We start from the raw sequence: 72,089 nt of genomic DNA, 5'->3' as shown, positions 1-72,089 counted from the left end.
CTCTAGGGCTTCCACTGTTTTTAGTCCTTTGTATCTGCCAAAAGACTCCCTTTTTTTCCTAATCCATTCTTGTATGTCCCTTGACATCCAGGGTTCCCTGGGCTTGTTGGTCCCACCCTTGACCTTTACGGGAACATGTTGCCATTGCACTCTCTCTATTTTCTTTCTGAAAGACTCCCATTGCCCCGATGTGGATTTTCCTACAAGTAGCTGATCCCAGTCCACTTTGACCAGATCCTGCCTTATCATATTAAAATCGGCCTTCCCCCAATTTAGAACCTTTATTTCCGGTCCATCTTTGTCCTTTTCCATGACTACCTTAAATCACACCGAATTATGGTCACTGTCACCAAAATGCTCTCCTACTGACACTTCTACCACTTGCCCGGTTACATTCCCTAGAATGGTCCAGTAACGCCCCCTCTCTTGTAGGACTTTCTACATGCTGGCTCAAAAAGCTCTCCTGGATGCACTTTAAGAATTCCGCACCCTCTGAGCCTTTCACACAGATGAATGCTGGAGGAGGGGTGTGTCTGAAGTAAAAAGGCGGAGGTTGTGAATATTTATTTTATATTTAATCATATTTTCTAAAGTATTGTCTTATTTTAAATTAAATTGAAAAGGGTTTATTTTTTGCTTTGAGGTGCCTGCTGTACATGGTCCATGTCTCTGAGGCATACAGGAGGGCAGGTATCACTGCTGCTCTGTAGACCATGAGCTTAGTGCCGGGTTTGAGGTCCTGGTCTTCAAACACTCTCTTCCTCAGGCGACCGAAGGCTGCACTGGCACACTGAAGGCGGTGTTGGACGTTGTCGTCGACGTCTGCCCATGTTGACAGTAGGCTCCCGAGGTATGGAAAGTGGTCCACGTTGTCCAAGGCCTTGTCGTGGATTTTCATAATCGGGGGGCAGCACTGCGCGGCGGGGGCAGGTTGGTAGAGGACCTTTGTCTTATGGGTGCGCTCCGCCAAATTGAAGAAGCTCCGCTCGGGGCCCGGATCCGCGGACTCTCAGGTTTGGATTCCCCTTTATTCTCTCCCCTCCTCTGATCTCAATCGGATCTGGGGGAAAACTCACTTTCCCTCACTGATTGCGGCTCTTCACCAACACCGACTTTACAAAGAAAGCCCCGAGCGGCAGCCTGGAGCTCGGGCCCAGCGCGCAGGCGCGGGGAAGGATGATTGACAGGGGCCCAGGGTGTGTGCTGAGCATGTGCGGTGCGGGCCGGGCGCCTGTGGAGCAGGAGAGGGCGGGGCCATGGGGCGCATGCGCGGTGTCAGCCACAACTCAGCGCGGCGGCCGGAGCGCTTTCTGGAGCGCGGGGGCTTGTGGGGATTGCAGCCGCCATTACTGCTGATCCTTTCAACCAACCTGTGCAGCAGCTGGGGCCTGAAAATCAGCTTCACTGCCCCTGGGCTGGGACAAGGGGGACATGAGTACAGGTACCGTACCACAGTGGTTATGTTACTGGACTAGTGATGTGGAGAAGTGAGTTCAAGTGAGAACTATATCTAACTCCTTCTTGAATATATTTAACAATTCATTAAATATATTCAAGAAGGACTTAGATATATTTCTTAAGGCTAAAGGGATCAAGGGATATGGGGAGAAGGCAGGGACAGGGTACTGAATTTGGATGATGAGCCATGATCTCATTGAATGGCGGAGCAGGCTCGAGGGGCCGAATGGCCTACTCCAGCTCCTATCTTCTATGTTTCTATGTAATCCCAGCACGGCAGCTGCAGAACTTAAATTCAGTTAATTAAATAAATCTGGAATTAAAAGGCTAGTAATGGTGACCATGAAACCGTCGTTAAAAACCCATCTGGTTCACTAATCTGACTGGCTTATATGTGACTTCACACTCACAGCAATGTGGTTGTCTCTTCACTGCCCTCTGAAGTGGCCTAGCAAGCCCCTCAGTTGTACCAAACCACTGTAAAGAAGTGTAACCGCACTGTGGGAGCACCTTCACCACACGGACTGCAGCGGTTCAAGGCGGCGGCTCGCCACCACCTTCTCAAGGGCAACTAGAGATGGGCAATAAATGCTGGTGTTGCCAGCGACGCCCACATCCCATGAAGGCGAAAGGGATCAACTGAATGGCGGAGCAGGCTCGAGGGGCAGAATGGCCGACTCCTGCTCCTATCTTCTATGTTTCTATGAATGATTATATTTAAAAAATTGAGACCACATTCTCCGTCTTACCCCTTTCTACACTCCTTTCACAGGGCTTTAGAAGTGGAGCCTTTACAGACAGGAGGCTGAGACCAAACATCACGTCAAGATCTGACAGAGTTACAGGATTCGTCAGGACCTGATGCAATCGCTCCTCCAATCTGCTGGCACACAGGATCTGCTCAGACGAGGAGGAACGCGATGGACACCTACAGACACTGAAAGACGCCCTTGTAAGAACGGGATATGACGCTCGACTCGTCGATCGACAGTTCCGACGGGCCACAGCGAAAAATCGCATAGACCTCCTCAGAAGACAAACACGGGACACAACCAACAGAGTACCCTTCGTCGTCCAGTACTTCCCCGGAGCGGAAAAACTACGCCATGTTCTTCGCAGCCTTCAACATGTCATCGATGACGACGAACACCTCGCTAAGGCCATCCCCACGCCTCCAGTACTCGCTTTCAAACAGCCGCCTAACCTCAAACAGACCATCGTTCGCAGCAAATTACCCAGCTTTCAGGAGAACAGCGACCACGACACCACACAACCCTGCCACAGCAACCTCTGCAAGACATGCCAGATCATCAACACAGATACCATCATCACACGTGAGGACACCACCCACCAGGTACATGGTACATACTCATGTGACTCGGCCAACGTTGTCTACCTCATACGTTGCAGGAAAGGATGCCCCGGAGCATGGTACATCGGCGAGACCATGCAGACACTGCGACAACGGATGAACGGACACCGCGCAACAATCACCAGGCAGGAGTGTTCCCTCCCAGTCGGGGAACACTTCAGCAGTCAAGGACATTCAGCCTCCGATCTTCGGGTAAGCATTCTCCAAGGTGGCCTTCGAGACACACGACAACGCAAAATCGTCGAGCAGAAACTGATAGCCAAGTTCCGCACCCATGAGGACGGCCTCAACAGAGATCTTGGGTTCATGTCACGCTACATGTAACCCCACCTGATGCAGGGTCATCCAGACTCGAGTCGACATTGGCTTGTTCTCTCTACACGGATGCGGCCGGGCCTGCTGTGATTTCCAGCCAAAAAAAAAAAAAAAAATGTTTTTTGTCTGTTTTTTTGTTTTTCATACAGATCCCAGCATCTGCAATATTTGACCCCTTGTGACCCCACCTCATTGTTCTTTGATGTAATGTTTCCCTGACTGACCTGTTTGGACACCATTCACACCTTTGACTGCTGTGATTATCTCTCTGCCGAGGTGTGATAAATGGCAGTTGGAAAGGTTACCTGTAAACATCTGACATGATTCTCTGACTATGTAAGCTGTGTCTTTATGCATTTCTCCACTTCACCTGAAGAAGGAGCAATGCTCCGAAAGCTTGTGATTTCAAATAAAGCTGTTGGACTATAACCTGGTGTTGTGTGACTTTTTACATTTGTCCACGCCAGTCCAACTCCGGCATCTCCACACAATAGGAAGAGGGCTGAGCTGGGAGGACTGAACTGGGCGGCCTGGTCCTCCAACCAATGGCACCGCGGCAAGGGGGAGTCAAAGGCTGGCTGGAGCGCATGCGCAGCCCGCCTCGCAACGTTGGGAAGCTTTTCAAATATTTTTTTTTGCGAAACAAATTGAAAACACTCATTAATTCCCCCAACCTCCTCCCCTCTAAAGTGCGATTATTATTATTCTTGTTTTTCCTCATTTGTGTGGGGTGTCTTTTTTTTTACCTTGCGGTGGCGTGCGCCGATCCAACCGACCCCTTGGCGTTGCGTGCTGGCGTCAGCGCGCAATCGGAGGGGAGATGATTGACGCGAGGCGCCCGCCAATCAGGAGCGCGGAAAACGCTGGGAGGACCGGGCGGGCTGACGGTCCTCCAACCAATGGCGGCGCGGGAGGGAGGGGGGCGGGACCTCGGTGGGCTGCAGGCCGCTTTCCTGCTTTCATTGTCTGCAGGAGCTGTTAAAGGGAAGCGGAGGAGGGGGTGGAAAAAACCAAGCTTGTGAGTGTTTATTCCTTTGCATTACCTTTATTGCAAGGCTATTCATCAACTGCATTCATTTAAAAATAAGTGAACCTTTTCTCTTTTTGACTTTTATCCAGAACAAAGAGCCCTGGTGCTGTGAATATTTTGGTGGGCACCCACTTTTAAAGGGACAAAGACCAGCATTCTTCCTCCTCTTTCTCTCTCTCTCTCTCTCTCTGGTGAGTATTTGTGGCGGGTGAGAGAGGGGGGGGGTGAGTCAAAGGGGACTGCGGCCCCTTTTCAACAAAAATTATTGCTTGGCCATTTAAAGGGGAATGGGTGCCCCCCCAGGTATTTAAAGGGGCAGTGCCTCTCTCTTTCTGTATCATGTAAGAGCAGGGAGGTTCTGCTTGAACTGTACAAAACACCAGTTAGGCCACCGGCTAGAGTGCTGCATGCAGTTCTGGTCGTCCCGCGTGCAGTTCTGGTCGTCCCCATTGCAGGAAAGATGTGACTGTGTGCTCGAGACGGGAGATTTTTGAGGATGTTGCCAGGACTAGAGAATTTCAGTTACAAGGAAAGATTGAATACATAGAAACATAGAAGATAGGAGCAGAAGTAGGCCATTCGGCCCCTCGAGCCTGTTCCCCCATTCAATGAGATCATGGCTGATCATCCAAATTCAGTACCCTGTCCCTGCCTCCTCCCCATATCCCTTTATCCTTAAGAAATATATAAGTACAGGAGTAAAGAAGTCCTACTCCAATTATATAGGGCCTTGGTGAGACCACACCTGGAGTACTGTGTACAATTTTGGTCTCCTTACCTAAGGAAGGATATACTTGCCATAGAGGGAGTGCAATGAAGGTTCACGAGATTGATTCCTGGGATGGCGGGACTGTCGTATGAGAAGAGATTGAGTAAACTAGGCCTGTATTCTCTTGAATTCAGAAGAATGAGAGGGGATCTCATTGAAACTTATAAAATTCTAACAGGACTAGACAGACTAGATGCAGGAAGGATGTTCCTGATGGTGGGGGAGTCCAGAACCAGGGGTCACAGTCTAAGGATAAGGGGTAAGCCATTTAGGACAGAAATTAGGAGGAATTTCTTCACCCAGAGAGTGGTTAACCTGTGGAATTCTCTACCACAGAAGGCAGTGGAGGCCAATTCATTAAATATATTCAAGAAGGAGTTAGATATATTTCTTAAGGCTAAAGGGATCAAGGGATATGGGGAGAAGGCGGGGACAGGGTACTGAGTTTGGATGATCAGCCATGATCTCATTGAATGGTGGAGCAGGCTCGATGGGCCGAATGGCCTACTCCTGCTCCTATCTTCTATGTTTCTGTGTCTTAAAGGAGGATAGCGAGGCGGAGAGGTTCAGGGAGGGAATTCCAGAGCTTAGGGCCGAGGCAACAGAAGACACGGCCACTGATGGTTGAGCGATTATAATCAGGAATGCTCAAGAGGGCAGAATTGGAGGAACGCAGATGTCTGGTGGGGGGGGGGTGTTGTTTTCTTTGGAACCGAGGAGGCTGAGAGGAGACCTGATTGAGGTGTATAAAATTTTGAGGGGCCTAGAATGGAAGGACCGATTTCCCTTGGCAGAGAGGTCCACAATCAGGGGGCATAGATTTAAAGTAATTGGTCGGAAGTTTAGAGGGGAGTTGAGGAGAAATGTTTTCACCCAGTGGGTGGTGGGGGTCTGGAACTCACTGCCTGACAGGGTGGTAGAGGCAGAAACTCTCATCACATTTTAAAAGGTACTTGGATGTGCACTTGAAGTGCCGTAACCTACAAGGCTACGGACCAAGTGCTGGAAAGTGGGATTAGTGTGGATAGCACTTAATCGGCCGGCACAGACAAGATGGGCCGAATGGCCTACTTCCGTGTCGTTATTTTTCTATGATTTTATCGCGGGTGGTTGTGAGGCTGAAGGGAATAACTAAGATAGGGAGTGGCGAGGCCATGGAGGGATTTGAAAACAAGGATGAGAATTTTGAAATCGAAGCATTGCTTAACCAGGAGCCAATGTCGGTCAGCGAGCACAGGGGTGATGGGTGAATGGGACTTGGCGTTGAGTTACGACGACACGGGTAGTTTTGGATCACCTCAAGTTTACATAGGGTAGAATGTGGGAGGCCAGCCAGGAGTGCGTTGGAATAGTCGAGTCCAGAGGTAACAAAGGCCCAGGTGAGGGTTTCAGCAGTGGATGAGCTGAGGCAGGGGCGGAGACGGGCGATGTTACCGAGGTGGAAATAGGCGGTCTTTGTTATGCTGCGGATATGTGTTCGGAAGCTCATTTCAGGGTCAGATATGACACTGAGGTTGCAAATAGAGTGGTTCAGCCTCAGAGAGATGTTAGGGAGAGGGATGGATTCAGTGGCTAGGGACCGAAAACAATTCCTTTAGTCTTCCCAATATTTAATTGGAGAAAATTTCTGCTCACCCAGAACCGGATTAGAGATCGTGGAGGGGTCGAGAGAAGTGGTGGTGAGGTAGAGCTGGGTGTCGTCAGCGTACATGTGGAAACTGACGCTGTGTTTTCAGATGATGTCGCCAAGGGGCAGCATTTAGATGAGAAATAGGAGGGGCCCAAGGATAGATCCTTGGGGGACACCAGAGGTAACGATGCGGGAGCGGGAAGAGAAGCCGTTGCAGGTGATTCTGTGGCTACGATTAGATAGATAAGAATGGAACCAGGCGAGTGCAGTCCCACCCAGCTGGACGACGGTGGAGAGGCGTTGGGAGAAGGATGGAGTGGTCAACCGTGTCAAAGGCTGCAGACAAGTCAGGAAGGACGAGGAGGGATAGTTTACTTTTGTCACAGTCACAAAGGATGTCATTTGATGAGACTTGATTTGACTTCAGGGCCAAATCAGTGAGGTGGATTGGGCTGTTTCTGGCCCGCTGGTTATTGTGGGCACGGCTGGACACCAGTGGGACCGGCTCTACCCTGTTGGTTCTTTGAGACAAAATTAGCCAAAAAAAAACCCTTCTTCCCCACTTACCCTTTCTACTCTCCTTTTACAGGGTTTTAGAAGTGGAGCATTTACAGACAGGAAGCTCAAACCAAACATCACGTCAAGATCTGACAGTCGCTCAATTCATCAGGACCTGATTCAGTCGCTTCTCAAATCTGCTGGCACACCCGTGAGTTCACACTGATGAGATACCTTTTAAATGTTCTGAAAGAGCTTCAAAATCTACAAATACCTGAAGCGGGGAGAAACCCGTGTCTGGGAAGGGATTCACTCAGCCATCCGCTCCAATGATACACCAGCAAGTTCACACTAGGGAGGGACCTTTAACCCGCTCCGTGTGTGGGCAGGGATTAATTGCACCCTCCGTGCTGCTGAGACACCAGCTTGTCCACACCGATGAGAGACCGTTGACCTGCTCCATGTTTTTGAAGCGATTCTCTCATTCTGCCACCCTCCTGAGACACCAGCTTGTTCACATTAAATGTTCTGACTGTGGGAAGAGATTTAACAGGTCCCAGGATCTGAAGAGACACCAGCTGGAGAGAGCAGGAGAGATTCTGTTCACCTGCTCCGTGTGTGGGAAGAGATTCACTCGGTCCTCGAATCTGCTGGCACACCAGCGAGTTCACACTGGGGAGAGACCGGTGAAACATTCCAACTGTGGGAAAAGCTTTAAAAGGTCCCAGGAGCTGAAGGGACACCAGCTGGAGAGAGCAGGAAAGAGGCCATTCACCTGCTCCGTGTGTGGGAAGGGATTCACTCGGCCATCCCACCTACTGATACACCAGCGAGTTCATACTGATGAGAGACCATTTAAATGTTCTGACTGTGGGAAGAGCTTTAAAAGCTCCATGGAACTGAAGTTACACCAGCGAGTTCACACTGATGAGAGACCATTTACATGTCCTGTCTGTGGGAAGAGCTTTAAAAGCTCCACGGAACTGAAGTTACACCAGCGAGTTCACACTGATGAGAGACCATTTAAATGTTCTGACTGTGGGAAGAGCTTTAAAAGCTGCGCGGAACTGAAGGTACACCAACGAGTTCACACTGATAAGAGACCATTTACATGTTCTGTCTGTGGGAAGAGCTTTAAAAGGTCCGGTGAGCTGAAGAGACACCAGCGAGTTCACACTGGGGAGAGGCCGTTCACCTGCTCAGTGTGTGGGAAGGGATTCACTCAGTCCTCGAATCTGCTCGAACACCAGCGAGTTCACACTGGGGAGAGGCCGTTCACCTGTTCCGTGTGTGGGAAGGGATACACTCAGTCCTCGACTCTGCTCGAACACCAGCGAGTTCACACTGGGGAGAGACCGTTCACCTGCTCCGTGTGTGGGAAGAGCTTTAAAAGCTCCGCGGAACTGAAGGGACACCAGCGAGTGCACACTGATGAGAGACCATTTACATGTTCTGTCTGTGGGAAGAGCTTTAAAACCTCTGGGGAGCTGAAGGGACACCAGCGAGTTCACACTGATGAGAGACCATTTAAATGTTCTGAGTGAGGAGGACATAAAAACCTGCAAAAGGACATAGACAGGCTAAGTGAGTGGGCAGAAATTTGGCAGATGGAATACAATGTTGGAAAGTGTGAGGTTATGCACTTTGGCAGAAAAAAATCAAAGAGCAAGTTATTATCTAAATGGAGAGAAACTGCAAAGTGCTACAGTACAAAGGGATCTGGGGGTCCTGGTGCATGAAACACAGAAGGTTAGTATGCAGGTACAGCAGGTGATCAGGAAGGCCAATGGAATCTTGGCTTTTATTGCAAGGGGGATGGAGTATAAAAGCAGGGAAGTCTTGCTTTGTTATACAGGGGACTGGTGAGGCCACACCTGGAATATTGCGTACAGTTTTGGTTTCCATATTTAAGAAAAGATATACTTGCTCTCGAGGCAGTTCAGAGAAGGTTCACTCGGTTGATTCCGGAGATGAGGGGGTTGACTTATGAGGAAAGGTTGAGTAGGTTGGGCCTCTACTCATTGGAATTCAGAAGAATGAGAGGCGACCTTATCGAAACATATAAGATTGTGAGGGGGCTTGATCAGGTGGATGCGGGGAGGATGTTTCCACTGATGGGTGAGACTAGAACGAGGGGGCATAATCTTAGAATAAGGGGCTGCCCTTTCAAAACTGAGATGAGGAGCAACTTCTTCACTCAGAGGGTAGTAAATCTATGGAATTTGCTACCTCAGAGAGCTGTGGAAGCTGCGACATTAAATAAATATAAAACGGAGATAGACAGTTTCCTAGCTGATAAGGGAATTAGGGGTTACGGGGAGCGGGCAGGGAAGTGGACGTGAGTCTAGGTTCGGATCAGCCATGATCCTATTGAATGGTGGAGCAGGCCAGAGGGGCCATATGGCCTACTCCTGCTCCTACTACTTATGTTGTAAGAGCTTTAAAAGCTCCGGGAACCTGAAGAGACACCAGCGAGCTCACATTGATCTGTAGCGCAGGGCCCTGCAGACAGCGGGGGCATCATGAACATGGAATGGATGAATGTTTTGAAATTCTTGTACTGCTGTTTAATCTTTAAGGTTGTTGTGCTGATGATTCCCTTCGATTGACTGTTCATGGTGTTACATAGAATGTACAGCACAGAAACAGGCCATTCGGCCCAACTGGTCCATGCCAGTGTTTATGCCCCACACCCACCCTACTTCAATTAACCCGATCAACATATCCTCCCATTCCTTTCTCCCTCGTGTGGCTTCCCCATAAATGCATCTGTGCTGTTCACCTCAACTACTCCCTGTGGTAGTGAGTTCCCCATTCTCACCATTCTCTGGGTAAAGACATTTCCCCTGAATTCCCTCCTGGATTTATTAGTGACTTTTATATTTATAGCCACATAAATATGATGAGATTTTGTTAAGCTGACCGGTATGTTGTTGTTCTTTGTCTTTTTCTGATGAATGCAACATTACTGAGCCCCTGTACCCGTGTTATGGGATGAAGTGCCAGACAAGTGAAGGCACAACGTCTGCGTGTGAATCTAATAATAACCTCATGGACCGTATAGGTGTGATAACCAGACGGGCTTGTGGTTATAGTCTGGTCATGGATGGACTAAATTCCCTGAATTAGCAGGAGTTCAGGAGGCGGTCAACAGACGGGTCCAAACAATCCCATTTCCTGAGCAGTAACCAAGCTTGTGTATAAGAACAGGCCACTTAAGCCGTTGTCAGTTGGAACAGACTCGAGAAGATCGCGCGTGAATCCACTGTACTTCTATTCTCCAGATTGAGGGAATTATCACCCGATCTGTGTTATGCAGCGTTCTTAATAAAGCCTGGAGAGACAATCTGTGTTCCTGTGAGCTTGATTATCTGGTATCTGAAACCCTGGGACTCCCGATCATTAGGGTCAACCTCAGTGTGTGGAAAGGGATTCCCTGGTGTATCCCACCCGCTGACACACCAGAGTGTCCACAGTGTGACTGCGGTGGGTCGATTCCACTGTTTCCGATGCCTTTAATCACATCCAGGACTGAACCATGTTAATTCAGGCAACTGGGGCTTGTTAATGTTAAAACCCCAATAACTGGGCTGGATTTTAATATTCTTTATAAATAAATCAGCTTTGTTTGAAACACACAGTCTATTGAGTCCCTGTTTCTACAATAAGCTATGGTGTGGAGATGCCGGAGTTGGACTGGGGTGGACAAATGTAAGAAGTCACACAACACCAGGTTATAGTCCAACAGCTTTATTTGAAATCACAAGCTTTCGGAGCGCTGCTCCTTCTTCAGGATGACTTGTTACATACATTCCCCGTCCTTTCAATAATTTAACTGTGAGCTGTGGTCAGTAGGTAGCACTCTTGCCTCTGAGTCCCACTCCAGAGACTTGAGCACAAAAATCTAGGCTGACACTCCAGTGCAGTGCTGAGGGAGTGCTGCACTGTCGGAGGTGCTGTCTTTCCAATGAGATGTTAAACCGAGGCCCTGTCTGCTCTCACAGTTGGACATAAATGATCCCATGGCACTATTTCGAAGAAGAGCAGGGGTGTTATCCCCAATGTCTTGGCCAATATTTATCCTTCAATCAATGTTGGTACATGGAACTCGGTTAATTAGCTTCTGAAAGGTGTTTGTGTTTAGTTCATTCAATATAGAGAAAAATGTGGTTAGTATTAGAGAGAGAGGGAGATATACAGATATCACTTAGCAACCAACCACCCTTGGATATTTTCAGAATAGAATGTTTAGATTAGAAATGTTATGTTATGATAAGAATGTCTGCAGACTAGAAGGGTTCTGCTTACCACAGCAAGGCCACGGTACTTTTACGTGCATCTAACGTTGTTGATGTATGTTGAAGAAACTGTCGACTTGTGTCTCTGGACGATGCAGTAACCAGCGACTACCACATTAGGCAATGCCAGTTCCAGTTTGATAAGAAAGCACTGTATAAATATACTCCTGACATGTAGGTGGCGGAGAGGCTTTTGGGAGTCAGGAGGTGAGCCACTGGCTGCAGAATACCCAGCCTCTGATCGTTCCTCCTTGTCAGGATTGAGCTGAATTCCTTCCTGTTGAAAAATGCTTCGTGTGACATTAGGAGTTAACCCCTTAGTAGCAGTATAAAAAATGTGAAATATTCAACTGTGGCGAAAATAATGAATGGCTGATGGGTCCTTTTTAAATGTGGAGGCTCAGATAATCAAAGTCCCAGTAACTCTTTTCCGAGGGTACAAAGGTCCTGTTTAAATAAAAGAGCTAGCATAGTGGATATGGAAGCTGGTGGGGGCGGGGGATCAATAGAAATGTTCCAGGCTGAGATGGATACATGGTTGTTGGGTAAGTGTATCGAGGGATATGGAGCAAAGGGGGGGTTACTGGAGTCGAGGTACGGATCAGCCATGTTCTGATTGAATTGCAGAACGGGCATCGATGGAGCTGAAAGGCCTCCACCAGTATTCTGGGCTGGAGAACCATAATGATGGTGGGCTAAAAATAAGCCCTTTTCAATTTAATTTAAAATAAGACAATACTTTAGAAAATATGATTAAATATAAAATAAATATTCACAACCTCCGCCTTTTTACTTCAGACACACCCCTCCTCCAGCATTCATCTGTGTGAAAGGCTCAGAGGGTGCGGAATTCTTAAAGTGCATCCAGGAGAGCTTTTTGAGCCAGCATGTAGAAAGTCCTACAAGAGAGGGGGCGGTACTGGACCTAATTCTAGGGAATCTAGCCGGGCGTGTGGTAGAAGTGTTAGTAGGAGAGCATTTTGGTGACAGTGACCATAATTCGGTGAGATTTAAGGTAGTCATGGAAAAGGACAAAGATGGACCAGAAATAAAGGTTCTAAATTGGGGGAAGGCCGATTTTAATATGATAAGGCAGGATCTGGCCAAAGTGGACTGGGATCCGCTACTTGTAGGAAAATCCACATCAGAGCAGTGGGAGTCTTTCAGAAAGGAAATAGAGAGAGTACAATGGCAACATGTTCCCGTAAAGGTCAAGGGTGGGACCAACAAGCCCAGGGAACCCTGGATGTCAAGGGATATATGAGAATGGATTAGAAAAAAGGGAGGCTTTTGGCAGATACAAAGGGCTAAAAACAGTGGAAGCCCTAGAGGAGTATAGAAAGTGCAGGGGGGTACTTAAAAAAGAAATTAGGAGAACGAAGAGAGGACATGAAAAAACACTGGTGGGCAAAATAAAGGAAAATCCCAAGGTGTTTTATAAGTATATTAAGGGCAAGAGGATAACCAGGGAAAGAATAGGGACCAAAGTAGCAATCTGTGTGTAGAACCAGAAGATATAGGTGGGGTTTTAAATGAATATTTTGCATCTGTGTTCACTATAGAGAAGGATGATGTCGGCATAGAAATCAGGCAGGGGCATTGTGATATACTTGAACAAATTAGTATTGAGAGGGAGGAGGTACTAGTGGTTTTAACGGGCTTAAAAGTGGATAAATCCCCAGACCCTGACGGGATGTATCCCAGGCTGCTGGGTGAGGCAAGGGAGGAGATTGCAGGGGCTCTGACACAAATTTTCAGAACCTCTCTGGCTACAGGGGAGGCGCCAGAGGACTGGAGAACAGCTAACGTAGTACCATTATTCAACAAGGGTAGTAGGGATAAACCTGGGAATTACAGGCCAGTGAGTCGAACATCAGTGGTAGGGAAATTATTGGAAAAAATTCTGTGTCGGGGAGATCATGTCTAACCAATTTGATTGAATTTTTCGAGGGGGTGACTAGGTGTGTGGATGAGGGTAGTGCAGTTGATGTAGTTTACATGGACTTCAGTAAGGCTTTTGACAAAGTCCCACATGGGAGATTGGTCAAGAAGGTAAGAGCCCATGGGATCCAGGGCAATTTGGCACATTGGATCCAAAATTGGCTTAGTGGCAGGAAGCAGAGGATGATGGTCGAAGGTTGTTTTTGTGACTGGAAGCCTGTGTCCAGTGGTGTACCGCAGGGATCGGTGCTGGGTCCTTTGCTGTTTGTAGTGTACATTAATGGTTTAGATATGAATGTAGGAGGTATGATCAGTAAGTTTGCAGATGACACAAAAATTGGTGGGGTGGTAAATAGCGAGGAGGGAAGCCTCAGGCTACAGGATGATATAGACAGATTGGTCAGATGGGCAGAACAGTGGCAAATGGAATTTAACCCTGAAAAGTGTGAGGTGATGCATTTTGGGAGGACTAACAAGGCAAGGGAATACACAATGAATGGTAGGACCATAGGAAGGACAGAGGATCAGAGGGACCTTGGTGTGCATGGACATAGATCCCTGAAGGCAGCAGGACAGGTAGATAAGGTGGTTAAAAAGGCTTATGGGATACTTATATTCTATGCCTCAGCTAATGAAGGCAAGAGCAGGGAGGTTATGATGGAGCTGTACAAAACGCTAGTTAGGCCACAGCTGGAATACTGTGTGCAGTTCTGGTTGCCACACTATAGGAAGGATGTGAAATAACAACAGAAAATGCTGGAAAAACTCCGCAGGTCAGGCAACATCCGTGGAGAGAAATTTGAGTTGACGTTTCGGGTCGAACCCTTCTTCAAAACTGGAAAGAAAAGATAGATCGGAGGCTGCGCTGCGATCGGACAAAAGAATAAAAGAAACAAAAGAAGTAAAAGAGATTAGAAGCTAGACGAGATGGTAATAGGCTGAGATTAGGTGTAAAGTGTACTGGCAGGGCAAAAGATAGCTGCCAGGTGTGAGAGAGAAACAAAAGGAAAGGGCGGGGGGGGGGGAAAAAGGAGTGGAAAAATTACAAGAAAAAATGAAATGGGGGCCGAGCTTATGATCTGAAATTGTTGAACTCGATATTGAGTCCGGAAGGCTGCAGACTGCCTAATCGGAAGATGAGGTGCTGTTCCTCGAGTTTACGTTGAGCTTCTGTGGAACAATACAAGAGGCCAAGGACGGTGAGGTCCGAGTGGGAATGGGGCGGTGAATTAAAATGACAGGTGACCGGAAGCTCGGGGTCACCCTTACGGACTGAACGGAGGTGTTCCGCAAAGCGGTCACCCAATCTGCGTTTGGTCTCCCCAATGTAGAGGAGACCGCATCGTGAGCAGCGAATACAGTATACTAGATTGCGAGAAGTACAAGTAAATCGCTGTTTCACCTGGAAGGGGTGTTTGGGGCCCTGGACAGTGGGAAGGGGGGAGGTATAGGGGCAGGTGTTACATCTCCTCCTGCACGGGAAGGTGCCAGGCGAAGGGGAAGGGCTGTTTGGGGTGATAGAGGAGTGGACTAGGGTGTCTCGGAGGGAGCGGTCCCTGCGGAATGCTGAAAGGGGAGGGGAGGGGAAGATACGTTTGGTGGTGGGATCACTTTGGAGGTAGCAGAAATGCCGGAGGATGATCTGTTGAATGTGGAGGCTGGTTGGGTGAAAGGTGAGGACAAGGGGAACCCTATCATGGTTCCGAGAGGGAGGGGCAGGGGTGAGGGCAGAAGTGCGGGAGATAGAACTGACACGGTCAAGGGCAGTGTCAACCACGGTAGAGGGGAATCCTCGGTTGCAGAAAAAGGAAGACATGTCTGAAGCACTGGTGTGGAAGGTGGCATCGTCAGAGCAGATACGGCGAAGATGGAGAAACTGGGAGAATGGAATAGAGTCCTTACAGGAAGCGGGGTGGGAGGAAGTGTAGTCCAGGTAGGAAGGATGTGATTGCATTGGAGAGGGTGCAGAGGAGATTCACCAGGGTGTTACCTGGGCTGGAGCGCTTCAGCTATGAAGAGAGACTGGACAGGCTGGGGTTGTTTTCCTTGGAGCAGAGAAGGCTGAGGGGGGACCTGATTGAGGTGTACAAAATTATGAGGGGCATAGATAGGGTAGATAGAAAGGAACTTTTCCCCTTAGTAGAGGGGTCAATAACCAGGGGACATAGTTTCAAGGTAAGCGGCAGGAGGTTTAGAGGGGATTTGAGGAAAAACGTTTTCACCCAGAGGGTGGTTGGAGTCTGGAACTCACTGCCTGAAAGGGTGGTAGAGGCAGGAACCCTCACAACATTCAAGAAGCATTTAGATGAGCACTTGAAACACCATAACATACAAGGCTACGGACCAAGTGCTGGAAAATGGGATTAGAATAGACTGGGCTTGATGGCCGGCGCGGACACGATGGGCCGAAGGGCCTCTTTCTGTGCTGTATAACTCTATGACTCTAACTCTGAGCCGAAGTTCCTCGAGTTGCAGACACTTCTGGTCACCACACTTTAGGAAGGATGTGAAGGCCCTTGAGAGGGTGCAGAGGAGATTTACCAGAATGGGTCCGGGGATGGGGGATCTTAGCTCCAAGGACAGGTTGGAGAAGCTGGATTTGTTTTCATTAGAGCAAAGGAGGTTGAGGGGTGATTTGACAGAGGTGTACAAGATTATGACGGGTTTGGATAGGCTAGACGGGGAAAGGCTGTTCCCACTAGTTGATGGTACAAGGACTAGGGGACACAGATTTAAGGTTTTGGGCAAGAGATACAGGGGGGATGTGAGGAAAAACTTTTTTACGCAGCGAGTGGTGAGGACCTGGAACTCACTACCGACGGAAGTGGTGGAAGCGGAGACACTGAATGTTTTCAAGGGGAGACTGGACAGGCACTTGGGGGAAATAAACTTGCAGGGCTACGGGGATAGAGCGGGGAATGGGACTGACTGGATTGCTCTACAGAGAGCCGGCACGGACTCGATGGGCCGAATGGCCTCCTTCTGTGCCTCTATGACTCTATGTGGTTGCTGTGGATCACACTGGGGTCCACCAGCTCCCACATGCTACAGCTGCAACACATCACCTGCCCGGCCATCTCTATTGTATTTTATTTAACTAATTAGGTTTCCAAGGTTTGAAATAACCAATTGTCTATTAATAGTTTTTAATCTAGGTAATAACCTTGTTTAATTTATTACATTTAGTTATATGCTTTAGGTCTTTACTGTAACTTAGCCCACAGTCCTAATTAAACCCTAGTTGTTTATATTTTTTCACGTATCAAGCAGCACCTCTTACCCCCACCTCATCGAATTCGCTCACTCACCCAATTCCCGAGTTAAGTACTCTGTAGAAGCCGTACTCCGTAGAACTGGACTCCATGCTACTTACCTCCCAAACATTTCCCCTTCCACACTCAAAAGGCCGATGAATTTCAGGTCCTGATGAATGGAGTGACTCTCTGAGATCTTGATGTGAAGTTTGGTTTGAGTTTCCCCGTCTGTCAATCCTGCCCTTCTCACAGCCTGTGAAAGGAGTTTCCAAAAGCCATCACTGAGAGTCCAGGACAGAAATTGACAACATTCTCCCCCAGCAACAATTCTCCTGTCCTCACCCAATCACGTTCCCTTAGCAACAAGGTATTGAAACTTCTTTTATACATTCTCGCAAAATATTACACACAGGTGTCTTCAACCAATCTCGCTCCCCCAGCAACAACTCCCCGGTCCTCACAGGATACTAGTTTGGCAACATAAAATGATATGGAACCTTCCAGAACTTTGGGCACTTTTTAATGGTTAATTACAAAACGGGCAGTTTTGCAGCTACCAATTACTGTAACTCATCAATACACACAATTCTCATTCATCGACTTTGCATTATAGAATAGTAGAATTACATTAATACATCCAAAGGGCTTCCAGCAAATAGTTTGCAGAAGGCTGCACCACTGAATAAATGTGAAATATTTAGGCCTAGAAATTGGGTTTTGGCTTAGCCAGGGCTTTAGCGCCGGAAGTTAGTGCCGGCGCTAAGTCCCCTGCGCGCGCCAAAAATTCAGTGGCGCCATGCCCAAACGGCTGCCGGCGCTACTGAAGGGTCTTTGCGGCGGTACATCGGCGCTAACTGCCGTTTCGCACCGCAATTCCGGCGCTGCGGTACCCGGTGCGGCAGGCTGGGGACGTGCAGGCCTCCTCCTCCCGTTAAGGAGGAGCTGCCTGCACCCGGCCGCGGCCCGCGCAAATCAGCTTAAAAATGAGCCCGGCACCTCGGACAAGTGCCGGGCTTGCATCTGTTCCGGGGGGGGAGAAGTCCGGGGAGGGAGCTGCGGGCAGGTGGCCGGCGGGAAAGTGGCCGGCCGCCGCGGGGCCTTTAATGCGCCGGCGCAAACTGGAGTAAGGCACCTCTGCCAGAACGTTGCTTGCGGCTGCCACGGGCGAGGCGGCCGCAACTCAATTTCGGAGTTCGGGCGGGTTACCACGGCAACCGGGACGCTGCGCACACCGATGACGTCATCGGTGCCAGCGCAGCGCTACCGGTGCAACGCCGATTTAGGGCCCCAGGGAATTTTTAAACTGGCCATAACTCTGGCGCTAGTCCCTCTAGCGCCTCAAAAGCGGCGCTAAGGCTAGTGAATTTCTAGGCCTTAGTGTTTCCCACATTCAATAACTGTTCATTTTATTTTGCCTCATTTGAACACATTAATCTGACTGGCTGAAGGGCACTGATGTAATTTGATTGGAGGCCTTCTATCAATTATCTTGCCTACCCTCAATCTGACAAGAAACTACTGAAAAATGTCGACTATTCCTCAATTCAATTAATGTCAAGCACAATGGTTTTAATGGGAACAGACACAAACAGTTAATTCCTGCCCCTTGCCCACCACAACAGCACTTAGACATACTATGGGGAATCCTCATGGGACAAAGATGGAAGCTTTGTGAATTTAACACAAAATGGGGGCAGCGAATGTTGTAAAGCCTAAGGGGGAATTACAGGTTGTGTCCCGAGCTGAGCCGCCCCCTCTTAAGCTGAGTTTGTTTTGTCTTGTTTCTTATTTACAAGTTCACTTCTTACAATACATTCTTTAATTCTTTATGTTGCTGCTTTAAGCTATATAATTTTCACCCTAACAGATATGTACTTGAAGTGCCGTAACCTACAAGGCTACGGACCAAGTGCTGGAAAGTGGGATTAGGGAGGATAGCTCTTTGTCGGCCGGCACGGACAAGATGGGCCGAATGGCCTCCTTCTGTGCTGTAAATTTCTATGATTCTATGATTCATTGATCATCCCATTCCCAAGCTGCCTCTGTGTTAACACCTCAGATGAGCCGTCCCACGTAGGGTGACTCCCTCAACCTGTTCTCCCGGTTACAGAACCAGTTTGTGTCTCAGGAATGTCCAAGGTTCTGTTGTCTGGGCACCAACTCACTCGTGACCTCACATGTTGCAACAAGTCTGCTGCCTGAGCAGTTTGCAGTGTTATTAGGTCTGTAGGTCTCTTAGCAACCACCTCCCTTATCGAGGCAAAGAGCTCATCTCCTGACTTTGGGTGTTATCATTCCAAACTTCAGCATTCTCTGTCTTTTAGCTTCAATCTGTCTGTGTCCACCCAGTGACAACACTGAGCTCCTCCCTCCAACCACTGACACTCGCCCTCTTGCTAAGAAAGACTTGCATTTACATAGCGCCTTTCACAACCTCAGGATGTCCCAGAGCGCTTTACAGCCAATGAAGAACTTCTGAAGTGTAGTCACTGTTGTAATGTAGGAAACGCAGCAGCCAATTGGCGCACAGCAAGCTCCCACAAACAGCAATGTGACAATGACCAGATAATCTATTTCAGTGATGTTGATTGAGGGATAAATATTGGCCCCGGGACACCGGGGAGAACTCCCCTGCTCTTCTTCAATGTAGTGCCATGGGATCTTTTACATCCACCTGAAAGAGCAGACGGGGGCCTCGGTTTAACATCTCATCCGACAGGCGGCACCTCTGACAGTGCAGCACTCCCTCAGTACTGGAGTGTCAGCCTAGATTTTTATGCTCAAGTCTCTGGACTGGGACTTGAACCCACGACCTTCTGACTCAGAGGTGAGAGTGCTGCCCACTGAGCTAAAGTGCCTAGAGCTAAGCCAGCTGGGATACTTGACATAGGATTACATCGGATATACGGCACAGAAACAGGCCATTCAGTCCAACCAGTCCATGCCGGTGTTTATGCTCCACTCGAGCCTCCTCCCGTCTTTCCTCATCTAAATCTATCAGCATAACCCTCGATTCCCTTCTCCCTCATATGCTTGTCTAGCCTCCCCTTAAATGCATCGATACTATTCGCTTCAACCACTCCCTGTGGCAGCGAGTTCCACATTCTCACCACTCTCTGGGTAAAGAAGTTTCTTCTGAATTCCCTATTGGATTTCTTGGTGACTATCTTATATTGAGGCCTCTAGTTATGCTCTTCCCCACAAGTGGAAACATTCTCTCTGTATCCACTCTATCAACATTTTTCATCATTTTAAAGACCTCTATTAGGTCACCCCTCAGCCTTCTGTTTTCAAGAGAAAAGAGACCCAGCCTGTTCATCCTTTCCTGATATGTATACCCTCGCATTTCTGGTATCATCCTTGTAAATCTTCTCTGCACCCTCTCCAGTGCCTCTATATCCTTTTTATAATATGGCGACCAGAACTGTACGCAGTACTCTAAGTGTGGTCTAACCAAGGTTCGATACAGGTTTAGCATAACTTCACTACTTTTCAATTCTATCCCTCTAGAAATAAACCCTAGTGCTTGGTTTGCTTATTTTATGGCCTTGCTAACCTGCGTCGCGACTTTTAGTGATTTGTGTATTTGTACTCCGAGATCAATTACAATTTTTTTTACAATTTAAATCGCTTTATTGGCATGATAAGTTACATCTTATGTTGCCAAAGCATCAAAATACATTTATGGTTTAGCACATAAACGCAGTTCTATTCATACAGTGTATAAACAGGTATATCCCTGAGTGTATAAATATACATTCGCATTGTTTATATATATTTTTTTCTTAGTTTACTGGTTGTCCCTCTGTTCATGGCAAGCTGTAACATAGTGCGCCGCCAGTGTTATACAGCTTCTCTCCTCTCCCAGTAGGAATGGGAGTTTTTGGTTGTCATTCAGATTTCTGAAATCAGGGCATATTTGTGAGAATTTTTGGTAGAAATTCTCCCTGATGCCCTGATATTTTCCACAAGCTGTGAGGAAGTGCATCTCTGTCTCCACCACTCCCTGACTGCAGTGAGAGCATATCCTGTCCTCTCTTGGCAGCCTGGTCTGCCTGTGTCTGCCTTTTTCGATCGCTAGGCTATGTTCGCTAAGTCTGTACCTTGTCAAGGTTCTTCTCAGTTTGTTATCCTTTACCATGGTCAGGTAATCAGCTATGTTGTATTGTCTGTTTAGGGCCAAGTAGCAATTGAGTTTGCTTTGGGTTTTTGTTGTTTCTGCCCAATATGTCAGATATTTTTCCTTTTGCTTAGCGACGATTGTGTTGGGTCGAATTCTTTGTGTTACCCTGTCACTGTCCTGGGGCTGGTTATTGTTAGTATTGTTAGTAGTTACTTCACTGAGTCCCAGGACTAGTTGACTGAGGGTATTCTTCTTTATGGTCAGCTCTTGGCATTTCAGGGCGTCGTAGTGATAGCATTGGGGATTGCTCATTTGTAGGTGATTCCAAAATTTGGTGGCTCTTTTTTGGATAGTGATTATTAATGGATATTGGCCTAGTTCCGCCCTGCATGCATTGTTTACTGTTTTTCTTTGAGTCCGGAGGATACTTTTACAGAGATCCCTTTGTTCTTCTACCCCACCTAGACTCGCACCCTCCAAGTGATAAGTGACCTCCCCATTCTTCCTCCCAAAATGTAATACCTCACATTTATCTGTTCAGCCTTGGTCACCCTGCAAAAACTCTGAAATGTTTAAGAATGAAATCAGGGAGTCAAAAAGCTCAGGTGAGGCAGTTTAAAAAGACAGTCCCTGACCAGAGATTGCTGGATGCTGACACTCGGTGCTCACGAGGATAGAATGCCCCATTCCCCAGGCACGGACATCCAGCACCTCGATCACAGCAAAAATTCACAAAACAATGGCAATATAACTTGGAGCAGAGGCGATTAAGTGGAGCTGTGATCGAGGTGCTCAAAATTACCAGGGGTTTTGATCGAGCAAACAAGCAGAAGCTGTTGTCACTGGCAGGAGGGTCGGTAACGAGAGGCACAGATTTCAGATCATTGGCAAAAGAATCGAGCGAGGAAATGAGGAGACTTTTTTTACACAGCGAATTGTGATGATCTGGAATTCACTGCCTGAATGGGAGGTGGAAGCAGATCCAAAAGTAACTTTCAAAAGGGAATTGGATATATACTAAAAGCAGAAATTTGCAGGGCTGTGGGGAAAGAGCAGGGCAGTGGGACTAATTGCATCGCTCTTTCAGAGAACCAGCAGCAGCACGATGGGCAGAAAGGCATCCTACTGTGCTCTATGATTCTATAACATCAGCTTCTCTCTGCTCACCAGTACTGAGAGAACAGGGAATAATCTTTAAATCCAGCCCAGTTATTGGGGGCTCTTAACATTAACAAGCCCCCGTTGCCTGAATTAACATGGTTCAGTCCTGGATGTGATTAAAGGCATCGGAAACAGTGGAATCGACCCACCACAGTCACAATGTGGACACTCTGGTGTGTCAGCGGGTGGGATACACCAGGGAATCCCTTTCCACACACTGAGGTTGACTCTAATGATCGGGAGTCCTAGGGTTTCGGATACCAGATAATCAAGCTCACAAGAACACAAATTGTCTCCCCAAGCTTTATTAAGAGCGCTGCATAACACAGATCGGGTGATAATTCCCTCAATCTGGAGAATAGAAGTACAGTGGATTCGTGTGCGATCTTCTCGAGTCTGTTCCAACCGATAACGGCTTAAGTGGCCTGTTCTTATACACAAGCTTGGTTACCGCTCAGGAAATGGGATTGTTTGGACCCGTCTGTTGACCGCCTCCTGAACTCCTGCTAATTCAGGGAATTTAGTCCATCTGTGACCAGACTATAACCACAAGCCTGTCTGGTTATCACACCTATACGGTCCGTGAGGTTATTATTAGATTCACACTCAGACGTTGTGCCTTCACTTGTCTGGCACTTCATCCCATAACACGGGTACAGGGGCTCAGTAATGTTTCATTCATCAGAAAAAGACAAAGTACAACAACATACTGGTCAGCTTAACAGAATCTCATCATATTTATGTGGCTATAAATATAAAAGTCACTAATAAATCCAGGAGGGAATTCAGAAGAATTTTTTTTACCCAGAGAATGGTGAGAATGGGGAACTCGCTACCACAGGGAGTAGTTGAGGTGAACAGCACAGATGGATTTATGGGGAAGCCACACAAGGGAGAAAGGAATGGGAGGAGATGTTGATCGGGTTAATTGAAGTAGGGTGGGTGTGGGGCATAAACACCGGCATGGACCAGTTGGGCCGAATGGCCTGTTTCTGTGCTGTACATTCTATGTAACACCATCGAAGTATAAGGGGTAAGCCATTTAGGACTGAAATGAGGAGGAATTTCTTCACCCAGAGAGTGGTGAACCTGTGGAATTCTCTACCACAGAAGGCAGTAGAGGCCAATTCATTAAATATATTCAAGAAGGAGTTAGATATATTTCTTAAGGCTAAAGGGATCAAGGGGTATGGGGAGAAACCAGGGACCGGGGTACTGAATTTGGATGATCAGCCATGATCTCATTGAATGGCGGAGCAGTCTCGAGGGGCCGAATGGCCTACTCCTGCTCCTGTCTTCTATGTTTCTATGAACAGTGAAACAAAGGGAATCATCAGCACAACAATCTTAAAGATTAAACAGTACAAGAAATTATAAAACATTCATCCATTCCATGTTCATGTCACCCCAGATGTCTCCAGGGCCCTGCGCTACAGAACAGTGTGAACTCGCTGGTGTTTCAGCAGATTCGAGGACCAAGTGAATCCCTTCCCACACACAGAGCAGGTGAACGGTCTCTCCCCAGTGTGAACTCGCTGGTGTCCGTTCAGATTCCTGGAGCTTTTAAAGCTCATCCCACAGACAGAACATGTAAATGGTCTCTCATCGGAGTGAACTCGCTGGTGTTGCTTCAGATCTTCAGACGTTTTAAAGCTCATCCCACAGACAGAACATTTAAATAGTCTCTCATCAGTGTGATATCGCTGGTGTGTCAGTAGGTGGGATGACCGAGTGAATCCCTTCCCACACACAGAGCAGGTGAATGGCCTCTCCCCAGTGTGAACTTGCTGGTGTCTCACCAGGCTTGATGACCGAGTGAATCCCTTCCCACACATGGAGCAGGTGAATGGCCTCTTTCCTGCTTTCTCCAGCTGGTGTCCCTTCAGCTCCTGGGACATTTGAAAGCTTTTCCCACAGTCGGAATGTTTCACCGGCCTCTCCGCAGTGTGAACACGCTGGTGTGCCAGTAGATTCGAGGACCGAGAGAATCTCTTCCCACACACGGAGCAGGTGAACTGCCTCTCCCCAGTGTGAACTCGCTGGTGTCCATTCAGATTCCTGGAGCTTTTAAAGCTCTTCCCACAGACAGAACATGTAAATGGTCTCTGATCGGAGTGAACTCGCCGGTGTTGCTTCAGATCTTCAGAGGTTTTAAAGCTCATCCCACAGACAGAACATTTAAATGGTCTCTCATCAGTGTGAACTCGTTGGTGTTGCTTCAGATCCTCAGAAGTTGTAAAGCTCTTCCCACAGGCAGAACAGTTAAATGGTCTCTCATCAGTGTGATATCGCTGGTGTGTCAGCAGTTGGGAAGACCGAGTGAATCCCTTCCCACACACGGAGCAGATGAACGGCCTCTCCCCAGTGTGAACTTGCTGGTGTCCGTTCAGATTCCTGGAGCTTTTAAAGCTCATCCCACAGACAGAACATTTAAATGGTCTCTGATCGGAGTGAACGCGCTGGTGTCCATTCAGATTCCTGGAGCTTTTAAAGCTCATCCCACAGACAGAACATTTAAATGGTCTCTCATCAGTGTGATATCGCTGGTGTGTCAGTAGGTGGGATGACCAAGTGAATCCCTTCCCACACACGGAGCAGGTGAATGGCCTCTTTCCTGCTCTCTCCAGCTGGTGTCCCTTCACCTCCTGGGACATTTGAAAGCTTTTCCCACAGTCGGAATGTTTCACCGGCCTCTCCCCAGTGTGAACTCAGTGGTGTGCCAGCATATTCGAGGACCGAGTGAATCTCTTCCCACACACAGAGCAGGTGAACTGTCTCTCCCCAGTGTGAACTTGCTGGTGTCCGTTCAGATTCCTGGACCTTTTAAAGCTCATCCCACAGACAGAACATTTAAATGGTCTCTCATCAGTGTGAACTCACTGGTGTGTCAGTAGGTGGGATGACTGAGTGAATCTCTTCACACACACGGAGCAGGTGAATTGCCTCTCGCCAGTGTGAACTCGCTGGTGTGCCAGCAGATTCGAGGACTGAGTGACTCTCTTCCCACAGACTGAGCAGGTGAACAGAATCTCTCCTGCTCTCTCCAGCTGGTGTCCCTTCAGATCCTGGGACCTTTTAAATCTCTTTCCACAGTCAGAACATTTAATCGGTCTCTCATCACTGTGAACAAACTGGTGTCTCAGGAGGGTGGCAGAATGAGAGAATCGCTTCAAAAACACGGAGCAGGTCAACGGTCTCTCATCGGTGTGGACAAGCTGGTGTCTCAGCAGCACGGATGGTGCAATTAATCCCTTCCCACACACGAAGTGGGTTAAAGGTCTCTCCCTAGTGTGAATTTGCTGGTGTATCATCGGAGCGGATGACTGAGTTAATCCCTTCCACACACGGGGCCAGTGAATGGGCTCTCCCCAGTGAGTAGCCACTGGTGTCTCTTTGGGTACTTGTAGATTTTGAAGCTCTTCCCACACTCAGAACATTTAAAAGGTCTCTCATCAGTGTGAACTCTCTGGGGTGCCAGCAGATTGGAGGAGCGACTGAATCAGGTCCTGATGAATTGAACGACTCTGTCTGTTCTTGACGTGATGTTTGGTCTGAGCTTCCTGTCTGTAAATGCTCCACTTCTAAAACCCTGTGAAAGGAGTGTAGATAAAATTCAATACAGAAAAGTGTGAGCTGATACATTTTGCTAGGATGAGGAGAGAAAATACCTGCTAAATGGTGTAATTTTAAAGGGGGTGCTACAAGGGAGCTTGTGCTCAATTCTTTAAAGGTGGCAGGACAGGTTAACAAAGCAGTTAATAAAGCTCATGGGGTCCTGGGCTTTATAAATAGAGGCAGAGAGTACAAAAGCCAGGAAGTTATGCTAAACCGTTATAAAACACGAGTTCAGCCCCAGGGCAATATTGTGTCCAATTCTGGGCAGCACACTTTAGGAAGGATGTGAAGGCTTTGGAGAGGGTGCAGAGATATTTACTAGAATGGTTCCAGGGATGAGGGATGACAGTTCCGTGGATAGACTGGAGAAGCTGGGGTTGTTCTCCTGAGAGCAGAGAAGGCCAAGATGAGATTTGATAGGCGGTAAAAATCATGAAGGGTTTAAATAGTAAATAAAGAGAAACTGTTTCCAATGGCGGAAGGTCCAATCACAAGAGGGCACGGATTGAAGGTGATTGGTCAAAGAATCAGAGGCGACGGGAGGAAAAACTTCTTATGGAACGGGCGCCCGGCCCGCACCGCTCATGCTCAGCACACACCCTGGGCCCCTGTCAATCATCCTCCCCCGCGCCTGTGCGCTGGGCCCGAGCTCCAGGCTGCCGCGCGGGGCTTTCTTTGTAAAGTCGGTGTTGGTGAAGAGCTGCAATCAGTGAGGGAAACATAGAAACATAGAAGATAGGAGAAGGAGTAGGCCATTCGGCCCCTCAAGCATGTTCCGCCATTTAATGAGATCATGGCTGATCATCCAAATTCAGTACCCTGTCCCTGCCTACTCCCCATATCACTTTAGCCTTAAGAAATATATCTAACTCCTTCTTGAATATATTTAATGCATTGGCCTCCACTGCCTTCTGCGGTAGTGAATTCCACAGGTTCACCACTCTCTGGGTGAAGAAATTCCTCCTCATCTCTGTCCTAAATGGATTACCCCATATCCTTAGACTGTGACCCCTGGTTCTGGACTCCCCGACCATCGGGAACATCCTTCCCGCATCTAGTCTGTCCAGTCCTGTTAGAATTTTATAAATTTCAATGAGCTCCCCTCTCATTCTTCTAAACTCCAGCGAGTATAAGTCCAATCGACCCAATCTCTCCTCATACGTCATTCCTGCCATCCCAGGTATTAGTCTGGTGAATCTTCGCTGCACTCCCTCCATGGCAAGAACATCCTTCCTCAGATAAGGTGACCAAAACTGCACACAATACTCAAGATGTGGCCTCACCAAGGCCCTGTACAACTACAGCAAGACATCCTTGTTCCTGTACTCAAACCCTCTCGCTACGAAGGCCAACATACCATTTGCCTTCTTAACCGCCTGCTGCACCTGCATGCGTACCTTCAGCGACTGGTGCACAAGGACAGCCAGGTCTCGTTGCACTTCCCCTTCTCCCAATCTATTGCTGTTCAGATAATAATCTGCCTTCCTGTTTTTGCCACTGAAGTGGATAACCTCGCATTTATCCACATTATACTGCATCTGCCATGTTTCTGCCCAATCACCCAACCTGTCCAAATCATACTGGAGTTTCGCGGCATCCTCCTCACAGCACACTCGCCCACCCAGCTTTGTGTCGTCTGCAAACTTGGAGATATTACATCTAGTTCCCTCGTCCAGATCATTAATATATATTGTGAATAGCTGGGGTCCTAGGACCGATCCCTGCGGTACCCCACTCGTCACTGCCCGCCACTCGGAAAAAGACCCGTTTCTTCCAACTCTTGGCTTTCTGTCTGCCAACCAGTTCTCTATCCAAGTCAATACCTTGCCCCAATCCCATGTGCATTAACGTTACACGCTGTCGAACGCCTTTTGGAAATCCATGTACAGCACGTTAACCGCATTGCCCTCATCAACCCTCTCTGTTACCTCATCAAAAACCTCAATCAGAATCAGAGCGGCTGGGCCCGGCGGACGTGCGGCCAGGGCCCCGGCACCAGGAAACCCAGCGTGCAGCGCCTCCCCCATCCGAGCCGCCGCTTCCCGGTTTCTTCAGCTGGCTCCACCGAGTCCGACTCGGGACAAAGGACAGGAGCCAGACTCCCAGAATGGCCCGCGGCCCCGGGGAGCATGCGCACTCTCAGCGGGGAAATCAGCGCGTTGGATAGAGCGGTTTCTGGGGCGCGGGGAATTGTGGGTGCTGCGGCCACCATTAGTCAGCGGCTGTCGGGAAGAGTTTTATTGCAGGTGATGGAAGTCGGTCCCTGGCCGCCTGTGTAGGTCTTTTTGTTGCAGCAGTTTGAGCTGGAGTGGAGATGGAGGAGAAGCTGCTGGGTTTTTGATGGAATCTGGAACAGTACCCATGGATTGGAGGGTTGCTAATGTTACCCCACTATTCAAAAAAGGTGGTAGAGAGAAAACGGGGAATTATAGACCGGTAAGCCTAACATCGGTAGTGGGGAAAATGCTAGAGTCCATTATAAAAGATGTAATAGCAGAGCACTTGGAAAACAGTGACAGGATCGGACAAAGTCAACATGGATTTACAACAGGTAAATCGTGCTTGACTAATCTACTGGAATTTTTTTGAAGATGTAACTAGTAAAATCGATAAGGGTGAACCAGTGGATGTGGTGTATTTGGACTTTCAGAAGGCTTTTGATAAGGTCCCACATAAGAGATTAGCGTGTAAAGTTAAGGCACATGGGATTGGGGGCAAGGTACTGACTTGGATAGAGAACTGGTTGGCAGACAGGAAGGAAAGAGTTGGAATAAACGGGTCTTTTTCCGAGTGGCAGGCAGTGACTAGTGGGGTACCGCAGGGATCAGTCCTTGGACCCCAGCTATTCACAATATATATTAATGATCTAGACAAGGGAACTAGATGTAATATCTCCAAGTTTGCAGACGACACAAAGCTGGGTGGGCGTGTGTGCTGTGAGGAGGTTGCCGAGAAACTCCAGTATGATTTGGACAGGTTGGGTGATTAGGCAGAAGCATGGCAGATGCAATATTATGTGGATAAATGTGACGTTATTCACTTCGGTGTCAACAACAGGAAGGCAGATTATTATCTGAATGGCAATAGATTGGGAGAAGGGGAAGTGCAACGAGACCTGGGTGTCCTTGTGCACCAATCGCTGAAGGTAAGCATGCAGGTGAGGTGAGAGTGACTGCCCTCGACATGAAGGCAGCATTTGATCGAGTGTGGCATCACGGAGCCCTAGCAAAACTGAAGTCAAGGGGAATCAAGGGGAAAACTCTCCATTGGTTGGAATCATACCTAGCACAAAGGAAGTTGGCTGTGGTTGTTGGAGGTCATTCATCTCAATCACATGACATCACTGCAGGAGTTCCTCAGGGCAGTGTCCTAGGCCCAACCATCTTCAGCTGTTTCATCAATGACCTTCCCTCCATCATAAGGTCAGAAGTAGGAATGTTCGCTGATGATTGCACACTGTTCAGCACCATTCGAGACTCGTCAGATACTGACGCAGTCCGTGTCCATATGCAGCAAGACCTGGACAACATTCAGACTTGGGCTGACAAGTGGCAAGTAACATTCGCACCACACAAGTGCCAGGCAATGACCATCTCCAACAAGCGAGACTCTAACCATCTCCCCTTGACATTCAATGGCATTACCATCGCTGAATCCCCCACTATCAACATCCTGGGGGTTACCATTGGTCAGAAACTGAACTGGACCAGCCATATAAATACTGTGGCTACAAGAGCAAGCCAGAGGCTGGTAATTCTGCAGCGAGTGTCTCACCTCCTGACTCCCCAAAGCCTTTCCACCATCTAAAAGGCACAAGTCAGGAGTGTGATGGAATACTCTCCACTTGCCTGGATGAGTGCAGCTCCAACAACACTCAAGAAGCTCGACACCGTTTGATTGGCACTGCATCCACCACCTTCAACATTCACTCCCTCCACCACCGGCGCACTGTGGCTGCAGTGTGTACCATTTACAAGATGCACTGCAGCAACTTGCCAAAGCTCCTTCAACAGCACCTTCCAAATCTGCGACCTCTACCACTTAGAAGGACAAGGGCAGCAGACGCATGGGAACATCACCACCTACAAGTTCCCCTCCAAGCCACACACCATCCTGACTTGGACCTGTATCGCCATTCCTTCACTGTCGCTGAGCCAAAATCCTGTAACTCCCTTCCTAGCAGCATTGTGGGTGTACTTACACCATATGGACTGCAGCGGTTCAAGGCGGCGGCTCACCACCATCTTCTCAAGGGCAATTAGGGATGAGCACTAAATGCAGGCCTAGCCAGCCAGCGACGCCCACATCCCATCAATGAATAAAAAAGGTGCAGCAGGCAGTTAAGAAGGCAAATGGTATGTTGGCCTTCATAGCGAGAGGGTTTGAGTATAGGAACAAGGATGTCTTGCTGCAGTTGTGCAGGGCCTTGGTGAGACCACATCTTGAGTATTGTGTGCAGTTTTGGTCACCTTATCTGAGGAAGGATATTCTTGCCATGGAAGGAGTCCAGCCAAGATTCACCAGGCTGATACCTGGGATGGCAGGAATGATGTATGAGGAGAGATTGGGTCGATTGGGCTTGTACTCGCTGGAGTTTAGAAGAATGAGAGGGGATCTCATTGAAACTTATAAAATTCTGGCAGGACTGGACATACTAGATGCAGGGAGGATGTTCCCGATGGTAGGGGAATCCAGAACCAGGGGTCACAGTCCAAGGATAAGGGGTAGGCCTTTTAGGACAGAGATGAGGAGAAATTTCTTCACCCAGAGAGTGGTGAACCTGTGGAATTCTCTACCACAGAAGGCAGTAGAGGCCAATTCATTAAATATATTCAAAAAGGAGTTGGATATATTTCTTAAGGCTAAAGAGATCAAGGGGTATGGGGAGAAAGCAGGGACCGGGTACTAAACTTGGATGATCAGCCATGATCGCATTGAATAGCGGAGCAGGATCGAGGGGCCAAATGGCCTACTCCTGCTCCTATCTTCTGTGTTTCTATCTCTCTATCTCTTATGCGGGACTTTATCGAAAGCCTTTTGAAAGTCCAAATACACCACATCCACTGGTTCTCCCTTATCTATTTTACCAGTTACATCCTCAAAAAATTCCAGTAGATTAGTCAAGCACGATTCACCTTTTGTAAATCCATGTTGACTTTGTCCGATCCAGTCACTGTTTTCCAAGTGCTCTGCTATTACGTCTTTTATAATGGACTCTAGCATTTTCCCAACTACTAATGTCAGGCTTACCGGTCTGTAATTCCCCATTTTCTCTCTACCACCTTTTTTGAATAGTGGGGTAACATTAGCTACCCTCCAATCCATGGGTACTGTTCCAGAGTCTATCGAATTTTGGAAGATGACCAGCAATGCATCTACTATTTCTAGGGCCACTTCCTTAAGTACCCTAAGATGTAGATTATCTTCTATGTTTCTATGTATTCAATCTTTCCTTGTAGCTGAAATTCTCTAGCCCTGGCAACATCCTCGTAAATCTCCCGTCTAGAGCAGTCACGTCTTTCCTGCAATGGGGCGAGCAGAACTGCACGCAGTACACTAGCCGGTGGCCTAACTGGTGTTTTGTACAGTTCAAGCAGAACCTCCCTGCTCTTACATGATACAGAGAGAGGCACTGCCCCTTTAAATACCTGGGGGGGCACCCATTCCCCTTTAAATGGCCAAGCAATTGTTTTTGTTGAAAAGGGGCCGCAGTCCCCTTTGACTCACCCCCCTCACCCACCACAAATACTCACAAGAGAGAGAGGAGGAAGAATGCTGGTCTTTGTCCCTTTAAAAGTGGCTGCCCACCAAAATGTTCACAGCACCAGGGCTCTTTGTTCTGGATAAAAGTCAAAAAGAGAAAAGGTTCACTTATTTTTAAATGAATGCAGTTGATGAATAGCCTTGCAATAAAGGCAATGCAAAGGAATAAACACTCACAAGCTGGGTTTTTTTCCTCCTCCTCCCCTTCCCTTTAACAGCTCCTGCAGACAATGAAAGCAGGAAAGCGGCCTGCAGCCCACCGAGGTCCCGCCCCCCTCCCTCCCGCGCCGCCATTGGTTGGAGGACCGTCAGCCCGCCCGGTCCTCCCAGCGTTTTCCGCGCTTCTGATTGGCGGGCGCCTCGCGTCAATCAAACCCCCTCCGATTACGCGCTGACGCCAGCACGCAACGCCCAGGGGTCGGTTGGATCGGCGCACGCCACCGCAAGGTAAAAAAAAGACACCCCACACAAATGAGGAAAAACCAAGAATAATAATAATCGCACTTTAGAGGGGAGGAGGTTGGGGGAATTAATGAGTGTTTTCAATTTGTTTCGGGAAAAACCTTTTTAAAAAGCTTCCCAACGGTGCGAGGCGGGCTGCGCATGCGCTCCAGCCAGCCTTTGACTCCCCCACGTGGGCTCGGACACGCCCACTTGCCTTCCCCTGCACCAATCACAGCGCGGGCGTGCGCTTTCAATCGTCACCTGTCAATCACACTCCCTTCCCCCTCGTGGTGTCGATTGACAGCGGTGTCAGCCAATGAGGTGCAGGAAGGGGCGGGACCAGGGCCTGCCAGCAGAAGACGGAAGGCCGGGCCCGGGGAAGAGGCGGAATCAGCGGCCGGGGTAAAGTAAAGTGTTGGGGAATCGATTTAAATCGAGGTGAGGGGGGAGCGGAGAGCGAGATTATAAAGTAAAATACGAGAAAAACCAAACCTGAGAGTCGGGCGGGCGGGACTTCCACGGAAGCCGAATGGAGCGGAGTGAGCCGGAGCAATGTGATTCTGACTGACGGGAGCGCGGACCAATAGGAAGAGGGCTCAGGTGGGAGGACTCAACTGGGCGGCCTGGTCCTCCAACCAATGGCGGCGCGGCAAGGGGACGGGGCCTTCCTCCCCGGCGCTGAGGCTGAGGCCCGATTGTGACGTCATCACAGGAAGCGGCCCAATCAGGTGGATGGAGGCCCGACCCGGCCTGTGACTGACGGGAGTTCTGACCAGTAGGAAGAGGGCGGGCCCGGGTCCGCCAACCAATGGCGGCGCGGCAAGGGGGCAGGTCCTCCTCTCCAGCTCAGGTGCGCTGGGGCCGATTGTGACGCGCTGTCCCCAGGTGAGAGCAGCTCAGTCAGCACAGAGCTGGGGCTGGAATCTGGGAGAGGGGCCGCAGGCAGCGGGCCTGGCAAAGGGGCAGAGCCACAGCAGTTTTGCAAAAAAAAATTTTTTTAATATTAATTTTAAAATAAGCTCATTTAAAGACAAATTTCCTGCAGTTTCAGAGACAGCCTTTGCCACTGCAATAATTTCTTAAATGTTTAAAAATTAAATCAAAACATAGAAACATCGAAGATAGGAGCAGGAGTAGGCCATTCGGCCCTTCGAACCTACTCTTTCTTGAATATATTTAATGAATTGGCCTCCACCGCCCTCTGTGGTAGAGAATTCCACAGGTTCACCACTCTCTGGGTGAAGAAATTCCTCCTCATCTCTGTCCTAAATGGCTTACCCCTTATCCTTAGACTGTGACCCCTGGTTCTGGATTCCCCGACCATCGGGAACATCAGTTCATTTAAATATATTCAAGAAAGAGTTGGATATATTTCTTAAGGCTAAAGGGATCAAGGGATATGGGGAGAAGGCAGGGACAGGGTACTGAATTTGGATGATCAGCCATGATCTCATTAAATGGCAGAGCAGGCTCGAGGGGCCGAATGGCCGACTCCTGCTCCTATCTTCGATGTTTCTATGTTTTGATTTAATTTTTAAACATTTAAGAAATTATTGCAGTGACAAAGGCTGTCTCTGAAACTGCAGGAAATTTGTCTTTAAATAAGCTTTTTTTAAATTATTTAAAAAAAATTTTTTTGCAAAGCTGCATCAAAAAGGAAGACAGTAGCATAAGTAAAGAAAAACTTGCATTTATATAGCGCCATTCACGACCAGCAGACATCTCAAAGCGCTTTACAGTCAATGAAGTACTTTTGAAGTGGAGTCACTGTTGTAATGTGGGAAATGATGCAGCGCACAGCAAGCTCCCACAAACAGCAATGTGATAATGACCAGATAATCTGATTTTGTTATGTTGGTTGTGGGATAAATATTGGCCGGGACTCTGGGATAATTTCCCTACTCTTCTTCGAAGAAGTGCCAGGGGATCTTTTACATCCACCCGAGAGGGCAGACGGGGCCTCGGTTTAACGTCTCATCTGAAAGACGGCACCTCTGACAGTGCCGCACTCCCTCAGCACTGCACTGGAGTGTCAGCCTAGCTTTATGTGCTCGAGTCTCTGGAGTGGGACTTGAACCCACAACCCTTTGACCCAGAGGCGAGTGAGCTGCCCACTGAGCCACAGCTGACAACGTTGGTCCTTTAGTGGTAGAGACAGGAGAAATTATTATGGGAAATAAGGAAATGGCAGAAACGTTAAAACAAATATTTTGTATCTGTCTTCACAGTAGAAGACACAAAAGCATACCAAAGATGGTGGGGAACCGAGGGTTTAATGAGGGTGAGGAACTTAATGTAAAGTACTAGAGAAACTAATGGGACTAAAAGCCGACAAATCCCCTGGACCTGACGGCCTACATCCTAGGGTTCTAAAAGAGGTGGCTGAAGAGATAGTGGATGCATTGGTTTTGATCTTCCAAAATTCCCGAGGTTCTAGAACGGTCCCAGCGGATTGGAAGGCCGCAAATGTAACACCGCTATTCAAGAAAGGAGGGAGAGAAAAAACAGGGAGCTACAGGCCAGTTAGCCCGACATCAGTCGTTGGGAAAATGCTGGAATCCATTGTTACGGAAGTTGTATCAGGGCACTTAGAAAATCCTAACATGGGTAGGCAGAGTCAACATGGTTTTATGGAAGGGAAATCGTGTTTGACAAATTTATTAGAGTTATCTGAGGATGTAACTAGCAGGGTAGATAAAGGGGAACCAGTGGATGTAGTATATTTGGATTTCCAAAGGGCATTCGACAAGGTGCCACATAAAAGATTATTACACAAGATTAGGGCTCACGGGGTTGGGGGTAATATAGTAACATGGACAGAGGATTGGTTAATGGGCAGAAAACAGAGAGTAGGGATAAATGGATCTTTTTCAGGTTGGCAGGCTGTAACTAGTGGGGTGCCGCGTGGATCAGTGTTGGGGCCTCAGCTATTTACAATCTATATTAATGACCTAGATGAAGGGACCGAGTGTCATGTATCCAAGTTTGCTGATGATACAAAGCTAGGTGGGACAGTAAGCTGTGAGGAGAACACAGAGAGTCTGTAAAGGGATATAGATAGACTGAGTGAGTGGGCAGTAAGGTGGCAGATGGAGTATAATGTGGGGAAATGTGAGGTTATTCACTTTGGTAGGAAGAATAGAAAAACAGAATCTTTTTTAAATGGTGAGAAACTTTCAAATGTTGGTGTTCAGAGAGATTTGGGTGTCCTCGTGCAAGAAACACAGAAAGCTAGCATGCAGGTACAGCAAGCAATAAGGAAGGCAAGTGGCATGTTGGCCTTTATTGCAAAGGGGGTTGGACTATAAGAGTAAGGAAGTCTTGCTCCAATTGTACAGGGCCTTGGTGAGACCACACCTGGAGTACTGGGCACAGTTCTGGTCTCCTTATCTAAGGAAGGATATACTTGCCTTGGAGGCGGTGCAACGAAGGTTCACTAGATTGATTCCTGGGATGAGAGAGCTGTCCTATGATGAGAGATTGTGTAGAATGGGCCGATACTCTCTGGAGTTTAGAAGAATGTGAGGTGATCTCATTGAAACATACAAGATTCTGAAGGGGATTGACAGGGTAGATGCTGAGAGGTTGTTTCCCCTGGCTGGAGTGTCTAGAACTAGGGGTCACAGTCTCAGGATAAGGGGTCGGCCATTTAAGACCGAGATGAGGAGGAATTTCTTCACTCAGAGGGCTGTGAATCTCTGGAATTCTCTGCCCCAGAGGGCTGTGAATGCTGAGTCTTTGAGTATATTCAAGGCTGAGATCGATAGATTGTTGGACTCTCGGGGAATCAAGGGATATGGAGATCGATGATCAGCCATGATCTTATTGAATGGCGGAGCAGGCTCGAGGGGCCGTATGGCCCACTCCTGCTCCTATTTCTTATGTTCTTATGGACTTTCAAAAGGCATTTGATAAAGTACCACACAAGAGACCTACTTGGAGAATAGAAGCACATGGTATTAAAGGGCTGATGGTAATTTGGGTATATAATTGGCCGAGGGATAGGAGACAGTGAGCAGTGCTGAGGGATGTTTTTCTGACTGGAGGGAAGTATGCAGTGGGTTCCCCCAGGGGTCGGGATTAGGACCATTGCTTTTCTTGTTATATATAACTGACCTGGACTTGGGTATAGGTGAACAAGTTTGAAGTTTACAGATGATACAAAACTTGGCAACGTAGTAAATAGTGAGCATAGTAGTAGCAGACTTCAGGAGGACAGAGACAGACTGTGAAATGAGCAGACACAAGGCAGATGGAATTAAATGAGGATAAGTGTGAAGTGATGCACTTTGGGAGAAACAACAGGGAGAGGCCGTATAATCTAAATGGGACTATTTTGAGGGGGTGCAAGAGCAGAGGGACCTGGGGGTCCATATTCACAAATCTTTGAAAGTTGGTGAGGCGGTTCAGAAAGCGTATGGGATACTTGGCTTTGTAAATAGGGCCATTGAATACAAAAACAAGGAAGTTACACTAAACCTTTACAAATCACTAGTTAGGCCTCGGCTGGAGTATTGTGTACAGTTCTGGGCACCACACTTTAGGAAGGATGTCAAGGCCTTGGACAGAGGAGGTTGACCAGGATGGTACCAGGGATGAGGGACTTCAGTTATGTGGAGAGATTGGAGAAGCTGGGGTTGTTCTCCTTAGAGCAGAAGGTTAAGAGGAGACCTAATAGAGGTGTTCAAAATTACGAGGGGTTTTGATCGAGCATCGTAGGAACAAACTGTTCACTCTGGCAAGTGGGTCGGTAACCAGAGGTCTCAGATTTAAAATAGTTGCTAAAAGAACTAGAGGGAAATGAGGAGAATTGTTTTCACACAGAGGGTCGTTAAGATCTGGAATGCACCATCTGAAAGGATGCTGGAATCAGGTTGCACAGGAACTTTCAAACAGTGATTGGACATGTCCTTGAAGAGGACTAGTTTGCAGAGTTCTGGGGATAAAGCTAGGGTTTGGGACTAAATTGGACAGCTCTTTCAAAGAGCCAGCACAGACAGGATGGGCCGAATCACCTCCTTCTGTGCTGTTAGATTCGATGATCAGTGTGAACACGCTGGTGTCTCTTAAGGCTCGTAGAGCTTTTAAAGCTCTTCCCACAGTCAGAACATTTAAAGGGTCTCTCGTCAGTGTGAACTCGCTGGTGTGCCAGCAGGTTGGATGACTGAGTGAATCCCTTCCCACACACGGAGCAGGTGAATGGTCTCTCTCCAGTGTGTAGGTGTTGGTGTCTCTTCAGCTCCCTGGAGCTTTTAAAGATCTTCCCACAGTCAGAACATTTAAAGGGTCTCTCATCAGTGTGAGCTCGCTGGTGTTGCTTCAGATTCCCGGAGCTTTTAAAGCTCTTCCCACAGTCAGAACATTTAAACGGCCTCTCATCAGTGTGAGCTCGCTGGTGTTGCTTCAGATACTGGGGGCTTTTAAAGCTCTTCCCACAGTTAGAACACTGAAATGGTCTCTCATCTTTGTGAACAAACTGGTGTTCCTTCAGTTCCCTGGCGCTTTTAAAGCTCTTCCCACAGTCAGAGCATTGACATGGTCTCTCATCAGTGTGAACAAGCTGGTGTGCCTTCAGTTCCCCGGGGCTTTTAAAGCTCTTCCCACAGTCAGAACATTGAAATGGTCTCTCATCAGTGTGAACAAGCTGGTGTCCCTTCAGTTCCCCGGAGCTTTTAAAGCTCTTCCCACAGTCAGAACACTGAAATGGTCTCTCATCAGTATGAACAAGCTGGTGTTCCTTCAGTTCCCCGGGGCTTTTAAAGCTCTTCCCACAGTTAGAACACTGAAATGGTCTCTCCCCAGTGTGAACTCGCTGGTGTGTTTGCAGGTGGGATGAACAAACAAATCCCTTTCCACACACGGAGCAGGTGAATGGACTGTCCCTGGTGCTACTGCGCCGTTGAACTTCCAACATAGACGGGGAACTGAATCCCTTCCCACCGTCCCCACCTTTACCCGGTTTCTCCCCGGTGTGATGGTGTATGTGTCTCGCCAGGTCAGGCGATCAGCTGAATCCGCGTCCACACACCGAACACGTGTGCGGTTTGTCATCGCTGCGATCGCTGCTTTCTCCTTCCATGTGCAAAGGCCGATGATATTCAGGTCCTGATGAATCCAGCGACTCTGTCAGATGTTGACGTAATGTTTGGTCTGAGCTTCCCGCCTGTAACTGCTGCACTTCTATAACCCTGTAAATTGAGATCAGAAAAGGATCAGAGGCAAACTGTTGTTTAATTATCCCCTTTCCGAACCTAGGGGCAGTGAAGCTGATTTTCAGGCTCCAGCTGCTGCACAGGTTGGTTGAAAATATCAGCAGTAATGGCAGCTGCAATACCCACAAGCCCCCACGCTCCAGAAAGCGCTCTGTTGACGCTGAGTCCCGCACATGTGCTCATGGCCCCCGCGCTCTCCCTCCTGCTCCACAATCGCCCGTCCCAATTGGTCCACAACGCGCATGATCAGCACAAAAAACCCCGCGGTTGGAACATCGGGCACGCATGCGGAGCCGCAACATCTGGTACGAGTGCGCGGCTCAGGTGGGGACGAGTCGATATTTCGCCTCAGCCGCCAAGGAGGTGCGCATGTGCAGGACGACCCAACATTCCTCCTGTCAGCAGTCACTCCCTCGTTTCTTTAATAAAAACAGAAAATGCTGGAAATACTCAGCAGGTCAGGCAGCATCTGTGGAGAGAGAAACAGAGTTAATGTTTCAGGTCAATGACCTTTCGTCAGAACTGCTTGTTCTTTAGTGGGAGCCAGTGACTCAGTGGGTAGCACTCTCGCCTCTGAGGCACAAAGTTGTGGGTTCAAGTCCCACTCCAGAAACTTGAACATTGAATGGCGGAGAAGGCTCGAGGGGCCAAATGGCCTACTCCTGCTCCTATCTTCTATGTTTCTATGTAAGTTTAGGGACCCTCCATGTTGACTTTGTCCGATCCTGTCACTGTTTTCCAAGTGCTCTGCTATTACATCCTTTAAAATGGACTCTAGCATTTTCCCCACTACCGATGTCAGGCTTACCGGTCTATAATTCCCCATTTTCTCTCTACCACCCTTTTTGAATAGTGGGGTAACATTAGCTACCTGACAATCCATGGGTACTGTTCCAGAGTCTATCGAATTTTGGAAGATGACCAGCAATGCATCTACTATTTCTAGGGCCACTTCCTTAAGTACCCTAGGATGTAGATTATCAGGCCCTGGGGATTTATCAGCCTTCAATCCCATCAATTTCCCCAACACCATTTCCCTACAGATACTAATTTCATTCAGTTCCTCCCTTTCATTAGACCCGATGTTCCCCCGACATCTCTGGGATGTTATTTGTGTCCTCCTTTGTGAAGACAGAACCAAAATATGTATTTAAGACCAGGACCAGTGCAAGATAGATTAAGGCGATACTTAGTACAACTAAATCAGGAGGTACAAGCACTAAATAAAGAAGTGAGGAACCAACAACAGATGAAAGATCTAGAAAGGCAGAATGCTGGACTTAAACCAGACGAGTTGCCCAGAATAGGTCAACAAGTAATGACACAAGTTATCGGAAGAAAGGGAATGGGGCCCATTGGATGGGGCCATGTACTGTATTAATGACAAGTGATACGTGTGTTTGTCTACAGGAACCGATGGGTATGCGATGGAAGCAATGGACCCAGGTGAAACCATTTAACACTAAAGACCCCCATTCTACCCGCTCCTCTAGGGGAAAGAGCTCGGAAGACGACCAGACCTCTGTTTAAATTACAGATAAACATGGATCCAGTCGACCCTTTATATCAGAGGGTCTGTCTCGGGGAGAAGAAGCTCTCCCGGTTTACCCTTCCACCCGAGAACTCATTTTTAATGTGGAAACAAGTCACCCTCGGTTCCGCCTGAGAAAGAAGAAGATATAATTGGAGTAATACTTCTTTACTCCTGTACTCAAATCCTCTTGGAATGAAGGCCAGCATACCATTTGTCTTCTTAACTGCCTTTCACGACCACCGGACGTCCCAAAGCGCTTTACAGCCAATGAAGTACTTTTGAAGTGTAGTCACTGTTGTAATGTGGGAAACGTGGCAGCTAATTTGCGCACAGCAAGCTCCCACAAACAGCAATGTGATAATGACCAGATAATCTGTTTTTTCATCATGTTGATTGAGGGATAAATATTGGGCTCAAAACACCGGGGATAACTTCTTCGAAATAGCACCACGGGATCTTTTCCGCCCACCTGAGGGGGCAGACGGGGGCCTCGGTTTAACGTCTCATCCGTAGGACAGCACCTCCGACACTGCAGCGCTCCCTCAGAACTGTCCCTCCGACAGTGCGGCGCTCCCTCAGTACTGCCCCTCCAACAGTGCGGCGCTCCCTCCGTACTGTCCCTCCGACAGTGCGGCGCTCCCTCAGTACTGCCCCTCCGACAGTGCGGCGCTCCCTCAGTACTGCCCCTCCGTCAGTGCGGCGCTCCCTCAGTACTGCCCCTCCGACATTGCGGCGCTCCCTCAGTACTGCCCCTCCGTCAGTGCGGCGCTCCCTCAGTACTGTCCCTCCGACAGTGCGGCGCTCCCTCAGTACTGCTCCTCCGACAGTGCGGCGCTCCCTCAGTACTGCCCCTCCGCCAGTGCAGCGCTCCCTCAGTACTGCCCCTCCGACAGTGCGGCGCTCCCTCAGTACTACGCCTCCCACAGTGCCTCGCTTTATGTGCTCACGTCCCTGGAGCGGCCCCTTTTTTGCAGAGTGACCAAGGCTGTCTGTAGGAAACAATTTTGCATTTGAAAGCAGCTTGTATTGTGAAGCTTGTGCCCCTTTGCCAGGCCCGCTGCCTGCGGCCCCTCTCCCAGATTCCAGCCCCAGCTCTGTGCTGACTGAGCTGCTCTCACCTGGGGACAGCGCGTCACAATCGGCCCCAGCGCACCTGAGCTGGAGAGGAGGCCCCGCCCCCTTGCCACGCCACCATTGGTTGGAGGACCAGGCCGCCCAGTTCAGTCCTCCCAGCTCAGCCTTCTTCCTATTGGTCAGAACTCGGGCCGGCCTCCATCCACCTGATTGGGCCTCTTCCTCTGGTGACGTCACAATCAGGCCCCAGCCCACCAGTGCCAGGGAAGCAGGTCCCGCCCCCTTGCCGCGCCGCAATTGGTTGGAGGACCAGGCCGCCCAGTTCAGTCCTCCCAGCTCAGCCCTCTTCCTATTGGTCAGCGCTCCCGTCAGTCACAATCACTTTGTTCCGGCTTACTCCGCCACCGCGCGCGGTTCAATCCGCTCCGTTCGGCGTCCGCGGAGGTCCCGCCCGCCCGACTCTGAGGTTTGTTTTTTCTCGTATTTTACTTTATAATCTCGTTCTCCGCTCCCACCTCACCTCGATTTAAATCGATTCCCCAACGCTACTTTACCCCGGCCGCTGATTCCGCCGCTTCACCGGGCCCGGCCTTGCGTCTGCACCCCTGAGGCTCCGCGCAGGCGCACTGGCTGGGGAAGGGAGGGTGATTGACAGGTGACGATTGATAGAAGCGCCTGCCCGCGCTGTGATTGGTGCAGGGGAAGGCAAGTGGGCGTGTCCGGCCCCCGGGCCCACGTGGGGGGTTCAAAGGCTGGCTGAAGCGCATGCGCAGCCCGCCTCGCACCGTTGGGAAGCTTTTCAAATATTTTTTTTTGCGAAACAAATTGAAAACACTCATTAATTCCCGCAACCTCCTCCCCTCTAAAGTGCGATTATTATTATTTTTGTTTTCCCTCACTTGTGTGGGGTGTCTTTTTTTTACCTTGCGGTGGCGTGCGCCGATCCAACCGACCCCTGGGCGTTGCGTGCTGGCGTCAGCGCGTAATCGGAGGGGGGGTTGATTGACGCGAGGCGCCCGCCAATCAGGAGCGCGGAAAACGCTGGGAGGACCGGGCGGGCTGACGGTCCTCCAACCAATGGCGGCGCGGGAAGGAGGGAGGGGGGCGGGACCTCGGTGGGCTGCAGGCCGCTTTCCTGCTTTCATTGTCTGCAGGAGCTGTTAAAGGGGAGGAGGGGGAGGAAAAAAACCCAGCTTGTGAGTGTTTATTCCTTTGCATTACCTTTATTGCAAGGCTATTCATCAACTGCATTCATTTAAAAATAAGTGAACCTTTTCTCTTTTTGACTTTTATCCAGAACAAAGAGCCCTGGTGCTGTGAACATTTTGGTGGGCAGCCACTTTTAAAGGGACAAAGACCAGCATTCTTCCTCCTCTCTCTCTCTTGTGAGTATTTGTGGTGGGTGAGAGGGTGGGGGGTGAGTCAAAGGGGACTGTGGCCCCTTTTCAACAAAAACAATTGCTTGGCCATTTAAAGGGGAATGGGTGCCCCCCAGGTATTTAAAGGGGCAGTGCCTCTCTCTTTCTGTATCATGTAAGAGCAGGGAGGTTCTGCTTGAAATTTACAAAAACACCAGTTAGGGCACCGCGTGCAGTTCTGGCCGTCCCCATTGCAGGAAAGATGTGACTGCTCGAGACGGGAGATTTTCGAGGATGTTGCCAGGACTAGAGAATTTCAGCTACAAGGAAAGATTGAATACATAGAGGATAGGAGCGGGAGTAGGCCATTCGGCCCCTCGAGCCTGTTCCCCCATTCAATGGGATCATGGCTGATCATCCAAATTCAGTACCCTGTCCCTGCCTCCTCCCCATATCCCTTTAGCCTTAAGAACTATATAAGTACAGGAGTAAAGAAGTCTTACTCCAATTATATAGGGCCTTGGTGAGACCACACCTGGAGTACTGTGTACAATTTTGGTCTCCTTACCTAAGGAAGGATATACTTGCCATAGAGGGAGTGCAATGAAGGTTCACGAGATTGATTCCTGGGATGGCGGGACTGTCGTATGAGAAGAGATGGAGTAAACTAGGCCTGTATTCTCTTGAATTCAGAAGACTGAGAGGGGATCTCATTGAAACTTATAAAATTCTAACAGGACTAGACAGACTAGATGCAGGAAGGATGTTCCCGATGGCAGGGGAGTCCAGAACCAGGGGTCACAGTCTAAGGATAAGGGGTAAGCCATTTAGGACAGAAATGAGGAGGAATTTCTTCACCCAGAGAGTGGTGAACCTATGGAATTCTCTACCACAGAAGGCAGTGGAGGCCAATTCATTAAATATATTCAAGAAGGAGTTAGATATATTTCTTAAGGCTAAAGGGATCAAGGGATATGGGGAGAAGGCAGGGACAGGGTACTGAGTTTGGATGATCAGCCATGATCTCATTGAATGGTGGAGCAGGCTCGAGGGGCCGAATGGCCTACTCCTGCTCCTATCTTCTATGTTTCTATGTCTTAAAGGAGGATAGCGAGGCGGAGAGGTTCAGGGAGAGAATTCCAGAGCTTCGGGCCGAGGCAACAGAAGACACGGCCACTGATGGTTGAGCGATTATAATCAGGAATGCTCAAGAGGGCAGAATGGGAGGAACGCAGATGTCTCAGGGTGGCGGGCGGGGGGTGGGGGGCGTTGTTTTCTTTGGAACCGAGGAGGCTGAGGGGAGACCTGATTGAGGTGTATAAAATTCTGAGGGGCCTAGATAGGAAGGACCTATTTCCCTTGGCAGAGAGGTCCGCAATGAGGGGGCAAAGATTTAAAGTAATTGGTCGGAGGTTTGTTGAGGAGAAATGTTTTCACCCAGTGGGTGGTGGGGGTCTGGAACTCCCTGCCTGACAGGGTGGTAGAGGCAGAAACTCTCATCACATTTTAAAAAGTACTTGGATGTGCACTTGAAGTGCCGTAACCTACAAGGCTACGGACCAAGTGCTGGAAAGTGGGATTAGTGTGGATAGCACTTAATCGGCCGGCACAGACAAGATGGGCCAAATGGCCTCCTTCCGTGTCATTATTTTTCTGTGATTCTATCGCGGGGGGCGGGTGGTTGTGAGGCTGAAGGGAATAACTAAGATAGGGAGGGGCGAGGCCGTGGAGGGATTTGAAAACAAGGATGAGAATTTTGAAATCGAAGCATTGCTTAACCGGGAGCCAATGTAGGTCAGCGAGCACAGGGGTGATGGGTGAACGGGACTTGGCGTTGAGTTACGACATGGGTAGTTTTGGATCACCTCAAGTTTACATAGGGTAGAATGTGGGAGGCCAGCCAGGAGTGCGTTGGAATAGTCGAGTCTAGAGGTAACAAAGGCCCGGGTGAGGGTTTCAGCAGCGGATGAGCTGAGGCAAGGGTGGAGACGGGCGATGTAACCAAGGTGGAAATAGGCGGTCTTTGTTATGCTGTGGATATGCGGTCGGAAGCTCATTTCAGGGTCAGAGATGACACCAAGGTTGTGAACAGTGTGGTTCAGCCTCAGAGAGATGTTAGCGAGAGGGATTGAGTCAGTGGCTAGGGAACAGAGTTTGTGGCCAGGGACTGAAAACAATTGCTTTAGTCTTCCCAATATTTAATTGGAGAAAGTTTCTGCTCACCCAGAACTGGATTAGAGATCGTGGAGGGGTCGTGAGAAGTGGTGGTGAGGTAGAGCTGGGTGTCGTCAGCGTACATGTGGAAACTGATGCTGTGTTTTCAGATGATGTCACCAAGGGGCAGCATTTAGATGAGAAATAGGAGGGGCCCAAGGATAGATCCTTGGGGGACACCAGAGGTAACGATGTGGGAGTGGGAAGAGAAGCCGTTGCAGGTGATTCTGTGTCTACGATTAGATAGATAAGAATGGAACCAGGCGAGTGCAGTCCCACCCAGCTGGACGACGGTGGAGAGGTGTTGGGAGAAGGATGGCGTGGTCAACCATGTCAAAGGCTGCAGACAAGTCAGGAAGGACGAGGAGAGATAGTTTACCTTTGTCACAGTCACAAAGGATGTCATTTGATGAGACTTTGCTGAGACTTGATTTGACTTCAGGGCCAAGTCAGTGAGGTGGATTGGGCTGTTTCTGGCCCACTGGTTATTGTCGGCATGGCTAGACACCAGTGGGACCGGCTCTACCCTGTTTGTTCTTTGAGGCAAAATAAGCCAAAAAAAATTCCTGCTTCCCCCCCTTACCCTTTCTACACTCCTTTTACAGGGTTTTAGAAGTGGAGCATTTACAGACAGGAAGCTCAAACCAAACATCACCTCAAGGTCTGAGGGTTAGACGATTCCTCAGGACCTGATTCAGTCGCTCCTCCAATCTGCTGGCACACCCGTGAGTTCACACTGGGGAGAGAACTTCTAAATGTACTGAAAGAGCTTCAAAATCTACAAATACCTGAAGCATCACCAGTGGCCACACACTGGGGGAAACCCGGGCACCGTGTGTGGGAAGGGATTCACTCAGCCATCCGCTCCGATGATACACCAGCAAGTTCACACGAGGGAGGGACCTTTACCCTCCGTGCTGCTGAGACACCAGCTTGTCCACACCGAAGAGGGACCGTTGACCTGCTCCGTGTTTTTGAAGCAATTCTCTCATTCTGCCACCCTCCTGAGACACCAGCTTGTTCACAGTGATGAGAGACCGATTAAATGTTCTGACTGTGGGAAGAGATTTAAAAGGTCCCAGGATCTGAAGAGACACCAGCTGGAGAGAGCAGGAGGGATTCTGTTCACCTGCTTCCTGTGTGGGAAGAGATTCACTCGGTCCTCAAATCTGCTGGCACACCAGCGAGTTCACACTGGGGAGAGGCCGGTGAAACATTCCGACTGTAGGAAAAGCTTTCAAATGTCCCAGGAGCTGAAGGGACACCAGCTGGAGAGAGCAGGAAAGACGCCGTTCACTTGCTCCGTGTGTGGGAAGGGATTCACTCGACCATCCCACCTGGTGAGACACCAGCAAGTTCACACTGGGGAGAGACCGTTCACCTGCTCCGTGTGTGGGAAGGGATTCACTCGGTCATCCCACCTGCTGAGCCATCAACAAGTTCACACTGATGAGAAACCGTTCACCTGCTCCGTGTGTGGGAAAGGATTCACTCGGTCATCGGACCTACTGAGCCATCAACAAGTTCACACTGATGAGAAACTGTTCACCTGCTCCGTGTGTGGGAAAGGATTCACTCGGTCATCGGACCTACTGAGACACCAGCGAGTTCACACTGGGGAGGGGCCGTTCACCTGCTCCGTGTGTGGGAAAGGATTCACTCGGTCATCGGACCTACTGAGCCATCAACAAGTTCACACTGATGAGAGACTGTTCACCTGCTCCGTGTGTGGGAAGGGATTCACTCGGTCATCGGACCTACTGAGCCATCAACAAGTTCACACTGATGAGAAACTGTTCAGCTGCTCCGTGTGTGGGAAAGGATTCACTCGGTCATCGGACCTACTGAGACACCAGCGAGTTCACACTGTTCTGTAGTGCAGGGCCCTGGAGACAGCTGGGGTGACATGAACGTGGAATGGATGAATGTTTTATAAATTCTTGTACTGCTGTTTAATCTTTAAGACTGTTGTGCTGATGATTTCCTTGATTTGACTGTTTATGGTGTTCCATAGAATGTACAGCACAGAAACAGGCCATTCAGCCCAACTGGTCCATGCCAGTGTTTATGCTCCACACCCACCCTACTTCAATTAACCCGATCAACATCTCCTCCCATTCCTTTCTCCCTCATGTGGCTTCCCCATAAATCCATCTATGCTGTTCACCTCAACCACTCCCTGTGGTAGCAAGTTCCCCATTCTCACCATTCTTTTGGTAAAAAAGTTTCTCCTGAATTCACTCCTGTATTTATTAGTGACTATTTTAAGTTTGTGGCCTCATAAACATAGAAACATAGAAGATAGGAGCAGGAGTAGGCCATTTGGCCCCTCGGGCCTGCTCCGCCATTCAATGAGATCATGGCTGATCATCCAAATTCAGTACCCTGTCCCTGCCTTCTCCCCATATCCCTTTAGCCTTAAGAAATATATCTAACTCCTTCTTGAATATATTTAATGAATTGGCCTCCACCACCCTCTGTGGTGGAGAATTCCACAGGTTCACCACTCTCTGGGTGAAGAAATTCCTCCTCATCTCCGTCCTAAATGGATTACCCCTTATCTTTAGACTGTGACCCCTGGTTCTGGACTCCCCGACCATCGGGAACATCCTTCCTGCATCCAGTCTGTCCAGTCCTGTTAGAATTTTATAAATTTCAATGAGATCCCCTCTCATTCTTCTAAACTCCAGCGAGTACAAGTCCAATCGTCATTCCTGCCATCCCAGGTATCAGTCTGGTGAATCTTCGCTGCACTCCCTCCATGGCAAGAACATCCTTCCTCAGATAAGGTGACCGAAACTGCACACAATACTCAAGGTGTGGTCTCACCAAGGCCCTGTACAACTGCAGCAATATAAATATGATGAGATTCTGTTAAGCTGACCAGTATTTTGTTGTACTTTGTCTTTTTCTGATGAATTAAACATTACTGAGCCCTTGTACGCGTGTTATGGGATGACTTTTTTTATTTGTTCATGGGATGTGAGCGTCGCTGGCAAGGCCAGCATTTATTGCCCACCCTAATTGCCCTTGAGAAGGTGGTGGTGAGCCGCCTTCTTGAACCGCTGCTGTCCGTGTGGTGAAGGTACTCTCACAGTGCTGTCAGGGAGGGAGTTCCAGGACTTTGACCCAGTGACGATGAAGGAATGGCAATATACTTCCAAGTTAGAATGGTGTTTGACTTGGAGTTGGTGGTCATAGAGTCATAGAGTTATACAGCACAGAAAGAGGCCCTTCGGCCCATCGTGTCTACACCGGCCATCAAGCCCTGTCTATTCTAATCCCATTTTCCAGCACTTTGTCTGTAGCCTTGTATGCTATGGCGTTTCAAGTGCTCATCTAAATGCTTCTTGAATGTTGTGAGGGTTCCTGCCTCTACCACCCTTTCAGGCAGTGAGTTCCAGATTCCAACCACCCTCTGGGGAAAAAAGTTTTTCCTCAAATCCCCTCTAAACCTCCTGCCCCTTACCTTGAAACTATGCCCCCTGGTTATTGACCCCTCTACTAAGGGGAAAAGTTCCTTTCTATCTACCCTATCTATGCCCCTCATAATTTTGTACACCTCAATCAGGTCCCCCCTCAGCCTTCTCTGCTCTAAGGAAAACAACCCCAGCCTGTCCAGTCTCTCCTCATAGCTGAAGCGCTCCAGCCCAGGTAACACCCTGGTGAATCTCCTCTGCACCCTCTCCAATACAATCACATCCTTCCTATAGTGTGGCGAGCAGAACTGCACAGTATTCCAGCTGTGGCCTAACTAGCGTTTTGTACAGCTCCTTCATCACCTCCCTGCTCTTATATTCTATGCCTCGGCTAATGAAGGCAAGTATCCCATAAGCCTTTTTAACGACCTTTTCTGCCTGTCCTGCTGCCTTCAGGGATATATGTATTCTATCAGGTGTTCCCATGCGCCTGTTGTCCTTGTCCTTCCAGGTAGAAGAGGTCGTCGGTTTGGGAGGTGCTGCCGAAGAAGCCTTGGCGAGTTACTGCTGTACATCTTGTAGATGGTACACACTGCAGCCACGGTACACCAGTGGTGGAGGGAGTGAATGTTTAAGGTGGTGGATGGGATGCCATCACACTCCTGACTTGTGCCTTGTAGATGGTGGAAAGGCTTTGGGGAGTCAGGAGGTGAGACACTCGCCGCAGAATACCTAGCCTGTGACCTGCTCTTGTAACCACAGTATTTATGTGGCCGATCCAGTTAAGTTTCTGGTCAATGGTGACCCCCAGGATGTTGATGGTGGGGGATTCGGTGATGGGAATGCCGTTGAATGTCAAGGGGCGGTGATTAGATGCTCACTTGTTGGAGATAGTCATTGCCTGGCCCTTGTGTAGTGCAAATGTTACCTGCCACTTATCAGCCCAAGCCTGAATGTTGTCCAGGTCTTGTTACATGCGGGCATGGACGGTTTCATTATCTGAGGAGTTGCAAATGGAACTGAATACTGTGCAGTCATCAGCGAACATTCCTACTTCTGACCTTATGTTGGAGAGAAGGTCATTGATGAAGCAGTTGAAGAGGGTTGGGCCGAGGACACTGCCCTGAGGAACTCCTGCAGCGATGTCCTGGGGCGGTGATGATTGACCTCCAACCACCAAGATCATCTTCCTTTGTGCTCAGTCTGACTCCAGCCAGTGGAGAGTTTCCCCCTGATTCATTAGCATTGAGGTAATAGTGAGAGTAATAGAAATATAGAAACATAGAAGATAGGAGCAGGAGTAGGTCATTCGGCCCCTCGAGCCTGCTCTGCCATTTAATGAGATCATGGCTGATCATCCAAATTCAGAACCCCGTCCCTGCCTTTCCCCCATATCCCTTGATCACTTTAGCCTTAAGAAATATATCTAACTCCTTCTTGAATATATTTAATGAATTGGCCTCCACTGCCTTCTGTAGTAGAGAATTCCACAGGTTCACCACTCTCTGGGTGAAGAAATTCCTCCTCATCTCTGTCCTAAATGGCTTACCCCTAATCCTTAGACTGTGATCCCTGGTTCTGGACTCCCAGCCATCGGGAACATCCTTCCTGCATCTGGTCTGTCTAGTCCTGTTAGAATTTTATAAGTTTCAATGGGATCCCCTCTCATTCTTCTAAACTCCAGCGAGTATAAGCCCAATCGACCCAATCTCTCCCCATACGTCATTCCTGCCATCCCAGGTATCAGTCTGGTGAATCTTCGCTGCACTTCCTCCATGGCAAGAACATCCTTCCTCAGATAAGGTGACCAAAACTGCACACAATACTCAAGATGTGGTCTCACCAAGGCCCTGTACAACTGCAGCAAGACATCCCTGCTCCTGTACTCGAATCCTCTCACTACGAAGGCCAACATACCATTTGCCTTCTTAACTGCCTGCTGCACCTGCATGCTTACCTTCAGCGACTGGTGCACAAGGACACCCAGGTCTCGTTGCACTTCCCCTTCTCCCAATCTATTGCCATTCAGATAATAATCTGCCTTCCTGTTTTTGCCACCAAAGTGGATAACCTTGCATTTATCCACATTATACTGCATCTGCCATGCATCTGCCCAATCACCCAACCTGTCCAAATCATGCTGGAGTTTCTCAGCATCCTCCTCACAGCACACACGCCCACCCAGCTTTGTGTTGTCTGCAAACTTGGAGATATTACATCTAGTTCCCTCATCTAGATCATTAATATATATTGTGAATAGCTGGGGTTCAAGGACCGATCCCTGCGGTACCCCACTAGTCACTGCCTGCCACTCGGAAAAAGATCCGTTTATTCAAACTCTCCCCATATCCCTTGATCCCTTTAATCCCATGGTAGTTTTCTAAGGACCAATGAATTTTGTCCCGGATTATTGTCTCTAAAAGTTTCCCCACCACTGACGTTAGGCTGACTGGCCTGTAGTTGCCGGGTTTATCCCTCTCCCCTATGTTAAACAGGGCTGTAACATTTGCAATCCTCCTGTCCTCTGGCACCACCCCCATGTCCAAGGAGGATTGGAAGATTGTGGCCGGAGCCTCCGCAATTTTCACCCCTACTTCCCTCAGTAACCGAGGACAAATCCCATCCGGACCGGGCGACTTTTCTACTTTGAGGACTGCCAACCTTTGAAGTCCCTCCTCTTTATCTATTTGTATCCTGTCCAGTATCGCTCCGGCCGCCTCCTTTACTGCTACATTGGCAGCATCCTGTTCTCCAGTGAAGACAGATGCAAAGTTCTCATTTAGTCCCTCAGCCCAGCCCTCTGCCTCCACAAGACAATCTCTCTTTAGGTCCCCAATCAGCCCCTCCCTTCCTTTGACTGCCCTTTTACTAGTTAAGTGTTTATAAAAGACTTTTGGGTTCCCTTTTATGTTCGCTGCTAATCTGTTCTCATACTCTCTCTTTGCCCCTCTTATTCCATTGTTTAGCTCTCCTCTGTACTTTCTATATTCAGCATGATTCCCCACTGTATTATCAACCTTACATTTGTCATAAACCTCCTTTTTCTCTCTCATTTTAACCTCTATCTTTAGTCATCCAGGGAGCTCTAGCTTTGGATGCCCTTCCTTTCCCCCTCATAGGAATGTGTCTGCTCTGTACCTGATGGGCCTTCAATAACCACAAAACTAGAAGTTATAGACTTAAACAAGATGGCTTTTAATCACTAAGATCAGAGCTAACATCTCAACACGCCGACTGGTTCACAGGAATGAGTCATACAGATCCTGGGATCTTTATGTAAGAGAAGTCAGGGGCGGAGCCAAGAGCCAAGACCTGGAACCTCCCAGGTTAGTCGGGAAAGAGGAAGTGAAACTATACGCAGTGGGGGAGGGTAATATACATGAGTGCAAAACGAATACAGGATCAAGACAAACAGATTTCATTACATTCACCCCTTCTATAGATTTAGTCCATCGGGGTGATGTTTCTTAAAGGTTGGGAAAAGTGAGTCTATCAGGAGGTTTTGCAGTTCTCAGTGATCGGCGCAAAGCCGGTTGGGGTGCCTCTAGGGGAGTGGATTCTGGTTCCTCCACTGTCCGGGCCTCCGCAGTGTCTTCCAGGTTATCTGCAGTGTCCTCGAGGATAAAGTTGGGTATTGATACCTCTGGGCGTCCTGTCTCTTTGTAGTGTAGGTCTTCATCGGGTAGTCTCCCATCATTCTCTCCGCTCCCCGAGGGAGCGAGGTCTTTTACGGAAACAGTGTCCTCTCGCCCGTCAGAGTATTCGATATAGGCGTACTGAGGGTTTGCATGGAGGAGCTGTACCTTTTCCACAAGGGGGTCCGTTTTATGGCCTCTCACGTGCTTCCGCAATAGTACTGTCCCCGGAGACATCAGCCACGCGGGTAGAGATATGCCCGAGGTGGATTTCCGGGGGGAAACAAACATCTTTTCGTGAGGGGTAGCGTTAGTGGCTGTACATAACAGAGACCTTATGGAGTGGAGCACGTCTGGGAGGACTTCCTGCCAGCGGGAGGTCGGAAGGCCTTTTGACTTTAAGGCTAACGTGACAGCCTTCCAAACAGTAGCATTCTCCCTTTCCACTTGCCCATTACCCCGGGGGTTATTGCTAGTGGTTCTGCTAGTGGCTATCCCCTTCGAGAGCAAGAACTGGCGCAGCTCGTCACTCATGAATGACGTCCCCCTATCGCTGTGTATGTAGTTCAGCATGCCAAACATGCAGAATAGATTACAGAGACACTTGATGATCGTGGCACTGGTCATGTCTGGGCAGGGAATGATGAAGGGGAAGTGGGAATATTCATCAATGATATTGAGGAAGTATACGTTACGGTCGGCAGAGGGAAGGGGTCCCTTGAAGTCCAGACGTAGGTGCTCGAATGGCCGTGTGGCTTTGATAAGGTGTGCACGGTCAGGCCTGTAGAAACGAGGCTTGCATTCCGCACAGATGCGGCAAGCTCTGGTCATTGCCCTGACCTCCTCGATGGAGTGGGGCAGATTGCGGGACTTTATAAAATGGTATAGCCGGGTGACCCCTGGGTGACAGAGGTCGTTGTGGAGACCCTGTAATTTGTCCGTATGAATGCTGGCACACATTCCCCGCGATAGGGCATCTGGGGGTTCATTAAGGGCTCCCGGCCTGTACATAATATCATAGTCGAACGTGGATAGTTCGATCCTCCACCTGAGTGTTTTGTCATTCTTGATTTTCCCCCTTTGTTTGTTATTAAACATGAAAGCCACCGACCGCTGGTCGGTGAGCAGGGTGAAACGTTTGCCGGCTAGGTAGTGACTCCAGTGCCGCACTGCCTCCACTATAGCCTGTGCCTCCTTCTCGACAGAAGAGTGCCTGATTTTAGGTCCCTGAAAGGTTCGGGAGAAGAAGGCCACAGGTCTCCCAGCCTGATTGAGGGTCGTAGCTAAGGCAAAGTCTGACGCATCGCTTTCGACTTGAAAGGGAATGCATTCGTCCACTGCACACACTGCAGCTCTTTCAATGTCCTGTTTAATACTGGTGAAAGCCTCCCGAGCTTCAGCTGATAGTGGGAAGGACGTCGATTTAATGCGGGGTCGGGCCTTATCAGAGTAATTGGGCACCCATTGGGCATAATATGAAAAAAATCCCAGGCACCTTTTTAAAGCTTTGGGATTGTGTGGCAGGGGCAGTTCCTTTAGGGGGCGTAATCAGTCAGGGTCCGGTCCAATTACCCCATCTTCCACCACACAGCCGAGGATACAGAGACGGGTTGTGTTGAAGACACATTTGTCTTTGTTGTAGGTTAGATTCAGCTTTCGGGCAGTTTTTAAAAATCTCGCAAGATTTAGATCGTGGTCTTGCTGGTTGTGCCCGCAGATAGTGACATTGTCCAGATAGGGGTAGGTAGCTTGTAGTTTATTCTCGTCAACCATGCGGTCCATCTCACGTTGGAAGACCGAGACCCCATTTATTACCCCGAAGGGCACTCTGAGAATATGGTAGAGGCGCCCGTTCGCCTCGAAGGCGGTGTATGGGCAGTCCTCCGTTCTAATGGGGAGCTGGTGATACGCGGATTTGAGGTCGATAGTCGAGAAGACTCGGTATTGCGCAATCTGGTTGACCATTTCTGATATGCGGGGTAAAGGGTAGGCGTCCAGCTGGGTATAAATATTAACAGTCTGGCTGTAGTCAATTACCATCCGTTTCTTTTCGCTATTTTTAACTATGACTACTTGGGCATGCCACGGACTGGTACCGCATTCAATAATGCCTTCCCGCAGGAGTCTGTCCACTTCCGCCTTGATAAAGTGTCTGTCTTCCAGACTGTACCGTCTACTTTTGGTCGCTATGGGCCTACAGTTCGGAGCGAGATTAGCGAATAAAGAGGGCGGGCTGATTTTTAAGGTTGATAGGCCACAGACTGTGAGTGGCGGCTGGGACCCGCCATATGCTAGCGTGACACTTTCGTGGTGGCACTGGAAGTCCAGGCCCAAGATTACATTAACACAGAGTTCTGGCATCACGAGGAGTTTAAAATCCTTGTAGTCCGTGCCTTTTACAGTCAGTGTTACCACACAGTAGCCCAAAATGTCCGAAGTGTGGGGCTTAGCAGCCATAGCAATTCTGCTCCGTGTAGGGGTTACCGTTAATGAATGCTGCCGTACCAGGCTAGGGTGGACAAAACTCTCGGTACTCCCTCAGTCAATTAAACATTTCGTTAAATTCCCGTTTACCTGTATGTCCATCATGGATTTTGTCAACGGGTGTGGCCTGGATTGATCCACCGTGATCGAAGCCACTGTTGGGCCCTGGGCGGCCGTTGAGTCGGGAAAAGATGGCGGATCCCAAGATGACGGCCCGCACGAGGCAGTGACGGAGTTGGAAATCGGATTCCCCCTGCAGACTTTGCTAAAATGCCCCTTTTTCTTACATTTGAAGCATGTAGCGTCCTTCGCTGGGCATCGTTGTCTGGGGTGCTTGGCCTGGCCGCAGAAGTAGCATTTCGGGCCTCGAGACATTGCCGCTGTAGTAGGACTCCTGGGTGAACTCCTGTGTGGGGACTCCGGTGGTGTAGAGCTGGTCTGAGACCTGGATGGCTGATTCCAAGATGGCGGCCCGCTCGGCGCGCACGAGGCGGTGAGGGCTGCATGGCCGGAAGAATAAGAGTCAGAGTTTTTCTGGGCCACGTCCAGCGATCGCGCAGTGGCCACTGCCTTTTTTAAGTCCAGGACCTCCTTCTCCAGCAGTCTCTGCCGGATATAATTCGATTTGAGGCCCGTGATGAAGGAATCGCGGACCAATTCGTCAGAGTACACGTTGGCCGTCACGGCCTTGCAGTTACAGTCCCGGACCAAGTCCTTTAGGCCCTGTAAGAAATCGTCCATTGATTCCTCAGGTCGCTGCCTGCGTGTAGCCAGCAGATGTCTGGCGTACACTTCGTTTACCGGCCTCTGGTATTGGGCCTTCAGGATAGTGATGGCCTCCGTGTAAGAGGTGGCATCCCGGATGAACGAATAAATCTGATGATTAACAAGAGTAGTCAGTAGACTCAGTTTATCTACCTCGCTAGCGGATGAGGCCCTCGCGAAGAGTTTGAAGCATTTGAGCCAGTGTCCAAATTGATTTGATGCTTCAGCAGAATGTGGATCCAAGTCCAGACGCTTTGGTTTTAGGAGTCGATCCATCCTAGTATTCTTTAGTGATTAAAATTGATGGGCCTTCAATAACCACAAAACTAGAAGTTATAGACTTTAACAAGTTGGCTTTTAATCACTAAGATCAGAGCTAACATCTCAACACACTGACTGGCTCGCAGGAATGAGTCATACAGATCCTGGGATCTTTATGTAAGAGAAGTCAGGGGCGGAGCCAAGAGCCAAGACCTGGAACCTTCCAGGTTAGTCAGGAAAGAGGAAGTGAAACTATACACCGTGTGGGGGAGGGTAATATACATGAGTGCAAAACGAATACAGGCAAGACACAGATTTCATTACACCCTCCAACAGTGCGGCGCTTCCGCAGTACTGCACCTCCGATGGAGCAGCGCTCCGAGCACTGCACCTCCAACAGTGCGGCGCTTCCGCAGTACTGCACCTCCGATGGAGCAGCGCTCCGAGCACTGCACCTCCAACAGTGCGGCGCTTCCGCAGTACTGCACCTCCGATGGAGCAACGCTCCGAGCACTGCACCTCCAACAGTGCGGCGCTTCCGCAGTACTGCACCTCCGATGGAGCAGCGCTCCGAGCACTGCACCTCCAACAGTGCGGTGCTCCCTCACTACTGCCCCTCCAAAAGTGCAGCGCTCCCTCAGTACTGTCCCTCTGACACTGCAGCGCTCCCTCAGTACTGCCTCCCGCCGACAGTGCGGCGCTCCCTCAGTATTCCCCCTCCGACAGTGCCACGCTCCTTCAGCACCGCACTGGAGTGTCAGCCCCTCAAGCCTGCTCCGCCATGCAATGCGATCATGGCTGATCATCCAAATTCAGTACCCGATCCCTGCTTTCTCCCCATACCCCTTGATCACTTTAGCCTTAAGAAATATATCCAACTCCTTCTTGAATATATTTAATGAATTGGCCTCTACTGCCTTCTGTGGTAGAGAATTCCACAGGTTCACCACTCTCTGGGTGAAGAAACTCCTCCTCATTTCTGTCCTAAATGGCCTACCCTTTATCCTTAGACTGTGATCCCTGGTTCTGGACTCCCCGACCATCGGGAACATCCTTCCTGCATTTAGTCTGTCTAGTCTTGTCAGAATTTTATAAGTTTCAATGAGATCCCCTCTCATTCTTCTAAACTCCAGCAAGTACAAGCCCAATCGACCCAATCTCTCCTCATACATCATTCCTGCCATCCTAGGTATCAGCCTGGTGAATCTTCGCTGAACTCCTTCCATGGCATGAACATCCTTCCTCAGATAAGGTGACCAAAACTGCACACAATACTCAAGGTGTGGTCTCACCAAGGCCCTGTACAACTGCAGCAAGACATCCTTGTTCTTGTACTCGAACCCTCTCGCTACGAAGGCCAACATATCATTTGCCTTCTTAACTCTGTGTGGAGTTTGCACATTCTCCCCGTGTTTGCGTGGGTTTTCTCCGGGTGCTCCGGTTTCCTCCCACAGTCCAAAGATGTGCGGGTTAGGTTAATTGGCTATGATAAATTGACCCTTAGTGTTAGGGGGATTAAATACATGGGGTTACAGGGATAGGGTGGGAGATGTGTTGGTGTAGGGGTTACGGGGATCGGGTGGGATATGTGTCGGTGCAGACTCGATGGGCCGAAATGGCCTCTATCTGCACTGTGGGGTTTCTGTGATTCTGTGAACCGCCTGCTGCACCTGCATGCTTACCTTCAGCGACTGGTGCACAATAACACCCAGGTCTCGTTGCACTTCACCTTCTCCCAATCTATTGCCATTTAGATAATAATCTGCCTTCCTGTTTTTGCCACCAAAGTGGACAACCTCACATTTATCCACGTTATATTGCATCTGCCATGTTTCTGCCCAATCACCCAACATGTCCAAATCATCCTGGAGTTTCTCGACATCCTCCTCACAGCACACACGCCCACCCAGCTTTGTGTCGTCTGCAAATTTGGAGATATTATATCTTGTTCCCTTGTCTAGATCATTAATATATATTGTGAATAGCTGGGGTCCTAGGACCGATCCTTGCGGTACCCCACTAGTCACTGCCTGCCACTCGGAAAAAGACCCGTTTATTCCAACTCATTGCTTTCTATCTGCTAACCAGTTCTCTATCCAAGTCAATACCTTACCTCCCAATCCCATGTTCCTTAACTTTACATGCTAATCTCTTATGTGGGACCTTATTGAAAGCCTTCTGAAAGTCCAAATACACCACATCCACTGGTTCTCCCTTATCTATTTTACCAGTTACATCCTCAAAAAATTCCAGTGGATTAGTCAAGCATGATTTACCTTTTGTGAATCTATGTTGACTTTGTCCGATCCTGTCACTGTTTTCCAAGTGCTCAGCAATTACATCTTTTATAATTCACTCTAGCTTTTTCCCCCACTACCGATGTCAGGCTACCGATGTAATTCCGATGTAATTACCGATGTAATTACACTACCGATGTAATTCCCCGCTTTGTCTCTACCACCCTTTGTGAATAGTGGGGTAACATTAGCTACCTTCCAATCCATGGGTACAGTTCCAGATTCCAGCAAATTTTGGAAGATGATCAGCAATGCATCTACTATTTCTAGGACCACTTCCTTAAGTACCCTAGGATGTAGATTATCAGGCCCTGTGGATTTATCGGCCTTCAATCCCATCAATTTCCCTAACACCATTCCCCTACAAATACTGATTTCTTTCAGTTCCTCCCTTTCATCAGGCCATATGTTCCCCAGCATCTCTGGGAGGTTATTTGTGTCCTCCTTTGTGAAGACAGAACCAAAATATGTATTTAATTGGTCTGCCATTTCTTTGTTCCCCATTATAAATGCCCCTGATTCTGACTGCAAGGGACCTATGCTTGACTTCACCAATCTTTTTCTCTTCACATATCTATAAAAGCTTTTACAGTCAGTTTTTATGTTCCCTGAAAGCTTACTCTCGTATTCTATTCTCCCTTTCTTAATTAATCGCTTTGTCCTCCTTTGTTGAATCCTAAACTGCTCCCAATCCTCTGGATTACTGCTTTTTCTGGCCAATTTATATGTCCTCTCCTTGGATCTTATGCTATCCCTAATTACCCTCGTTAGCCACGGTTGAGTCACCTTTTTTGTTTTATTTTTATGCCAAACTGGGATGAACAAATTCTGTAGTTCATCCATGCGGCCTTTGAATGTTTGCCATTGCCTATCCACCGTCAAGCCTTTGAGTGACATTCCCCAATCAATCCTACCCAACTCGCGCCTCAGACCATCGCAGTTTCCTTTACTTTAATTCAGGACCCTAGTCTCTGATTCAACAACTTAATTCTCCATCTTAATGAAGAATTCTATCATATTATGATCGATCTGACCCAAGGGGCCTCGTACAACAAGACTGTTAATTAATCCTTTCTTGTTACATAATACCCAGTCTAAGATGGCCTGATCTCTGGTTGGTTCCTCGACATATTGGTACAGGAAACCATCCCGTAAACACTCCAGGAATTCCTCCTCCACAATATTGTTACTAATTTGGTTAGCCCAAATTAATGTATAATTTTGTATGCTTCAATGCGATCCCCTCTCATTCTTCTGAATTCAAGAGAATGCAGGTCTAGTTTACTCAATCTCTTCTAATACGACAGTCCCGCCATCCCAGGAATCAATCTCGTGAACCTTTGTTGCACTCACTCTATGGCAAGTATATCCTTCCTTAGGTAAGGAGACCAAAATTGTACACAGTACTCCAGGTGTGGTCTCACCAAGGCCCTATATAATTGGAGGCAGCGTTGGTGGTACCTCTCCAGTGCTTTGAGGTGCACTGGAGAGGTACCACCAACGCTGCCTCCGCAAGATCCTGCAGATTCATTGGCAGGATAGGTGCACCAACGTCAGTGTTCTCGCTCAGGCCAACATCCCCAGCATCGAAGCTTTGACCACGCTCGATCAGCTCCGATGGACGGGTCCCATTGTCCGCATACCCGATAGGAGACTCCCAAAACAAGCGCTCTACTCGGAGCTCCGGCACGGCAAGAGAGCCCCAGGTGGGCAGAGGAAAGGCTTCAAGGACACCCTCAAAGCCTCCTTGAAAAGGTGCAACATCCCCACTGATAGCTGGGAATCCCTGGCCCAAGACCGCACAAAGTGGAGGAGAAGCATCCGAGAAGGCACCGAACACCTCGAGTCTCTTTGCCGGGAGCAAGCGGAAGCCAAGCGCAAGGAGCGCACGTCAACCCAAGCACCCCACCCACCCGCCCGCCCCTTCAACTACTGTCTGCCCCACCTGTGTGAACTCATCAGTCACCTGAGAACTCATTTTTAATGTGTAAGCAAGTTATCCTCGGTTCCGAGGGACTGCCTAAGAACAATGATATAATTGGAGTAAGACTTCTTTACTCCTGTACTCAAATCCTCTTGTAATGAAGGCCAGCATACCATTTGCCTTCTTAACCGCCTTTCATGACCACCGGACGTCCCAAAGTGCTTTACAGCGAATGAAGTACTTTTGAAGTGTAGTCACTGTTGTAATGTGGGAAATGCGGCAGCCAATTTGCGCACAGCAAGCTCCCACAAACAGCAATGTGATAATGACCAGATAATGTTTTTTCGTCATTTTGATTGAGGGATAAATATTGGGCTCAAAACACCGGGGCTAATGTCTTTGAAATAGCACCACGGGATCTTTTACGTCCACCTGAGGGGGCAGACGGGGGCCTCGGTTTAACGTCTCATCCGCAAGACCGCTTATCCGATACTGCAGCGCTCCTTCATTACTGCCCCTCCAACAATGCGGCTCTCCCACAGCATTGCTTCCCCCGACAATGCGCCGCTCCCGCAGTACTGCCCCTCCGACAGTGCGGCGCTCCCTCAGTACTGCCCCTCCGACAGTGCGGCGCTCCCTCAGTACTGCCCCTCCGACAGTGCGGCGCTCCCTCAGTACTGCCCCTCCGACATTGTGGCGCTCCCTCAGCACCGCACTGGAGTGTCAGCCTCGCTTTATATGCTCAAGTCCCTGGAGCGGGACTTGAACCCACAACCTTCTGACTCTGCTATCCACTGAGCCACAGCTGACTCCAGTCTTTTACACAGTTTCATCATAACTTCCTTGCTTTTTGCACTCTACGCCTCTCCTAAAGCAGGGGAGTTATGATGAATTGTTAAACAGTTTTTTTTGCAGAGTGTTGGAAACAATTGTGCATTTGAAAGCAGCTTGTATTGTGAAGCTTGTGCCCCTTTGCCAGGCCCGCTGCCTGCGGCCCCTCTCCCAGATTCCAGCCCCAGCTCTGTGCTGACTGAGCTGCTCTCACCTGGGGACAGCGCGTCACAATCGGCCCCAGCGCACCTGAGCTGGAGAGGAGGCCCCGCCCCCTTGCTGCGCCGCCATTGGTTGGAGGACCAGGCCGCCCAGTTCAATCCTCCCAGCTCAGCCCTCTTCCTATTGGTCAGAGCTCCCGTCAGTCACAGGCCCGGGCCGGCCTCCATCCACCTGACAGGCCTCTTCCTACGATGACGTCACAATCGAGCCCCAGCCTCAGCGCCGGGGGAGGAAGGTCCCGCCCCCTTGCCGCGCAGCCATTGCTTGGCGGACCAGGCCGCCCAGTTCAGTCCTCCCAGCTCAACCCTCTTCCTATTGGTCAGCGCTCCCGTCAGTCAGAATCACAATGCTCCGGCTCACTCCGCCCCCCCGCGTAGTTCAATCCACTCCGTTCGGCGTCCGCGGAGGTCCCGCCCGCCCGACTCTCAGGTTTGGTTTTTCTCGTATTTTACTTTATAATCTCGCTCTCCGCTACCCCCTCACCTCGATTTAAATCGATTCCCCAACACTTTACTTTACCCCGGCCGCTGATTCCGCCTCTTCCCCGGGCCCGGCCTTCCGTTTGCTCCCCGGAGGCCCCGCGCAGGCGCACTGGCAGGGGAACGGCGGGTGATTGACAGGTGACGATTGATAGAAGCGCCTGCCCGCGCTGTGATTGGTGCAGGGGAAGGCAAGTGGGCGTGTCCGGGCCCCGGGCCCACGTGGGGGAAGTCAAAGGCTGGTTGGAGCGCATGCGCAGCCCGCCTCGCACCGTTGGGAAGCTTTTCAAATTTTTTTTTTGCGAAACAAATTGAAAACAGCCATTAATTCCCCCAACCTCCTCCCCTCTAAAGTGCGATTATTATTATTCTTGTTTTTCCTCATTTGTGTGGGGTGTCTTTTTTTACCTTGCGGTGGCGTGCGCCGATCCAACCGACCCCTTGGCGTTGCGTGCTGGCGTCAGCGCGTAATCGGAGGGGGGTGATTGACGCGAGGCGCCCGCCAATCAGGAGCGCGGAAAACACGAGGAGGACCGGGCGGGCTGACGGTCCTCCAACCAATGGCGGCGCGGGAGGGGGGCGGGACCTCGGTGGGCTGCAGGCCGCTTTCCTGCTTTCATTGTCTGCAGGAGCTGTTAAAGGGAAGCGGAGGAGGTGGTGGGAAAAACCAGCTTGAGTGTTTATTCCTTTGCATTACCTTTATTGCAAGGCTATTCATCAACTGCATTCATTTAAAAATAAGTGAACCTTTTCTCTTTTCGACTTTTATCCAGAGAAAAGAGCCCTGGTGCTGTGAACATTTTGGTGGGCAGCCACTTTTAAAGGGACAAAGACCAGCATTCTTCCTCCTCTCTCTCTTGTGAGTATTTGTGGTGCGTGAGGGGGGGCGGGGGAGGTGAGTCAAAGGGGACTGCGGCCCCTTTTCAACAAAAACAATTGCTTGGCCATTTAAAGGGGAATGGGTGCCCCCCAGGTATTTAAAGGGGCAGTGCCTCTCTCTTTCTGTATCATGTAAGAGCAGGGAGGTTCTGCTTGAACTTTGCAAAACACCAGTTAAGCCACCGGCTAGAGTGCTGCGTGCAGTTCTGCTCGCCCCATTGCAGCAAAGATGTGACTGCTCGAGACGGGAGATTTACGAGGATGTTGCCAGGACTAGAGAATTTCAGCTACAAGGAAAGATTGAATACATAGAAACATAGAAGATAATCTACATCCTAGGGTACTTAAAGAAGTGGCCCTAGAAATAGTAGATGCATTGCTGGTCATCTTCCAAAATTCGATACTCTGGAACAGTACCCATGAATTGGCGGGTAGCTAATGTTACCCCACTGTTCAAAAAAGGTGGTAGAGAGAAAACGGGGAATTATAGACCGGTAAGCCTGGCATCGGTCGTGGGGAAAATGCTAGAGTCTATTATAAAAGATGTAATAGCAGAGCACTTGGAAAACAGTGACCGGATCGGACAAAGTCAACATGGATTTACAAAAGGTAAATCGTGCTTGACTAATTGCTGGAATTTTTTGAGGATGTAACTGGTAAAATAGATAAGGGAGAACCAGTGGATGTGGTGTATTTGGACTTTCAAAAGGCTTTCGATAAGGTCCCGCATAAGAGATTAGCGTGTAAAGTTAAAGCACATGGGATTGGGGGCAAGGTATTGACTTGGATAGAGAACTGGTTGGCAGACAGAAAGCAAAGAGTTGGAATAAACGGGTCTTTTTCCGAGTGGCAGGCAGTGACTAGTGGGGTACCGCAGGGATCGGTCCTTGGACCCCAGCTATTCACAATATATATTAATGATCTAGACAAGGGAACTAGATGTAATATCTCCAAATTTGCAGACGACACAAAGCTGGGTGGGCGTGTGTGCTGTGAGGAGGATGTCGAGAAACTACAGGATGATTTGGACAGGTTGGGTGATTGGGCAGAAGCATGGCAGATGCAATATAACGTGGATAAATGCGAGGTTATCCACTTTGGTGTCAAAAACAGGAAGGCAGATTATTATCTGAACGTAGGAAAACGTCCCAAGGTGCTGCACAGGAGTATTGTAAGACATTGAAAAATGTGACCCCGAGCCACAGAAGGAGAAATTCGGGCAGATAGCCAAAAGCTTGGTCACAGAGGTGGGTTTTGATCAGCCATGATCTCATTGAATGGCGGAGCAGGCTCGAGGGGCCGAATGGCCGACTCCTAAGAACATAAGAACATAAGAAATAGGAGCAGGAGTAGGCCAATCGGCCCCTCCAGCCTGCTCCGCCATTCAATAAGATCATGGCTGATCTGATCCTAACCGCCAATCCACTATCACAGAACCATCTCCTGAATCTAACAGAATTAGACACACGAAATAGGAGCAGGATCAGGCTACACGGCCCCTGGGCCCGCTCGGCTACCCACAGGGCCATGACCGATCCGAACCTAGACTCATGTCCAAATTCCTGCCCGCTCCCCATAACCCTTAATTCCCTTTACTTCTAGGAAACTGTCTATTTCTGTTTTAAATTTATGTAACGATGTAGCTTCTACAGCTTTTTGGGGCAGCATATTCCATGGACCTACCACCCTCTGAGTGAAGTAGTTCCTCCTCATCTCAGTTTTGAAAGAGCAGCCCCTTATTCTAAGACTATGCCCCCTAGTTCTAGTTTCACCCATCATCGGGAACATCTTCCCCGCATCCACCCGATCCAACCCCTTCACAGTCTTATATGTTTCAATAAGATCGCCTCTCATTCTTCTGAACTCCAATGAGTAGAGTCCCAATCTACTCAACCTCTCCCGGTGGCATAGTGGTTAGCACTGTTGCCTCACAGCGCCAGGGACCCGGGTTCGAATCCGGCCTCGGGCGACTGTCTGTATGGAGTTTGCACATTCTCCCCGTGTTTGCGTGGGTTTCCTCCGGGTGCTCCGGTTTCCTCCCACAGTCCAAAGATGTGCGGGTTAGGTTGATTGGCTATGATAAATTGACCCTTAGTGTTAGGGGGATTAAATACGTGGGGTTACGGGGATAGGGTGGGATATGTGTTGGTGTAGTGGTTACGGGGATCGGGTGGGATATGTGTCGGTGCAGGCTCGATGGGCCGAAATGGCCTCTATCTGCACTGTGGGGTTTAAAAAAAAAAAAAAAAAAAAAAATGTCCATCCCCTCATCCCCGCGATTAACCGAGTGAACCTTCTTTGTATTGACTTGAGAGCAAGTATGTCTTTTCTTAAGTATGGACACCAAAACTGTATGCAGTATTCCAGGTGCGGTCTCACCAATACCTTGTACAACTGAAGCAATACCTCCCTATTTTTATATTCTATCCCCCTAGCAATGAAAGCCAACACTCCATTGGCCTTCTTAATCACTTCCTGCACCTGCATACTGACCTTTTGAGTTTCGTGCACCAGGACCCCCAGATCCCTTTGTACTTCAGTACTTTCCAGTTTCTTGCCATTAAGATAATAACTTGCTCTACGATTTTTCCTGGCAAAGTGCATAACCTCACACTTTCCAGTATTGTATTCCATCTGCCAAATCTCTGCCCACTTACTTAGTCTGTCGATGTCCCCTTGCAGGTTTTTTATGTCCTCCTCACTCACTACTTTCCCTCCCATCTTAGTATCATCTGCAAACTTTGATATGTTACACTCGGTCCCCTCCTCCAAATCGTTAATATAGATTGTAAAGAGTTGGGGACCCAGCACTGACCCCTGCGGAACACCACTAGTTACTGATTGCCAGTCTGAGAATGAACCATTTATCCCAACTCTCTGCCTTCTGTTAGATAGCTAATCCTCTATCCATGCCAGAATATTACCCCCAATCCCGTGATTTTTTATCTTAAGCAATAATCTTTTGTGTGGTACCTTGTCAAATGCCTTTTGGAAGTCTAAATACACTACGTCCACTGGTTCCCCTTTATCCACCCTATATGTTACTTCCCCAAAGAACTCCAGCAAATTTGTCAAACATGACTTCCCCTTCATAAAACCATGCTGACTTTGTCGTATTAAATTATGTTTATCCAAATGTCCTGTTACTGTCTCCTTAATAATGGACTCTAAAATTTTACCTACCACAGATGTTAGGCTAACCGGTCTATAGTTTCCAGCCTTCTGTCTACTGCCCTTTTTAAATAAGGGTGTTACATTAGCAGTTTTCCAGTCTGCTGGGACCTTTGCTGAGTCCAGGGAGTTTTGGAAAATTATTACCAATGCATCCACAATCCCTACCGCCACTTCCCTCAAGACCCTAGGATGTAAGCCATCAGGTCCAGGTGATTTATCCGCCTTGAGTCCCATTATTTTACCGAGTACCACTTCCTTAGTGATTTTGATCGTGTTTAGCTCCTCCCCCCCATAGCCCCCTGTTTGTCCAGTGTTGGGATATTCTTAGTGTCCTCTACTTTAAAGACTGATACAAAATATTCATTCAGTGTTTTTGCCATCTCCATATTTCCCACCATTAATTTCCCGGTCTCATCCTCTAAGGGACCAACATTTACTTTAGCCACCCTTTTTCTTTTTATATAACTATAAAAACTCTTACTATCTGTTTTTATATTTTTTGCTAATTTACTTTCATAATCTATCTTCCCTTTCTTAATCAATCTTTTTGTTATTTTTTGCTGTCTTTTAAAGTTTTCCCTATCCTCTATCCTCCCACTAGATTTGGCTACCTTATTTGCCCTTGTTTTTAGTCGCATACTATTCTTAATTTCTTTACTTAGCCACGGATGGCTGTCTTTTCTTTTACACCCTTTTCTTCTCAGTGGAATATATATTTTTTGGAAGTTGTAAAATAACTCCTTAAATGTACACCACTGATCATGTATCGTCTTACCCTTTAATCTATTTTCCCAATCCACTCTACTCAATTCCGCTCTCATACCTTCATAGTCTCCTTTATTCAAGCTTAGCACGCTTGTTTGAGATCCAACCTTCTCATCCTCTAATTGAATATGGAATTCAACCATGTTATGGTCACTCGTTCCAAGGGGATCCTTTACTAGGACATTTTAAATTAATCCTGTCTCGTTACACAGGACCAGATCTAAGGTTGCTTGCCCCCTGGTCGGTTCAGTTACATACTGCTCAAGAAACCCATCCCTAATACACTCAATGAACTCATCCTCAAGGCAGCCCTGCCCAATTTGATTTGTCCAATTAATATGGTAGTTAAAATCCCCCATAATTATATTTGTTCCCTTATTACAAGCCTCAACTATTTCCTGATTAGTACTCCGTCCAACAGAGTTGCAACTGTTCGGAGGCCTATAGACTACGCCCACTAGTGTTTTTTTCCCCTTATTATTCCTTACCTCCACCCAAACTGTTTCATTATCCTGATCTTTTGACCCAATATCATTTCTCTGTATTGCAGTGATTCCTTCCTTTATTAACATAGCCACCCCACCTCCCCTTCCTTCCTGCCTGTCCTTCCTGATCGTTAAATAACCTGGTATGTTTAATTCCCAGGCATTGTCACCCTGCAGCCATGTTTCTGTAATGGCCACAAGATCATACCCATATGTAGTTATTTGTGCCATTAACTCGTCTATTTTGTTACGAATGCTACGTGCATTCAGATAGAGAACTTTCAAATATGTTTTGTGACACTTAGTTCCTGCTTTTGCCCTTTTTATTACTTTACCTTTTACTCCATACCTTCTGCCCCTTCCTGACACGCTCTGGTTTTTAATTTCCCCACTGCTACCTAAGTCTATGACCTTCTCTGTTGTCATTTTTATTATTTGCTCTCTAGGAACTTCCCCCCCCCCCCCCCCCCACTAGTTAGTTTAAAGCCCTCTCTACAGCCCTAGTTATATGATCCGCCAGGACACTAGTCCCAGCACTGGCCAAGTGAAGCCCGTCCCAACGGAACAGCTCCCTCCTGCCCCAGTACTGGTGCCAGTGTCCCAGGAAGCAAAACCCATTTCTCCCACACCAGTCTTTGAGCCACGCATTTAACTCTCTAATTTTATTTGTCCTAGCCAAATTCGCTCGTGGCTCAGGTAATAATCCAGAGATTATTACCCTTGAGGTTCTGTTTTTTAATTTGACCCCTAGCTGCTCATACTCCTTTAACAGAACCGGCTTCCTAGTCCTATCTACGTCGTTTGTACCAACATGGACCACGACAACTGGATCCACCCCCTCCCACTGCAAGTTTCTTTCCAGCCCAGAGGAGATGTCCTTAACCCTGGCACCAGGTAGGCAACACAGCCTTCGGGACTCTTGCTCTCGGCTGCAGAGAACTCTATCTATCCCCCTAATAATACTATCCCCTACCACTACAACATTTCTATTTACTCCCCCCTCTTGAATGGCCCCCCATTCCACGGTGCTGTGGCCAGGTTGCTTATCCTCCCTGCAGTCCCTGCTCCTGTCCCCACAGGGAGTAAGAACCTCGAACCTGTTGGACAAGAGCAAGGGCTGCGGCTCCTCCAGCTCTACCTCCTGGATCCCCGTACCTGCCTCACTTGTAGTCACACCGTCCTGTCCCTGACCATGGGCTACATCTGAATTAATTAACTTCATAGGTGTGACCACCTTCTGATACACAGAGTCCAGGTACTTCTCCCCCTCCCTGATGTGTCGCAGTGTCTGAAGCTCAGACTCCAGCTCACCAACACGGAGCTGGAGTTCCTGTAGCAGCAGACACTTGTCACAGATGTAATCACCGTGAGCTTCAATGGGGTCCACCGGCTCCCACATCTCGCAACAGTAACACATCACCTGCTCCATTCTATGTAATTAATTAAATTTTTTATTGTTAGTTATGGACACCCTCTGCCCGATTTATAGATGCTAGTATCCCCTTTAATTAATTGGATTTAAATTAAATCAATCCCTCGAATTACACCAGTTAAATGGTTTACCAACAGTCACTCTGCACCAGAAAGGCCTTATTAACTACAACCCACAGAGTTTAAGTTTGAGAAGAGCACCTAACACCCCACTTACCCTAGCTCACACTTACCCAAACTCACAGCACTTTCTGCTAACTCGCACTAGCAACTGGTCTTTTTATACTGTTTGTTTGTTTACAGCCAAATGAGGCACCCCTGCTGATTGGTTAGAGAACTGGTTTCCACTGCCTGCTGTGCCAATTTACTCCTACTGCAGTGTTACCTTGTGCTCCTATTTTCTATGCAAGAGAGGCAGAGAGGTTCAGAGAGGGAATTCCAGAGCTTAGGGCCGAGGCAACAGAAGACACGGCCACTGATGGTGCAGCGATTATAATCAGGGATGCTCAAGAGGGCAGAATTGGAGGAGTGCAGATGTCTTGGGGGGGGGGGGGCGGGGGAAGGAGGTTGTTTTCTTTGGAACCGAGGAGGCTGAGGGGAGACCTGATTGGGGTGTATAAAATTCGGAGCGGCCTAGATAGGAAGGACCTATTTCCCTTGGCAGAGGGGTCCACAACCAGGGGGCGTAGATTTAAAGAAATTGTTCGGAGCTTTAGAGGGGAGTTGAGGAGAAATGTTTTCACCCAGTGGGTGGTGGGGGTCTGGAACTCACTGCCTGACAGGGTGGTAGAGGCAGAAACTCTCATCACATTTAAAAAGTACTTGGATGTGCACTTGAAGTGCCGTAACCTACAAGACCACGGACCAAGTGCTGGAAAGTGGGATTAGTGTGGATAGCACTTAATCGGCCGGCACGGACAAGATGGGCTGAATGGCCTCCTTCTGTGCCATAATCTTTCTGTGATTCTGTCGCGGGGGGCGGGTGGTTGTGAGGCTGAAGGGAATAACTAAGATAGGGAGGGGCGAGGCCATGGAGGGATTTGAAAACAAGGATGAGAATTTTGAAATCGAAGCACTGCTTAACCGGGAGCCAATGTAGGTCAGTGAGCACAGGGGTGATGGGTGAACGGGACTTGGCGTTGAGTTACGACACGGGTAGTTTTGGATCACCTCAAGTTTACGTGGGGTAGAATGTGGGAGGCCAGCCAGGAGTGCATTGGAATAGTCGAGTCTAGAGGTAACAAAGGCCTGGGTGAGGGTTTCAGCAGTGGATGAGCTGAGGCAGGGGCGGAGACGGGCGATGTTACTGAGGTGGAAATAGGCGGTCTTTGTTATGCTGCAGATATGTGTTCAGAAGCTCATTTCAGGGTCAAATATGACACCAAGGTTGTGAACAGTGTGGTTCACCCTCAGACAGATGTTAGGGAGAGGGATGGAGCCAGTCGGTCTTCCCGATATTTAATTGGAGAAAATTTCTGCTCATCCAGAACTGGATGTCGGACAAGCAGTCTGAGAATTTAGACACTGTGGAGGGGTCGAGAGAAGTGATGGTGAGCTCGACCTGGGTGTTGTCAGCGTACATGTGGAAACTGAGGCTGTGTTTTCAGATGATGTCACCAAGGGGCAGCATTTAGATGAGAAATAGGAGGGGCCCAAGGATAGATCCTTGGGGGACACCAGAGGTAACGATGCAGGAGTGGGAAGAGAAGCCATTGCAGGTGATTCTGTGGCTACGATTAGATAGATAAGAATGGAACCAGGCGAGTGCAGTCCCACCCAGCTGGACGACGGTGGAGAGGTGTTGGGAGAATGACGGAGTGGTCAACCGTGTCAAAGGCTGCAGACAAGTCAGGAAGGACGAGGAGGGATAGTTTACCTTTGTCACAGTCACAAAGGATGTCATTTGATGAGACTTGATTTGACTTCAGGGCCAAGTCAGTGAGGGTGGATTGGGCTGTTTCTGGCCCGCTGGTTATTGTGGGCACGGCTGGACACCAGTGGGACCGGCACTGCCATGTTTGTTCTTTGATGCATAATTAGCCAAAAAAGTTCCTACTCCCCCCTTACCCTTTCTACACTCCTTTTACAGGGTTTTAGAAGTGGAGCATTTACAGACAGGAAGCTCAAACCAAACATCACCTCAAGATCTGACAGAGTCGCTCGATTCATCAGGACCTGATTCAGTCGCTCCTTGAATCTGCTGGCACCCCCGTGAGTTCACACTGGGGAGAGACCTTTAAAATGTTCTGAAAGAGCTTCAGAATCTACAAATACCTGAAGCGACACCAGTGCCTACAAACTGGGGGAAACCCGGGCACCGTGTGTGGAAGGCATTCACTCAGTCATCCACTTCGATGATACACCAGCAAGATCACACTAGGGAGAGACCTTTAACCCGCTCCGTGTGTGGGAAGTGTTGTGTCCGTGTGTTAATAGAGACACTGAAGGCAGGAGTTGGTTTCACAGGTGTTTACTGAACAAAGTCTGGAGGTGAACTTACTGATACAACACAATATACAGGCTTATATAGCCCGAGTGGCCATTACCGGCATTACAGTACACGGGGTTCTTAAAGGCACATACACTACAGGAAGGGATTAATTGCACCCTTCGTGCTGCTGAGACACCAGCTTGTCCACACCGATGAGAGACCTTTGACCTGCTCCGTGTTTTTGAAGCGATTCTCTCATTCTGCCACCCTCCTGAGACACCAGCTTGTTCACAGTGATGAGAGACCGATTAAATGTTCTGACTGTGGGAAAAGATTTAAAAGGTCCCAGGATCTGAAGAGACACCAGCTGGAGAGGGCAGGAGAGATTCTGTTCATCTGCTCCATGTGTGGGAAGGGATTCACTCGGTCCTCGAATCTGCTGGCACACCAGCGCCTTCACACTGGGGAGAGGCCGCTGAAACATTCCGACTGTGGGAAAAGCTTTCAAATGTCCCAGGAGCTGAAGGGACACCAGCTGGAGAGAGCAGGAAAGAGGCCATTCACCTGCTCCGTGTGTGGGAAGGGATTCACTCAGTCATCCCACCTACTGACACACCAGCGAGTTCACACTGGGGAGAGACCGTTCACCTGCTCTGTGTGTGGGAAGGGATTCACTCAGTCATCCCACCTGGTGAGACACCAGCGAGTTCACACTGGGGAGAGGATGTTCACCTGCACTGTGTGTGGGAAGGTATTCACTCAGTCGTCCAACCTACTCACACACCAGCGAGTTCACACTGGGGAGAGACCGTTCACCTGCTCTGTGTGTGGGAAGGGATTCACTCAGTCATCCCACCTGGTGAGACACCAGCGAGTTCACACTGGGGAGAGGATGTTCACCTGCACTGTGTGTGGGAAGGTATTCACTCAGTCGTCCAACCTACTCACACACCAGCGAGTTCACACTGGGGAGAGACCGTTCACCTGCTCTGTGTGTGGGAAGGGATTCACTCAGTCATCCCACCTGGTGAGACATCAGCGATATCACACTGGGGAGAGACCATTTAAATGTTCTGACTGTGGAAAGAACTTTAAAAGCTCTGGGAATCTGAAGGTACACCAGCGAGTTCACACTGGGGAGAGGGCGTTCACCTGCTCCGTGTGTGGGAAGGGATTCACTCAGTTCTCCAACCTGCTGAGACACCAGCGAATTCACGCTGTTCTAGTCATAGTCATAGAGTCATAACGGCACAGAAGGAGGCCATTTGGCCCATCGAGTCCGTGCCAGCTCTCTGTAGAGCAATCCAGTCAGCCCCATTCCCCCGCTCTATCCCCGTAGCCCTGCAAGTTTATTTCTCTCAAGTGCCTATCCAGTCTCCCCTTGAAAACATCGAGTGTCTCCGCTTCCACCACTTCCGTCGGCAGCGAGTTCCAGGTCCTCACCACTCGCTGCGTAAAAAAGTTTTCCCTCACATCCCCCCTGTATCTCTTGCCCAAAACCTTAAATCTGTGTCCCCTAGTCCTTGTACCATCAACTAGTGGGAACAGCCTTTCCCCGTCTCGCCTATCCAAACCCGTCATAATCTTGTACACCTCTGTCAAATCACCCCTCAACCTCCTTTGCTCTAAGGAAAACAAATCCATTTTCTCCAACCTGTCCTTGTAGCTAAGATCCCCCATCCCCGGACCTTTCTGGTAAATCTCCTCTGCACCCTCTCAATGGCCTTCACATCCTTCCTAAAGTGTGGTGACCAGAACTGGACGCAATACTCCAGTTGTGGCCTAACCAGCGCTTTATAAAGTTTCAGCATAACTTCTCTACTTTTGTACTCAATACCTCTATTTATGAAGCCCAAGATCCCAAATGCTTTGCTAACCACTCTCTCAATATGTCCCACCACCTTCAGGGACCTACGCACATTAACTCCCAGGTCCCTCTGTCCCTGCACACTCTTTAAAACTGTGCCATTAAGTGTATATTGCCTCTCCCTGTCCCTTCTGCCAAAATGCATCACCTCACACTTCTCTGTATTAAATTCCATCTGCCACTTGTCTGCCCATTCTGCTAGCCTTTCTATGTCCTGTTGCAGTTGACTGGTATCATCCTCACTGTTTACCACACCCCCAAGTTTGGTGTCATCGGCAAATTTAGAAATTCTGCTCTGTATTCCAATATCCAGGTCATTTATATATATCAAAAAAATTATATAAGTGTTATTCTGATGATTCCCTTCTTTTGACTGTTCTTGGTGTTACATAGAATGTACAGCACAGAATCAGGACTTTCAACCCAACTGGTCCATGCCGGTGTTTATGCCCCACACCCACCCTACTTCAATTCACCCAATCAACATATCCTCCTATTCCTTACACACTCATGTGGCTTCCCCTTAAATGCATCTGTACTTTTAGCCTCAACTACTCTTTGTGGTGGTGAGTTCCACATTCTCACCACTCTCTGGGTAAAGAAGTTTCTCTTGAATTCCCTCCTGGATTTATTAGTGGCCATCTTATATTTCGTGGATATTAAAACCCCAATAACTG

General features: G+C 48.7%; 1 protein-coding gene across 1 annotated transcript; it reads left to right on the top strand.

The window, feature by feature from the left end:
• The first annotated feature begins 44,675 nt into the window (after positions 1 to 44,675).
• On the top strand, positions 44,676 to 70,791 carry LOC147084074 (uncharacterized). Its single transcript, XM_085979892.1, has 2 exons — positions 44,676 to 45,746; positions 70,160 to 70,791. Exons 1-2 carry the CDS (start codon positions 44,933 to 44,935, stop codon positions 70,789 to 70,791), a joined length of 1,446 nt encoding a protein of 481 aa, XP_085836018.1. The 5' UTR covers positions 44,676 to 44,932.
• Positions 70,792 to 72,089: the final 1,298 nt, after the last annotated feature.

The sequence above is a fragment of the Somniosus microcephalus genome, unplaced genomic scaffold (genome assembly GCF_052327205.1).
Source record: "Somniosus microcephalus isolate GS21.2 unplaced genomic scaffold, FLI_Smic_1.0 scaffold2, whole genome shotgun sequence".
In the NCBI taxonomy this organism is placed as follows: domain Eukaryota; kingdom Metazoa; phylum Chordata; class Chondrichthyes; order Squaliformes; family Somniosidae; genus Somniosus; species Somniosus microcephalus.
Note: the sequence above shows the minus strand (reverse complement) of the source record. Positions and strands in the feature narration are given on the sequence as shown.

Excerpts from the sequence above, each read along its gene's own strand:
- LOC147084074 (XM_085979892.1), top strand. The coding sequence starts at position 44,933 with ATGATACACCAGCAAGTTCACACGAGGGAGGGACCTTTACCCTCCGTG. Across the intron at positions 45,747-70,159 it reads GTCATCGGACCTACTGAGCC|ACCAGCGAGTTCACACTGGG; the intron begins ATCAACAAGTTC and ends ACCTACTGACAC.